The sequence below is a fragment of the Vicia villosa genome, unplaced genomic scaffold (assembly GCF_029867415.1).
Source record: "Vicia villosa cultivar HV-30 ecotype Madison, WI unplaced genomic scaffold, Vvil1.0 ctg.002117F_1_1, whole genome shotgun sequence".
Classification (NCBI taxonomy): Eukaryota; Viridiplantae; Streptophyta; class Magnoliopsida; order Fabales; family Fabaceae; genus Vicia; species Vicia villosa.
In genome coordinates, this window is record NW_026705845.1 from 134357 (window position 1) to 206445 (window position 72089).

Here is a 72089-nt window from a genome sequence, read left to right on the forward strand (position 1 = left end):
ACCTGTTAAAGGTGTTTTTGTGGTTTGGCATCCTTAATCATGTTTCGTTTGATATACTCAATTCGTTGATCCGTGTTATAATCATTAAAAAGTCTTATATTTTTTAATCTTACAATTGATTTTTGTGTATCTATGTAGAAAAAGTGAGATTAAGCAATGTCATATGCTACTAATATTGATGAGGATGTGAACAATCAAGTTCACTATGATAATAATAATTTTTGGGTTGATCTTCAAACTTCTCAGAAAGATACAACTAATGAAAACTCAATGCCCTCTTCTCAACAAGAGGTAATTGTTTTTGCTTCATTGTTGTTGTTTCAAGAATGAGTTTTTTCTTTTTAGTTTGAGAATGTTGATTTCTTGGGGCTGGTTTTTTTTTTATGTTATTGGATTAAAAAAAAGAACTTTCAATTTATCTTTATAGGATATGATTAAAGAATAATCATGAAAGATTTATAGTTGTATGAGTGTTAATGTATCTGAACCAATGTTTAATCCGAGAGAGAGGGAGTATATTAAGTTCATTGATATTGATATAAAAGGAATGTCTATGGTAGTGTTTTTAGAAACTGCACATTTAGGGATTCAGCATATTTGCATCAATTCAAGATATTATTATTTTCATTTGTTGGTGAAAAATCTGTTGTACTAGGTTTTGTAAAATCCTCCTTTGTGGAGGCATTATATAGGGTTTCTTACCCCATATATGGTTATTCCTGGCATTAAATCTCACATTATGTTATTATGCTGCAAATCTATTCTTGCGGGAAGATGCTGTAAAGAAAAAGTATGGAGGGAGATTGCATAAGAAGCCTCCACTAATATCCAAGGTTTTTTTCCTTATCGGTTTCTTCTTCAACGTTTCATTTCCTGTATTGGTATATCATTTGACAATATATGTGTTTATTTTGATTTTATTTCTGGTCTTAGAAGCATGCATCTCTTTATCATTATGCTATTAAAATTTTCAATGTAACCTTCAACATGTTTCAAACTATTTTATAAGTTTATCATTATTTTCATATGTCAAACTATGTTTCAAACTACTGCATTTATTACATACAATGTTGTGCCTTTATTATGCAAGCCATGCCAATTACATGAGATATTCATCTGCCTAGAAAGTACAGAGTTGCTGAGTACTTTATTACAACCTGTCATTTCTATTTTTGCAGCAGACTTAACCTTTTCCGACTTTGGATTAGTTACCTTTCCTTTGCTGCAGAACTAAAGTCATTCAGAACAACTTGAGCTAGCATGTATAAAGTTAACTACCTACCACTTCTGGTCCGCTTTCAACTATTACGGGCAGGTACAATATACTTTATCATATTATGCACATAGAGTCTACTTTTGTGTTAAAAGTACAATGATGAGCTGTTTTTTTCAGAACCTGTCCAACCAATGCCATATAGGGCGACCATAGCTTCAATGTCTATTTCACTTCAAAGGTTAACACACTATATCACGGTATATTGCTGTCAGAAATGTACCAAAAATATGGAAAGCTTTGCAACTTGGATAACTTAACCTGGTCCACCATACAATGTTGTTTCAGTGGTAAATGATTAAAATATATTGGAAACCATTGCTGGGTTAATCTATTTGTATATTTAAGACCCTAGCTAAATATTGTTCTCGAAAGTTCCAGACATTACAAAGTAGTTAAGCAGCAATTTTGGGTTGTTGAATTGATAGCAGCAAGGAAGTTTGCTACTGATTTTTCTGGTTTTTCTGCTAATTGATTGCAGTGTCTTCAATTCAAGTTAGCGCAGAATAATATTGTAATTCACATTTAAGCTACAAGAAATTGAATATTCAAGTAATTTAAGTTAGTTTGATAGATTGTAGTTTTAATTTGAATTATGAAGTTCACTTGGTACTATTGTAATGCTTTTACATAAATGACATGTGGGATCAATAAGAATCTTCACATGGTTCTATTGGATAAGACTATTTGAATGGAATTACTGTGTTTTGCTTTATGATTTATGGAAATTGCAGAGCCATTTTAGTGTATATAAAAAATGCAGCAGGGTGTGGTGCAACAGTGAAAATTTATGTTGCATGAATCATAATTTCATTAGTTATTTCTCTCAAACTTCCTTGTAAGGATGCTGTTTGATTTATTTTCTCTTCCTTGTGAGGAAGAGTACAGTGTCGTCACAGACATAAGCATCTACTTCTATTTTTTTTAGTAATAATTTTGTTATTTAATTACCTGTGTATCATGCTTGCCCAGCTTCAATAAATTGGAGAAGCTTGACCTAAAGTTCAACAATCTCACTTTACTTGTTTTCACTAGATCGTTGAATTTTACCATGCATATTTTTTCAGAGCTATGTTCATCAATTATTTTTCATCATTGAGATTCCTTATAGTTTTTTTTCTTTCAATTATAGAGTACTCTGATCTCTTCTACTGTCTATTAATTTTGCATTAGCACTGTTAATGTTAACACTGTGCATTTTCTTAATTCAAATTAACACTATACAATATTTTGTTTTAAGATTATGACATGTTAATGCTAACACTGTGCATTTTCTTTTTGAGTTTTTTTAGCTTTGTGAGTTACCATCTTAGTTGTTATTATCTTAGAACCTGATATGTTTCTGTTACTAATCGCTTGTATGGTTTTGTTAGAACTCTGGAAATTAAAAAGTTTTCCATGGGTTCTTATGTATGTATATATAAATACATATGCCCGTGTTTGCTTAAATGCTCCCACTTGTATCATATAGCAGATCATATAGCAGAAATAGTCAACTTTGAACTGATTTTCATAAAGATTTTATTTGTTGTAACAATTCCATTATTACTTTTGTAGGTGTTAGAGCTTTGATAGTAGAAATGTTAAAAGATGTAATTAACTTATTAATATATATTGAATCACATCCTTCAATAAAAAAATTAATGTCCACTTGAAAAAGGTTAATTAGAAAAAAAATGGAAAATATTTTAAATAATTAAGTAAAGGGAGATTCTACGTGGCTGCAGTATTCAATTTTCATTATATTTACTGTCATGAGAAAAAGAATACATATTATGTAAATGGTAGAAGTGTTTGATTTACAAAAAATTATTTTAATGTCTCATATTTATTTTTTTGTTATCTTAAACAGTTAAAAATAACTTTTGTATCTTATTTCATTTTTATTTGGACAGCAGGTCAAGAAACTCATGTTCATTGTATTATATTCTTTCTTGCAAGAGATTGTTCTTTGGAGAGAAATGAACGGGTCAATTTAAAATAGAAAATAAGATGAATGAACTTATCAATGTTTTTATCATAAATGGTAGGATAAACACTGGTTTTGAAGATAATTAATATGGTTAGAATTTACCATGTTGGTGGTTTGATAAATATTTCTTTTTAAATATTTTTAGTTATTAATAATTTTATAATAACAATGGTATATCACCAACAACCTAATCTTATTGAATTATTATTTATATGAATGACTATTCCATTTACATGTTATTTTTTTACATAGCTACTATATATATAGATTCATTACATCTATATAATGTTTTATGAATCTTAATTTAATATTTTTCATTAGAATTTTTATAATTTTTTTTATGCGTTTATAATATATTGTTCATCTTAAGATTTAAATTACCCGTGCGGACGCACGGGTCTTCTACTAGTATATATATATATATATATATATATATATATATATATATATATATATATATATATATATATATATATATATATATATATATATATATATATATATATATATATATATATATATATATATATATATATATATATATATATATATATATATATATATATAGAGAGAGAGAGAGAGAGAGAGAGAGGAGGGATCAAATTACACCCGAAGAGTTACACCACGAGTTACACTCGTTCAATAACTACATCTCGAATTAATATTTTTTAAATTCAACCGTTGGATTGAAACATAATATCATATAGATCATACCTATAAATTTTGAGCTTGATCTATAATGATTTACTATATCATCAAGATATCCAAAGATTAACGTCAAAATGAGCTTTCATATAACGTTAATTTTGATGTGATTCAATGACATAGTAAATCATTATAGATTAAGCTCAAACTTTATAGGTAAGATCCATATGATATTATGTTTCAATCCAACGGTTGAATTTAAAAAATATTAATTCGAGATGTAGTTATTGAACAAGTGTAACTCGTGGTGTAACTCTTCGGGTGTAATTTGATCCCTCCTCATATATATATATATATATATATATATATATATATATATATATATATATATATATATATATATATATATATATATATATATATATATATATATATATATATATATATATATATATATATATATATATATATATATATATGGTGACAATCAATTAGGATTCTCATGATTATGAAATGAATTATTTTGTCATTCACTCATATTTAAATTCATGGAGTAACATTATTTATATAAATAAAGAAAAAGAATTCAAACAAGTATTTACAAACATTTGGTCTCTAATTAATTCTCAACAATCATTGAGAAGCACGTGAATTTTCTTTTCTTTATATCCAATAATGTTTTTTAATTCTTTCTAATGAATGTACTGATTAGTCAAGATATACTTTTATACGCATAACATCAATTATTTGATTCAAAATGTTGCATGTCATCGCACACAATCAATACACCTACGAAATAAAATAGTCTTAATATATAACTAATTTCAAACACTTATGCCAACTATGGCCTCCCTTTATCCACCTTAGAAGGAAACACTTATCTAAACAGATCGTAGAAAAATGGATAGAAGTTATGCACATGACATGACCCATATTTGATAAAATTTTAATTTGTTTTCTATCATGCTTGTGGAACTAATTAAAGAAGGTTGACAATTCTATTAGCCTAAAGATACAGCAAAGTCAAGCAACTTTCCATTTTATACGTCATGAAGATGTGACTAATTGAGATAAATAATATATACCCAAGAATATATATATATATATATATATATATATATATATATATATATATATATATATATATATATATATATATATATATATATATATATATATATATATATATATATATATATATATATATATATATATATATATATATATATATATATATATATATATATATATATATATATATATATATATATATATATATAGTACTTGTTTATTAGTAAAAAATAAAATATTTATACTTGATATTTTCTAATTATTAATTTGTAAATATTAATATTTATCTAAATTAATACATAAATATAAATAAATATTATCATTATACCATCAATTTTTAATTTACAATGATCTCTCAAATCAAATAAAACTTATTAGTGTTAGGATCTTTTTGGTAAAAAAAGCAGTTAGCTGATAAGCTAGCTAAAAGTTTATAGCTGATGATTGATAACTTATGAATGATGGTTGAGACTAGAGGTGGAAATATATTAGGCTAGGCTAGGCTTTATAAGGCCTGAGTTTGGCCTACGATAAACTTGAAAGACCTGAGTCTGGCATGTGGCTTATAATAGACTCTCTTTTTTGGTCTGGTCTGGTCTTTTTAAAAGCCTGGTCTGGCCTGAAAACCTATTTTAAAGCCTATTTTTCATTATGGTTTTCAATTAATCCAAATTATTTAAGAAATCTTATAAGTCGTCTCATATATATATATATATATATATATATATATATATATATATATATATATATATATATATATATATATATATATATATATTGTTCTGGACTGGGCCAAGACTCGGCCCAACCTACTTTCGGCCCACTTAACCTTGGGGGCCCAAACCACTCCATGACCATGAAAAGCAATCAAGTGCTCGTCTACACCGTGTCCGGCACAAGCGCTCCCCGCGAGCCGTTAGGCGCTCGGCACATGTGCTCCCTACGAGCACCTTCTCCACGGAGGACTCCTTCTCCTCCTAGGGTTCCTTCATTCCCAACCCCCCCGAATAATACGGAGTCCACGTGGTTCCTAAAAGACCGCGTCCCCCGTGAACTTCGGAGCGGTTAACCAGGACAGAGGACACTCACGCACCTCCGGAATTTCCGCCCAGGAAACCTGGCAGTCTCCTAGTTGGACCTGGATTTCCAGCCCACTAGCGAGATCATGGCCCAGCGCTGGGGGCTATAAATACCCTTTTTCACTAGAGGGTCAGGTATTCACTTCTTTCTAACCTTTAGCTTGTACTTGCTCTCCTTTGCTCCTCTTCTCACTTTGGCATCGGAGTACCTTGCAGGTACACCCCCCCTCTCACTTCACGAAGATCCAACATCCGAGCAGGCCTTGACGATCCTTCTGATCAAGTACGATCAGTGGCGCCGTCTGTGGGAAACAAGCTTCCCCGTCTTTAAAAAACAGAGATCAAAGTTAACTCATCTTAAGATCGTCATGGTCGGCAACACCAACCAGAATCCTGATCCTTTTCAACTCGATCCCCTCATCAACGCTGCTACTTGTAACGTCCGGAAATTCGATTATTCGCTTAATTTAGACGTTTGGAGTGTTTAGTGGAATTTCTGTATTTTGGGACGATTTAGTCGGTATTAGTTCGGGATAGCGGAGTGATAGTTAGTCGAGGATTTTAATATTTTTAGTATTAGAAATATTATTAGAATAAATTTTAACGTTTTGAGAATTTTCCGAGTAATTAAGATTAGAGCAGAAAATATGAGACACTAAGTAAAAGGGGAGTTTATTAATTAAAATAGTTGGGTTGAATTGTGTGTGGCAAGTAGCAAAATAGAGGTTTTAATTGTTAGGCCCATTAGAATAGTTAGAACATATAATAAAATAAATAATAAGTAGTAGTAGTAGTTACTAGTAACAAAACAAGGAAAAGAAAAACCAGAACGTGAGATTTGGGGAAAAAGAGGAAAACAAGGGTTTGAGAAGAATTGCCACCGTGAGAAACTCCAACCGGAACCGGGGCAAAATTCGATCGAGAAATTTGAGCTACCTTCAATCCAATCAGGTAAGGGTGGGGTTCGAATTTTATAACTGGGAATATGATGATTGATATGTAGGATTGGAGTTATATGAATTTATACCGTCTGTGTTGAATTTGTGGTATTTGATTCGGATAAACGTGTAGCTGCTATTGATAAAATCATGCTGAATAATAATTGTTCATGTTGCTGTTGTGACATTGTGTTGTTGATATATGTGTGCGTGCAGTATCAAAAAAAAAAAGGAAAAGAAGAAAAGGGTTGAATTGGTGAAGTTCCGGTTGAGTCATAGTTTTCTAATCATTATATTTTATGTGTATGTCATGGGGTAGATAGAAGTTCTATCACCAATTGCACATGGTTGTTAGTAGGTAGTTTTACTAGATTATAATCATGACATTGTTTTATAATAATAGAGATAGAATCCTTAAAAATAGTTGCAAATACTCCCAGTCGTCCAGACAACAAAATAAGTGACTCACTAATTGCTATATTATCAATTTCTAATAAATTCTATCCTTATAATGGATGATATTAGTATAATACCCATAGTATTAAATAGCTAATTATTGGTAGTAATAGCAGGGGATAGAAATAATGCCGAATTAGCCGAATTAGTAATTTAAGCGGTAAAAATTAGTTGTCTGAAATTAACCGAAATTGTCGGGGTAGTTAGTATATATATTTATAGGTAATTGTGGATGGTTGCTTTTGTCGAACATTATATCGATTTTCGTGAATTGCAGGTACAGCCAAAATAAGTTGGTTTTGTCTTGAATTTGGACAAGTTTTCGTTGTAGGCTTAAATAGCCAAAGTTAAACGTTGTTTAATTTGCGGTTTAAGTTGTTGTTTAAGTTGTTGTTGTTCGGATTGTGTTGTGATATTGTTGAATTGATGTCATCCATAACTTTGCATAACATTGCATTGATTAAGTTGGCCTTGATGGCATTGTTTAAGTTGGCCTTGATGGCACCCTGTTAAAGTTGTTGGAATGCCTCGATAACCTGGCATATGATTAAGTTGGGAGTTTTACTCCGATGGATCCACATGCATTTGCATAGTCGAGTTTCATGTTGAGTCGCATTTTGACGTTGTTGTTATTGCTATGTTGCTTGGTTGACTATTGCATTGTGGTTGTTTCCGAAGGTGGTGAATATTGTATGATTCTGTGTCTAATATATCAATTATCATACTTTTGCTTATACTTTTCGATATCTCACCCTTTATTTGTTCGCCGTTGCCTTTATATTGGTAACGTGCAGGTAGCGAGGAGTAAAGACTTAGTAGCTTATTGGTGTCGTCGCTCTGATACGTAGCACTCGGGGGGATTGAACGCTTGTTTGAATTACGTTGTTATTTCCTTTAAAGTTGAACTCAAGTTGTTATCTTGAGAAGTTGTTTTGATTTAAGTTGTCTATTATAAAAAGATGCTATGATGTTCGGAGTTTATGTTGATACTTGAATTACGTTGAATAATCCGCTGCGAGTATTTTAATTAAAATTTTATTTGAGTTTGAGGCTATACAGGTTGTGAATTATAATATGATTGAGTGCGTGCTATGTATCATCCTTGCAAATATGCAAATGACAGGTTTTGTGTTAAGTGGAATTGTAATATCCTAAAGTTGTTGAAAATTTGAAATTTACTCTAATTTTATTAAATAAACATTAGATAGATTTCGGGGTGTTACATTAGTGGTATCAGAGCAGTTCGGTCCGTCCGGCCAGTTGTCGAGTCCTAGTTAGTTAACAATTCAGTATTGTTAATTACTTTTATCTAATTGTTGTTTATGTTGTAGTGCTTAGTTGAGATGGCTGGTAGAAACGATGCTGCGATTGCTGCTGCTTTGGAGGCTATGGCTCAGGCTTTGGCGAATCATCCAAATGCTGATGAGAATGCTGGATCTCGTAGTTTAGCAACCTTCCAGAGGGAGAATCCGCCGGTCTTCAAAGGCAAGCATGACCCTGATGGCGCATTGGAGTGGTTGAAGGAGATTGAGAGGATCTTCCGTGTGATGGACTGCACTCAGGCACAGAAGGTTCGGTATGGAACTCATATGCTGGCAGTCGAAGCTGATGATTGGTGGCTAGAGACTCGCCAGAGATTGGAAGTTGCTGGTGAAGAGATCACTTGGATTGTTTTCCGTAGGGAGTTTCTGAGGAAGTATTATCCTGAAGATGTTCGGGGTAAGAAGGAGATTGAGTTCCTAGAGCTGAAACAGGGAAATATGTCAGTGACAGAGTATGCTGCAAAGTTCACTGAGTTGGCTAAGTTCTACCCATATTATGACGGAGCAGGTGCTGAGTTTTCAAAGTGCATCAAGTTTGAGAACGGATTGCGCTCTGAGATCAAGAAAGCTGTTGGGTATCAGAAGATTCGTATCTTTCCTAATTTGGTTGATAGTTGCAGGATTTATGAAGAAGATCATAATGCACATTACAAAATTGTCAAGGATAGGAGAGGCAAGCAGAACCGTAGTACACCTTATGATGCTCCAGTTAGAAAGGGTAACGCAGATGTGGTTGATGGCAAGAGAACAAGTGGGGGAGAAGCTCCTGCCAGAGTTGTTTGTTTCAATTGCGGGAAACCTGGTCATAAGAGTAACGCGTGCAACATTGAGGTGAAGAAATGTTTCCGTTGTGGTAAGATGGGACATGCTATGTCAGATTGTAAGCATAAGGAAATGGTTTGTTTTAACTGCGGTGAAGAGGGTCATATTGGTAGTCAGTGTCCGAAACCAAATAAGACGCAACCTGGTGGAAAAGTGTTCGCGTTGGCGGGAAGTCAGACTGATCGTGAGGACGATCACGTTAGAGGTAATGTTTCGTTAGTAATACTCCTTTAATAGCTACGTTTGATGCTTGTTCTATCCGTTTTTGGGTTGTTGTTATTAGTATAAATTAATTGGCATGTAAGGAGTTAGTATGGTTGAGTGTTGAGGAGTAGTGACCAAAGGGTAGCAAAAACGAGAATTTGGAATCGGAGAAGTAAAGTGTGGAAGCAAAGTTAAGTATGGTGATGTCGCATAGATTTTCGAGGACGAAAATATTCTAAGTGGGGGAGAGTTGTAACGTCCGGAAATTCGATTATTCGCTTAATTTAGACGTTTGGAGTGTTTAGTGGAATTTCTGTATTTTGGGACGATTTAGTCGGTATTAGTTCGGGATAGCGGAGTGATAGTTAGTCGAGGATTTTAATATTTTTAGTATTAGAAATATTATTAGAATAAATTTTAACGTTTTGAGAATTTTCCGAGTAATTAAGATTAGAGCAGAAAATATGAGACACTAAGTAAAAGGGGAGTTTATTAATTAAAATAGTTGGGTTGAATTGTGTGTGGCAAGTAGCAAAATAGAGGTTTTAATTGTTAGGCCCATTAGAATAGTTAGAACATATAATAAAATAAATAATAAGTAGTAGTAGTAGTTACTAGTAACAAAACAAGGAAAAGAAAAACCAGAACGTGAGATTTGGGGAAAAAGAGGAAAACAAGGGTTTGAGAAGAATTGCCACCGTGAGAAACTCCAACCGGAACCGGGGCAAAATTCGATCGAGAAATTTGAGCTACCTTCAATCCAATCAGGTAAGGGTGGGGTTCGAATTTTATAACTGGGAATATGATGATTGATATGTAGGATTGGAGTTATATGAATTTATACCGTCTGTGTTGAATTTGTGGTATTTGATTCGGATAAACGTGTAGCTGCTATTGATAAAATCATGCTGAATAATAATTGTTCATGTTGCTGTTGTGACATTGTGTTGTTGATATATGTGTGCGTGCAGTATCAAAAAAAAAAAGGAAAAGAAGAAAAGGGTTGAATTGGTGAAGTTCCGGTTGAGTCATAGTTTTCTAATCATTATATTTTATGTGTATGTCATGGGGTAGATAGAAGTTCTATCACCAATTGCACATGGTTGTTAGTAGGTAGTTTTACTAGATTATAATCATGACATTGTTTTATAATAATAGAGATAGAATCCTTAAAAATAGTTGCAAATACTCCCAGTCGTCCAGACAACAAAATAAGTGACTCACTAATTGCTATATTATCAATTTCTAATAAATTCTATCCTTATAATGGATGATATTAGTATAATACCCATAGTATTAAATAGCTAATTATTGGTAGTAATAGCAGGGGATAGAAATAATGCCGAATTAGCCGAATTAGTAATTTAAGCGGTAAAAATTAGTTGTCTGAAATTAACCGAAATTGTCGGGGTAGTTAGTATATATATTTATAGGTAATTGTGGATGGTTGCTTTTGTCGAACATTATATCGATTTTCGTGAATTGCAGGTACAGCCAAAATAAGTTGGTTTTGTCTTGAATTTGGACAAGTTTTCGTTGTAGGCTTAAATAGCCAAAGTTAAACGTTGTTTAATTTGCGGTTTAAGTTGTTGTTTAAGTTGTTGTTGTTCGGATTGTGTTGTGATATTGTTGAATTGATGTCATCCATAACTTTGCATAACATTGCATTGATTAAGTTGGCCTTGATGGCATTGTTTAAGTTGGCCTTGATGGCACCCTGTTAAAGTTGTTGGAATGCCTCGATAACCTGGCATATGATTAAGTTGGGAGTTTTACTCCGATGGATCCACATGCATTTGCATAGTCGAGTTTCATGTTGAGTCGCATTTTGACGTTGTTGTTATTGCTATGTTGCTTGGTTGACTATTGCATTGTGGTTGTTTCCGAAGGTGGTGAATATTGTATGATTCTGTGTCTAATATATCAATTATCATACTTTTGCTTATACTTTTCGATATCTCACCCTTTATTTGTTCGCCGTTGCCTTTATATTGGTAACGTGCAGGTAGCGAGGAGTAAAGACTTAGTAGCTTATTGGTGTCGTCGCTCTGATACGTAGCACTCGGGGGGATTGAACGCTTGTTTGAATTACGTTGTTATTTCCTTTAAAGTTGAACTCAAGTTGTTATCTTGAGAAGTTGTTTTGATTTAAGTTGTCTATTATAAAAAGATGCTATGATGTTCGGAGTTTATGTTGATACTTGAATTACGTTGAATAATCCGCTGCGAGTATTTTAATTAAAATTTTATTTGAGTTTGAGGCTATACAGGTTGTGAATTATAATATGATTGAGTGCGTGCTATGTATCATCCTTGCAAATATGCAAATGACAGGTTTTGTGTTAAGTGGAATTGTAATATCCTAAAGTTGTTGAAAATTTGAAATTTACTCTAATTTTATTAAATAAACATTAGATAGATTTCGGGGTGTTACACTACTACCGAGGGGCAGAATCGACATCGAAGGGAAGGACCACAACCCACTGCTGACGCTCAGGGAAGACCAAGACATGAACTCTCCCAACCCAGCAGGACTGAGCACGCTCATAACAATCGGAACGAGCAAGCTCAAAACAACCGGAGCGAGCATGTTCAGAACAACCGGAACGAGCAGCCTCCACCCCAAAACGGACAAGAGCTGGCTCAAATCCATAACGAGACTGGCGCCAGAGACGGGCAACCTGCCTCCTCTTTCACCCACTCATCTGAGAGGCGAAGGACCCAGTACGAGGAGGACCAGGAACAAGTCGGCGCCCGCGAGGAAGCCGACACCACGACCCTCCTCTTGCTCAAAGAACTGCAGCAGACCAACCGCCTCATCCGACTTCAGGGCGACCGGATTGACAAGCTGGAGAGGAGGCGACGATATCGTTCCCCCCCCCCCCCCCCCCCGCGGAGACGCTATCGGTCGTGCTCCTACTCTTCCTCGCGCTCTCCCCCGAGGAGGACCCGTCGACGTTCCCCATCTTCTTCGCGCTTCCCGACTAAAAGGTCTCGCCGTCGAAGATCCTATTCTCGCTCTCCACCACGAAAGAGCTAGAGAAATCAGAGACCCGGGGTCGAGGAAACCGGGAGCCTTTCCCCCGAACAAGAGGACCGGGGCCTCTCCAAGGCTGCACTGAAACCCCGCGAACGTTCCCCAGCCAGGGACGACCGCAAGAATCCAGGAAAAACACTGGTAAATCCCCGGCGAAACAAGCGCTCAATCTCTCCAAGCGCGAGCGACGAGGAAGACTTCCGCAACCCCTTGTCCGAAAGCATCCAAAGAGTTTGTCTTCCGCACGGGATGGAAAAACCCCCGACCTTGGATCCATACGACGGAACTACTGACCCCGACGATCACATTTGAAACATTGAAGCCGTCATGGAGTATCACGTCGTCCACGGATCCATCAAATGCCGCATCTTTCCGACCACACTCAGGAAAGGAGCGATGACCTGGTACAGGAATCTCCCTCCCAACTCCATCCATTCCTGGACCGAACTCAAAGAACTCTTCTTGAGCCATTTTACTGCTTCCCGTCGACAGCCGAAGTCTGAAGCAAACCTCGAGGCTGTGTTCCAAGGTACCAACGAACCTCTCCGAGATTACCTCGACAGGTTCAACAAACAGGCCGTCCAGGTACAAACGACTGACTATATAAAGAGATACCTCCTGGAGCGAGGACTCCTCCCCGGAAGCGAATTCAAGAAGGCTATAAAGATCGAGAAAGTACGCTCCATGAACGCCCTCCTCCGAAGAGCCCAGGCATTCATCGCTTTCGAAGAAGGCGAAGCGGCTGCAATTAAAGCCTCTAGAGGGAATGATGCTGCTCGGAGCTCGAGCCAAGATTACTCGGTTTCACGCCGCGGACATGAGAAAAAGAAGGACGACAGGTCCCACGACGGGAAAGAACGCAGAGGGCCAGCCGGCCGATTCAACGACTACACCCCTCTGAACGCCTCCCGCGAGAAGATCTTGGCCGAGTGCAAAAGCATCGACTTCAAGAAATCTAACATCAGGCCCCCGAAATCGAATCCCACTAGTCCGGGGACTGACAAGTCCAAATACTGCAAGTATCACAAGAGCCACGGGCATCTGACCGACGAATGCATACATCTCAAAGATGCCATTGAGACGCTGATTAAAGAAGGTCGCCTTTCGAAGTACACAAAGAAAGGAGACCCCTGCAGGAGAGACGACTCACGGAACTCTGACGAGGGTAACTCATTAGATGGTAGGCCACTACAAGTAGCTCTCTCCGTCACTCGACTAGAGGACTTCATATCCTCAGTTGGAGTAACGTCCGCCCTTAGCACCTGGGAAGGGTTCCCGACCGCGATGGTAATATCTAATGGCGGGGATCCCGGTTCCCTCACGATCAGCTCGGTGAAGAGGAAGTTACATGAATTAATCAGCCCCAATTCAGACCTCGGCCCGACCCTGCAGAAATTCAAGGGGAAATCAGACCCCATCACCTTCTATCTGTTAGAGTTGCCCGGCGGGGCTCCGAATGCCACAATTCCCCTGCTCGTGCGAGCAAGGATGGCAAATTTCGACGTCCGCCGGATCTTGGTCGACGAGGGAAGCTCGGTCGACATCATGTATTCCCACCTCTTTCAGACCCTCCAGCTGGACAACTCGCACCTCACTCCATACGTGGGTTCCGACCTCCAGGGGTTCAACGGGACGACCACCAAACCATGGGGTTACGTCGAGGTGATCGTCACCTTCGGGGAAGGCGATGCTTCCAGACATGTCAACACAAGGTTTCTGGTGATCGACTGCAAAACCCTCTACAACTGCATCATCGGCCGGCCAACTCTGGCCGAACTCACTGCTGTCCCCTCGACCGTACACCTGAAAATGAAGTTCTACACAAGAGGGGACGAGTGGCCACCATCAACGCCGACATCGAAGCAGACAGAAGGATATTCGACGCATCGATGAAGGGGTTGCAGCTAATCACCCCCTCCAGCTCCAACAAAAAACCAAGGGCCGAAGACAAGCCTCCTCGAGGAGACTAGCAACCATCGACAAACGTCAGTTCAGTCGACCTCGACGCTCGGTTCATTGAAGAAGAGATGAAGGATGCTGAAGAGCTGCAGCCGAAGACGACTCACCCCGTCCGACCCATCCCGGACGGGGACTTCAAGCTCGTCCCGCTAGGCGACAACCCCGACAAAGCAGTGAAGATCGACAAAGACATCCCGGACCTCCCGAAGAGACAACTCGTGGCCTGCCTTCAGGCCAACGCCGACTTGTTCTCCTGGAGCGCAGTTGAGATGCCCGGACTCGACCCTGAGGTCGCCTGCCACACCCTCTCCATTGACCCAGCCGCAAGAGCAGTAGTTCAACGTAGGCGTCGGCAGTCTCCCGAGAAAGCGGAGGCTGCCGAGGCCAAGTATTCTCCTTGGCTCTCAAACGTTGGCTCCTAGAGGCAAATTTTATTTCCGAGGCCAAGTATTCAACTTGGCTCTCAAACGTTGTACTAGTTAAAAAAATCTAATGGAAAATGGAGAATGTGTGTTGATTATACTGATGTTAATCGGGCATGTCCCAAAGATGCCTATCCATTGCCTAACATTGACAGGCTGGTCGACAATTCGGCCGGCTATAAACTACTATCTTTTATGGATGCTTATTCAGGTTACAACCAAATTCCCATGGCGAGGAGCGATAAGTAGTGCACGACATTCATGACTGAGTCGGGCAATTACTACTACAACGTAATGCCCTTCGGACTCAAGAACGCCAGAGCCACTTACCAACGGATGATGAACAAGATGTTCCGAGGAGAGATCGATGACACCCTCGAGGTATACATGGACGACATGATCGTCAAATCTCGAGAGGACACCGACCACACCACGCATCTCGAGCGAGTTTTCGAACAAGCCAGGTCCTGCAAGATGCGTTTCAATCCAGAAAAGTGCACCTTCGGCGTCCGGGCGGGCAAGTTCCTCGGTTTTTACCTAACCGAAAGAGGAATAGAGGCCAACCCAGACAAATGCCGAGCATTCTCGAAATTCCCCACTCCTAACAATAAGAAATCCATCCAAGTCCTAAACGGGATGCTCACGGCACTCTCCCGCTTCGTCGCGAAATCCGCCCAACACGCTCTCCCATTCTTCAAATTACTACGCAAGGAAGCAGCCTTCGAATGGTCCGAGGAGTGTGAGCAAGCGTTATCCCACCTCAAACAAGTCCTCTCAAAGCCGCCCGTCCTCTCCCGACCGGATAACGACGAGGTTCTCTACCTTTACCTGGCCGTCTCCCACGAAGCGGTCAGCGCGGCCCTGATCCGAGAAGCCGAAGACGGGCAAAAACCCGTGTACTTCACCAGCAAAGCCTTGCAGGGACCCGAGGTACGATACCAACAAATCGAGAAGGTCGCACTGGCGCTTATAACGACCGCCAGAAGACTAAGATACTACTTCCTCGCCCATACCGTCATCGTTCGAACCGACCAACCCATCAAACAACTTCTCAGCCGACCAGATATGGCCGGGAGAATGCTAAAATGGTCCCTTGAACTATCCGAATTCGATATCCAGTACGAAAGCAGGAAAGCATTGAAAGCTCAGGAACTTGCCGACTTCGTCGCTGAAATGACTTCAATCGCCACCTTCCCCCCTCCTGTCAAGAATAAATGGACCATATACGTCGATGGCGCGTCCAGCAGCTCGGAGAGCGGGGCCGGCATTATTCTAGAAAACGACGAAGGACTTATCATCGAAGTATCCTTAGTTTTATCTTTCCCCACGTCGAACAACCAAGCCGAATACGAAGCCTTCCTAGTGGGCCTACGGCTGGCTGAAGATGTAAGCGCTCGGGAGGTGAAGATCTACACCGACTCCCAACTCGTCGCATCCCAGGTCAACGGTGACTACCAAGCCAAAAAAGACGTGCTCATCGAATATCTCGCGCTCGTCAAAGATAAGATGAAAAACTTTGCGAGGACAGAGGTCGAGCATATCCCTCGGGAACACAATTCCAGAGCAGACGTCTTATCCAAACTCGCGAGCATGAGGAAGAAAGGCGGAAACAAATCAGTAATCCAGGAAAACCTATCAAGGCCGAGCGTAGATAAAAGCACATCCCACCTACCGGTCCTCGCCATAAGCGACGACCATTGCTGGATGACCCTTGTATACAACTTCCTTACGAAGGACGAACTACCGACCGACAAGAAGGAGGCTTCGATGATAAAAAGGCGGGCCTGCATGTACGCCATCGTCGAGAACAAGTTGTACCGACGAGGATTCTCTATCCCCCTCCTCAAATGTGTCGACGCTTCACAGGCACTCGAGATACTGCAGGAGCTTCACGAGGGGATCAGCGGCCAACACCTCGGCGGCCGATCATTGGCAAGGAAGGCCCTTAGGGCCGGGTATTATTGGCCGACCATGCAGCAAGACGCCAAGGAGCATGTCTAGAAATGCGATAAATGTCAACGTCACGCCGACATGCACCTAGCTCCCCAAACGAGCTCAAGTCTCTATCTTCACCCTGGCCCTTCTCCACCTGGGGAATGGATCTCCTCGGACCATTCCCGGTCGGATCCTACCAAAACAAATATGTGGTGGTCGCCGTGGACTACTTTACCAAATGGATAGAAGCTGAAGCGCTCGCCAAAATCACAGCCCAAAACGTACTCCGCTTTTACAAGCGAAACGTACTCGCTCGGTTCAGAGTCCCACAAGCGATAATAACCGACAATGGCACTCAATTCACTGATAGAAAGTTCCAATAATTCGTAGCCAAGCTCGGCACCAAACAGCATTTCACGTCGGTGGAACACCCCTAAACAAACGGACAAGCCGAAGAAGCTAACAGAGTCATCCTCCGAGGATTAAAAAGAAGGCTCGGCGAATCCAAGAAAGCCTGGGTCGAGGAATTGCACAGCGTACTCTGGGCGTATAGAACAACGCCTCATTCGAGCACAGGTGAAACCCTGTTTAGACTGACCTACGGCACGGAGGCCGTGATCCCCGTGGAAATCCGAGAACCTTCTCGGCGGACCGAGTCACCTCTCGAGGAAGAGCTTAACGATGAAGCTATGAGGGAAGAACTCGACATGGTCGAAGAGATCCGAGCAGGGTCTTCACTCTGAGAAGCCAAATTAAAACAACAGATAGCTCTGCGCCACAACGCCAAAGTTATCAAATGCGAGTTCGAAGTCGGAACCCTAGTGCTCCGCAGAAACATGAAGGACTCACGCGAGGGCAAACTCGCCCAAAACTAGGAAGGCCCATACCGAGTTTACGATAAAACCGAGAATGGCGCCTATTACCTCGAGAACTTCCTCGGGGAAAAACTTGCTCGACCTTGGAATGCAAAAAAGCTCAGACGCTATTACAGCTAAAAACAAGCTAATGCTTCCCGAACATCCATCCCCAACACGGGAGGACAACCGGGCACGGGCTCGCGTCATGGTACGAACGCGAACACCCCACGACAACGTCAGTCGGAACCCCTAGCCGTGGAGGGGAGCCGATTACACGGGGGACCCTACACCTAGACCCACCGTGGTAGTACCTGCATGGTAGAACCCCAGCTCGCAATGGGACGGGGACCGTTCACGCCGCGAGCACTTAGCCCCAACCGCCGTCTCGCGCTCGCTTATAGCGCACACCTCCTCTGCGCACCCGGGACGTACCCCGCACGCCCGAAAGACAATCTAGGTCGAGCACAATCTAAAAACAAAATAATTCTAAGTATGATACCACACGCCCGGATTACACAATGTAACCCGAACACATGTCCCCTGCAGCGACAAACATTTTAAACACAGAAAATATCAAAACATAAAATACGAAAGGGTAATTAAAGCCCGACCAAATTGGCCGGTGATATCCAAAAATTACAAAACCAAGGCGGGCGCGCAGACCCCTAAATATCCCGGGCAAAAGCCCCAAAAATTCAAAAAGAAAAATAGTGGCGTGCAGGCCAGGGAAACACGGGCACGCAGGCCCAAAACAATTCAATCATCGTCGGGTGTACCGGGCACAAGATGGCTGTCCATGATCCTAGACGAAACCCCAATGTCATCCATCTTCAACCCCGGGTTCAGAAAATGCAACTGCTGAACAGCACACTTGAAACCCTCCTCGGCCATGTCGGCAAGCTCGAGCTTCAAGTCATCGATCTTCTCGACAAACTCGGCTCTGGACTTCAGCACAGCCACATCCGAGGACTCCTCCGCCGTCGGCTGCCAGGCCTGCTCGAGCTCAGCGACCTTTTTCTTCTCCGCACCCACCTCCTCATCCTTCTACTTTAGAGCATCCTCCATCTTTTTCTTCATCTTCTCCCGAAGGGTCTTTTGCCTAACAGCTTCCTCCTCGGCGATCCTCTTATCATTCTCCGCCTTTTTTAGAGCTTCGGCAGAGACAGTGCCCCCCTGTGCGAGCACCTGAACCATACCAACGATCCTCATCACAGCAGCGCTGTCGCTGGCAAGCTGCTTTAGTCGGGTAGAAGAGGACATCTCCTCAACTCGACGAGCCTCATCCGGAGAGACAGATAAAGGATGTTTCTCGAAGAACTGACCCTCCTTGAAGCAGGGAGGGAGCAAGAATCCACGCTCAGAAGACAAGGTCGACTGATCCTCCCGAAGCGACTCAGTTCGGCGCGTTCTTTTTGGTGTTCTCTCCCCCTCCGGTAACACCACCGGGGAACCAGCCGACCCAGAGTGCTCGCCCACCGCAGCTGCCCGATGTTTATTCTTGAGCGCCCGAGGTCTTTTCGCATCTTGCGCCACCTTCAAGACTTTCTCATCTTTCAGCGGCATAGCATCTGAAAGTCAAAACAAAACAAACAATTAGCAATGAGCGTTAACAAAAACAAAAGAGAAACGACAAAAAGACCACCTAACAGCGCCTTGACATCTTCGGGCGTCTTGCACGACAAAAGCGCCTTCGTGTTTATAGCCCGAGTCTCGGCCACCTCCACCCCCTCGTCGTCGTAGATCGGTTCACCTGTCCTCGTCACCCACCGACTCAGGGTAAAGCTGTCCACATATTGACAGAGGCGAACATACGACGCCGAATCCTATTCGTCCAAATCCTCATCCTCGCAAGCATAGTGCTTTGGAGGGAAATCAAAATGGTTCTTCCACCATACAAAGGGAAACATGCTGCAGAGACGGGTCATCACCTTTCCATCCTCGTCCCGCTCCGGGGTACCATCTTCCCGGCATACTGTCACCATCTTCGACAGAGAAGTATACGTCGACCGACTGTGCAACCGAACGATATAGTAACGGTCTTTGAAATCCTTGACCGAGTCGACGTACATTTTGAAAAGTTTCCGGTCGGCGTTCTTGAAGGAGACCCAGCTAAAACGCCCGTCCGCCGTCTTTTGTTGGACTCTGAAACAACGGGGGAACAGGGAGGTCGTAACACTAATATCCAGATATTCGCACACGATCTCGAAAGCCCGCATAAAAGCAAAGGCATTCGGATGAAGCTGGGACGGGGCCAACTTGAGACCGGCCAGCAGAGAGACTTGGAAGCTGGAAAAGGGAATACGGAACCCGAGCTCCCTGAAAACATAGTCATACATGGCGAAACTATCCCCACGGAAGTGAGAACAGATTCGCTCGTTCGCACTCTGGCACACCACCTGAAAGTTCAGCTCGTCACTCGGTCCTCGGACCTTTACTTCTCGGAAAGCCCTAACCAACGATTCGGTGTACCGAGACACCTCGAGTTTGGGTTCCTCGGCTACCCAGTCAAGATCCACTTCACAGTCGTACTCAAAAAGCGGGGTTAAAGGGGCATCCTCGTCGACCTCCAAAGATCCTTCCTGCTCGTCACCCTCGTCTATCGCAGGGAGGCCTGTACTTTCAACTTCCGCCTCCTCGATCTCCGAGCTACTTGCACCCGAGGCCCTCGAACTGTCCCACGAACTAGACCCCGAGCTGGACTCCGAACCGAATTCACCTGCATGCAGAAGGAAATAATGAATTTGATTGATCATCAAATCCACCCTTCCACCATATCGCAAGTGAAAGGGTGGAGCAGAGAGCAGCGGAACCCCCGGCCAAACCCCACTCGAGGATGTTCTTGGGCACCAGCCGAGGACTCGCTCCATTAAACAGCATAAACTAAACAAACATGAACACCTGGTGCCCATGTAACGGCCTTGACGAAACCCTTGAATATGCCGACCAAGTTTGTGAATTAACCAAGTAATAACATGAAGGCGCCGACCTAATCTATGGGCTTACCGAGCCAACTTACGAAGGCACCGGGCAGTAATGGAAAAAACCAACTACACTATTGACCGCTCCCGGGCATCACTTGAATAACCCGAGGAGATGGTGATGGCCTTTGAATATCCCTGCCGACTTAGATAGCGAAAACAACAGAGATACGCCTCAGAATCCTCTATAAAACGGGAAAAAGACATTTGGAATCAACATACAAACACAAACGCACCTGATTCTGACATGATTGCCACTGGTTTGAACGCGGATCCTCAAAGGGATGATGATGAAGAGAAAATCTGGAAATTCGCTCTGAGACTGCCGAGCACGCAAACGATTCACTAAAAACCCCAAATGAGAGCGTTTGGCCCCATTTATAGGAAAGATGCCGGGAATAAAGGTCGCGTCGGCTGACACAACCTCCCCTAGGCACCGCCATCTACCCATAGGCAATCATTACCCTTTGTCATGTCTGCGAGTGGTATTCACGCGCGGTCCCTCAACTACCCCCTCAAACGACGCCGCCCGAACCTTATCAATAGACGAGGACCACGTACCGGACAGTTGCAAAACTCGAAGCTCCTTCCTCGGAACTCCGACTTGGGAGGCTCCTGTTCTGGACTGGACCAAGACTCGGCCCAACCTACTTTCGACCCACTTAACCTTGGGGGCCCAAACCACTCCATGACCATGAAAAGCAATCAAGCGCTCGTCTACACTGTGCCCGGCACAAGCGCTCCCCGCGAGCCGTTGGGCGCTCGGCACAGGTGCTCCCCGCGAGCACCTTCTCCACCGAGGACTCCTTCTCCTCGTAGGGTTCCTTCATTCCCACCCCCCGAATAATACGGAGTCCACGTGGTTCCTAAAAGACCGCGTCTCCCGTGAACTTCGGAGCGGTTAACCAGGACAGAGGGCACTCACGCACCTCCGGAATTTCTGCCCAGGAAACCTGGCAGTCTCCTAGTTGGGCCTGGATTTCCAGCCCACTAGCGAGATCATGGCCCAGCGCTGGGGGCTATAAATACCTTCTTTCACTAGAGGGTCAGGTATTCACTTCTTTCTAACCTTTAGCTTGTACTTGCTCTCCTTTGCTCCTTTTCTCACTTTGGCATCGGAGTACCTTGCAGGTACACCCCCCTCTCACTTCACGAAGATCCAACATCCGAGCAGGCCTTGACGATCCTTCTGATCAGGTACAATCATATATATATATATATATATATATATATATATATATATATATATATATATATATATATATATATATATATATATATGCATATATAAGTTTGCCTATTTAGCCTTTTTTCTAATATACATGCAAATATAGGACGATCTATTTAACATATTTTTAATATATATGAAAATATAGGCCGACCTATAAAACTTCATAGGCTTTTTAATAGCCTAAGCCTGACCTATTTTATTAAATAGGCTTTTAAAAAAGCCTAAGCCTGACCTTATATAGACTAGGTTATAGGCCCCTGTAGGCCGGTCTGGCCTATTTCCACCCCTAGTTGAGACTGATAGTTAATAAGCTAATTGAAGTGTTTGATAAAATTAGAATTTCAAATAACTTATAAATGTAAAATGTCATAAAAAATATTTAATGCATAATTAATTTATTTTAAATTAAAATAAATTAGAAAAGATAAAAGTGGATTTTTACTAAAATAATAAGGATAAAAAAAAAGAAAAAATATAACTATAAACTATAAGCTAGAACACATGGCTGGGGAGAAGTTGGCCATATATATATATATATATATATATATATATATATATATATATATATATATATATATATATATATATATATATATATATATATATATATATATATATATATATATATATATATATATATATATATCACTATTTTTATTTAGGTTAGCAAATATTTAGTTTTGATTTTTTTTTGTTTTATTTTTGGTCTTTTTTAAGTCATTGCGAAACTAATTTATATTAAAATTGATCATTATAATATATTTGCTTTTAGTCTTCCAATATTAATATATAAAAACTAAAGTCAAATATTATTGAATCAATATCAATCAATTTTATAAAGATTAAAAAAATTAACTAAAAATAAAATAAGGGTCAAAATCAAACAAAAGAATTATGTAAATAATATTTATAAAATCTCATTAAAATAATTTTGGATATATAATATATAGTAGGTGTTTTGATTAGGAAATTAGGTAGAATTTGAATTCTCAATGCCTAACTTAGTGATCACTTCTTACAGGTAGCCGGCTACTGACTTGGTAGGAAGGGACCAATTATATAGGTTGTTGGACTTTTTCCATTTCCTTCTTTCATCGTTTTCTATTTGGAAATAGACATAATACCCAAATAAAAATAAAAAAAAAAACTGAAAAAGACAACTCAACTTTCCCATAATATAATAATAAAAATAAATATTCCATTCAAAAGCTACTTCAATATCAATCTTAGCAAAGTCTTTGTCAAAACTATAGTTCCTTCTTCTTTCATTCTATTAATTAAGTGAAAGGGAAGAAAAGGGAAGTTCGTTGGAAATTATGATAATAGCATACTATTAGAAAATGTTGTTTCCTCTTTACTTCATTGTGTTGGATTTTGCTAAAGAGTTAAATGATCTTTAGTATTAGTGTGGAAATGAGATTGCGATTTTTGCTATTTATGAGTTCATTTTAATATTTTAGGCTTACATTCTTATTTGACATGCCACTTTTTTAAAGGTGGGAAAGTTGGTTCAAATTCTTTGTCTCTTAGCTAACTAATATCTAACTCCCTTGTTTCATTAAGGGTGTGTTTGGATGAGAAAAGAAGTTGAGAAGAGAGAAATAAGTGAGAAAGAGTGTGAAAAGAAAAAAAAAGAATAGAAATAGAGTAGATTTGATATATTGTTTGGTATAAGAGAAAGAAAGGAGAAATAGAAGAGAAAGAAGTGTCTTATTTTATGGTAAAGACATAAATACCCTTAATTAAATTAAATTAATTTATTAATTTCATTGTTAATTTTTTTTTTTAATTTTGTCAATGAATCTCTAAATATATCTTAACTAGTGGATTTATTTTTAAAATTCTTATCTTTATTTAATACTTTTTTTAAGTTAAATTTTTGTTAATTATTTAGTAAAAACATTTATTAGTGAGAAGAATAAATTTTGCTATTAACTTTAAACAATTTGGTAAATTGTTAGTCATTAGTTAAGGAATGAATAATTACATTTCACTTTCAGTAATGTAAACTTTCAGTAAAGTTGTTCATTAAAACAACTATAATAAATAATAAAACATAGCAACAAAAAAAAGTCATGATACAAAATGGGTAGTAGTGTCAATTTAGAGAAGATGCTCTCCTCTTCCCACTTTCTTCGCTATGCTGAGAAGATTGGAAAAAGCAATGGATTCCACACATTTATCTCTCTATTCAATCTCTCTCTTTCAAACCAAACAAACAACTTTTAGTACTTCTTCTCAACTTCTCTCCTCTCAACTTCTTTTTCCTTTATTTCACCTATACCAAATATATATATATAGCCGTTTTTGAGGACGTGCAAAACGGGTACCGCATAGGATCTCAAAATTTTCAGAGTTAAAATATAGTTAAATAGTGCCTCATAAAATATTTAGTAGGTTAAAACATGAGTACATAAGGCCTCTATTAGTTTTTATGGTTAAACTGTGACTATAAATATATAATATTTATATTATATATATATATATATATATATATATATATATATATATATATATATATATATATATATATATATATATATATATATATATATATATATATATATATAAAAGCGGGTGTGATTTTGGATTTCGAGTGCGAGTTTCACACTGTCTAAACCTGCACCCGAAATATCGGATGGCACCCAAACCCAAATCAACTAACTTAAATTTTCACTCGTTGATTTGAATTCGGGTGCAGGTGGACTCCCCGAGATTGGGTCTACCTGCCATCCCTACATCTGACTTATCTAAGTAATAAAAATAGTTAGAAGAAATATTGTTGTAAGAAATTAATCAATTATATACTATTAAAATATATTTAATAGCATTAAGAGGTTCAATAGCCTTAAAAAGTGCATATAATAAGATTAATCAATTGCGAGGGTGTATTATAAAAAGAAGTGATGCAAATAGCAATAGCATTTCCTTACAGTTCCAAGAAACAAAGGCCCCAAAAAGTATTTTACCAATGCTAAATTGTTGAAAATCTTACCTGACACCCATTGTATTGTATTTAGCACCTCTCATTAGTGCACTTTTACTATAATATTTTGAAATTAATATTTTGCAAATTAATACTAGGCTTAATATTGATTTCTTTTTTAAAACCGGTTTAAAATCTATAATTTTTATATTAGATTTTTTGAAAAACAAAACTAGTATAAAATCTATGAGATTCTATCTAATTTAAAAAATATATATATTAGATTTTTTGAAAAACAAAACTAGTATAAAATCTATGAGATTCTATCTAATTTAAAAAATATATATATAAAAACATAGATTTATGTCTGTTTTTAAAAAGAGTTTAAAAGTAGTGCACAGTCGGTGTAAAATATTTTACACGGTCAGTGCATCACAACCCTGAAAAAAAATATTTTTATTGTGATTTAAAGAAAAAGTCAAACATTTATAAAAATTAACAGTTATGATTTTAGTGACGGTGTAAAACTGCTTTACACTGTCGGTGTATTTCTATTAAATTTTATTAAAAAAATCAATCTAAAATTCTTTTTAATGTATGATTTTATATCAGACATTAAAAAAATTTGCTATAAAATCATACTTTCAGTACAAATATTTTTAAATACTTGATTTAAAAATATAATATTTAAAAACAAATAATAATTTTGAGTAATGCTATTGATACACTCAATTTTTACATTAATACTTACATTAAATTAAATGCTGTTTACCGTATTTATACGGTGAATAGTATTTTTTAACTAAAAAATATATTTATGAACAGTGACTAAAATATTATTATAATAATAAATAATTTTTTATTTTTAAAAATTTTTTTAGATTAAAAATTCTGATATAAAATTGTGACATTAACCAACTTCATAACTTCATTAATCGATATTTTATATTCTATTAACCAACTTTTTTTTTTGCTTTAAACCACCGGTTTAGTCCCGTTCGGGGGCGAGTTCTGGCATCAAGTGGTTTCATCCCCCTCCCGATCGTAGTTGCGGGGGATCGAACCGTGGTTCTCCCTACCAAGTCCAGCGCCAATCACCACTGGACCAACTAACGATTGGTTCTATTAACCAACTTTGTTTTACCACTAAATTTTTTTTTTAATGTTTGAATGTTTATTAACCAACTTCATAAATTCATTAACAACAATTTACACTTCATTAAACAACTTTGTTTTATTATTAAAAATTAGTTTAATACATGTACGTTTATTAACCAACTTCATTACTTTATTAACCAACTTTTACTTTTCATTAACCAACTTTGTTTTACTATTGAGTTATTTTCAATATTTTGACGTTTATTAATCAACTTGATCACTTCATTAACCTATTTTTTATATCTTATTAATCAATTTTGTCACTATTCAGTATTCATTGTTCAAGTACATGTCACTGTTCATAAAAATATTTTTTAATTAATAAAAATAATGTTCACAGTATTTATACAGTGAACAATATTAAGTGTAAGTATTGGTGTAAGAATTGAATGTATGTATAGCATTATTCTATAATTTTATATAAGTTTTTTTAAAAATTAAAAAAATTACAAAACATATCGAGATAGCAAAAACATTATTTTTTAAAATAATTATTAATAAAAAGTATACAGAATTTTTCAAAAAATTTGGTGCATATATATTTTATTCCATTTATTGTTAGCCGCTTTGAGCAACACACCTTTTAGAAGACACACCAGTTCTCCACCTAAAATTTTAAGGTGATAGGTGAGTGAGTTCTCCCACTTATATATGTTCAAGTCACCTTATATATTTTTAATCTGAGACTATTATCCACTGTCATTACATGCATTTTCAATTTGAGACTATTCTGCACCGAATATTTGAAAAAATCTAAAATGTAATCACATATTGAAATTGTCAGTAAAAATGTATATTGGATTTTTGATATGACCTATCAAATATATTTTACATGTGACTAATGAAAAAGATGAGAGCAACATTTTGGTTGGGTAACAGGTAAAATTCTCCAAATTATTTAATATTTATTAGACTAAAATAAATAACTCATTTTTTTCTAAAGTCCAAACGTTACTAAAACGGTAGGTAGTTTTTATTTTTCAGACTTCAAAATTTTCAATTTTTTTAAAAATTAAAGAATTTTTTCAAATTTTATAATCTAAATATAAAAAAATTATGATTCATATTTTAAAATTCCAACACCTTATTGTAACTCATAAAACATTTCTCTTTCTTTTCATTTCTTTTTTTTAAATGGATCATTTTTTAGTTATGCAGTACGGACGTGCAAAAAATCCTTTAGAATATTTCAATGATGAATCCTACCTAAAATACTAAAGGAAATTTGAAATATTAATTAAAATATTATAATTAAATTTTTTAAAAATCATATACAATATATATATATATATATATATATATATATATATATATATATATATATATATATATATTCTTATGTTTAATAATTATTTTAAAGTTAAATATGTGTGTTCCCTATTAAAAAAATGACATATTTTAATCCCCACAAAATTATTATGCGTGTAGTTTTAGTCCATACTGTTAAATTAATATCAATGTGTATTTTTGAATGATTATTATACATACATGTTTAGGACTAGGAGTGTGCATGGTCAGTTATTTTCAAAAATCAAACCATAATCATTTTAAAACCATTTAAATACTTTGGATTTATAACCATAACCACATTTTAATCAAAATTGGTTATAAATTTGGTTAGGATTATATAACCAGTTTTGAAATTAATTTTTTCCGATTTTTTAAAAAAAAAAAAATATTTTGAGAATTAAAATATTTAGATTTGGATAATAACCAGATTATAACCGAATCCAAAATAATTTAACCGGTTAATAACCATTTAATTATATGAATGAATAATCAAACTATTAATAACTAAATCGGTTAATAATCATTCAATTATATCCGGATATTTAAAAGTGATTTAGATTTGGTTATAGATTTGGACATCACAACCGGATATTTTGCACACCCCTATTTAGGACGCTACAAAAACTTTCTCAAAAAAAAAGAAATCAAAATTTAATTTTTAAGTCGAAATTTACATTACTTTTATTATTATCTTTTGAAATTAAAAAATATATATGTTACTCTTCTATTTTTAAAAAATTCTATAATTTGGTAAAGAAATATTTATAGTATTCTAAACCCGTATGAAAAAAATTATTCAAAAATTTAAAAGTTTAAGAGTAATTAAATAGTTTTCAAAATTTTCAAAAATAGCAGGGACTAAAACTGCATGCATAAAATTTTTGTAGGGACTAAAATATGTCATTTTTTTATAAGGACTAAAAATGAAATTTGAAATATTTATAGGGAGAAAAATTTACTTAACCCTTATTTTGATCCTATAAAAAAACACAAATCTATAGGTATGAGAGTGCAACTTAAGAGGAGGTTGAATTAGGTTTTAAGAATACTTTTCATGATTTTGCAAATGTACTTATTCTTTTTTTTTTTTTTTTGAATAAAGTGATGAACTTACGAATGATAGTGCATAAAAATAATAGTGCAAAAATGTAAAAGAGACACAAACAATTATACTAGTTCCCCTTATCAACCAATAGTACATCTAATCTCTCCACAATCCGTTAAGGATTTTTAGGTTTTTTCATCACAGACACACTGAGATAAGAGAGGATAGAGGCGCTAAAGAAACATGTTTGAGGTATGAACCTCATCCGAAGCTGGCAAGGTAATAACTTTAGAAGGCGAATGACTAGTTTTGGGCATTCTCTATATTTGGATAATTTCCTTGTAAGACCTCATTTGGAACTGCAAAACAAAGTAAAGAAGTATTTCATTCCCTTACCAAACATTTTTTACCCTTCTTGAAGGAAAGTAAACCTTGGCTTCGCTTAGAGTCGGTCGAGTTACGCAGAATATTGAAAAGATGGGAAACTAGCGTCAAAGTTGACACACTTTTCTTGTACTCACACCCGTATTAGAAGACCTTGATGTAGGCTACGTTCATCGGATGCAGTTGCGAAAGAGCAACCCCTAGGTGATTAAGAACTCCCACCTCAAAATCATTGAAAAAAGTCAGAAATCTATATAAGAAGATAAGCATTCATGAAGGGGAATGACACATCTTTTGTATTTATTGCCAAACCTTAAGTCCTCTTCCAGGGCGATCACCCTAAAGTGTAAGGAAGGTCTCACCTTAATAAAAACATGGCCCATACCTCATTCACAGACAAAGATGGAAATCTCACATCTCTTGATCCAACCATAAGGTTTTTGTCTCCCGTCTCCCGAGCAACCTGGTGACTACTTTGGTTCATCATAGTTTCACAGTCAACAAAAAATAACGATCATAAATATAAGTACGAGAGTGATATTCCAAGTACCACATTAATTAATTGTTGATAGGGCCATAGCCAAAAACACGACATTGCAGCCTGATGTAAATTTGAGCCTTTCCTTCTTGCATGAAGTTACTTACTTCAATTGGATTCGTCAAAGGCATAATTGGGAAAACAAAACCCCTAGCAATTTCCCTGGAATCAAGACCAACAACTATCCCTTCATCCTCGATAGTGATATCTTCTTTCAATTCTTCCATAATTGTCTTCACAAGGACCTTGGAAAACGATATGTAAATGTAGGAAATAAAAGGAAAAATTGTTACCTTTAAAGAGAAGCAACTCTCAATGTGTGTACGATTCAAGCTGCACGAGCTCCATAAAAGATGTCGGAACAATAAATAATATATAATTGTAGTGGATCATGAATCAAAAGTGAAAGGAAACAACACAAAAATCTCTAAATCGTATAGGTGGCGAAGGTGAAAAGAAGATCAAAATCTACCTTGAACCTTCATAAATTACTTGGCCAGTTACCACATGATAAAAAATAGATGATCTAGGGAAGCCTACCAACATTATCAACGACCCTGATTAATCCTCACGATACTCGAGTACTCTAAAAGGTTAATCCTACCTCCAAACCTAGGGCCACGTGCAGCGCTCAATTTACAAAACATTTTGATTACAAGGCAAGTATTTAATATGCAAGTTCCGAAGACCACCTACTCCCCTTCACCATACCTTTCTGCTCCCCTTCTCTAAGCCAAAGACCTACCCATGAAATTGAAGGCGATAGAGAAGAGTGGGCCCGAGGTTGACCAATTTATGTTAATGCAATCAATGCTTCAGTAGTGACTTCAAGGACCCAGAGGCAACTGTTTCAGGCTAAGGCTTAGTGAAGTTGACTTAATTACAAGGGAATAATCCAGAGCGTGGCCACATAAGACAAGTGAATAAGGAAACATCGCTGAAGAGTCGGGTATTTGATCTCAGGTACCAATGCGACAGGTAACGTCAGATCTGGTCAGATGGCTCCGTTCATTACACACCACATTAAGTGGGAACCGTTTTAACCCTTTTCCATATATAAGCTCTTTAATGCACTATAATAGATATATTTTCGTTATCACTCCTGTAAACTACATCTATCTAATTTGGACATTAAAATGCTAATCTTGTAGACTGACCCGTCACATTGCACTAGAGACTTTGTCACTAGAAGAATTCACTCTCTTTATATCCCCTATATTACACATCGGGGCTTGGTCTATCAGACAGGAAACACTATAATTTTTTTTAAAATTTTACGATACATAACCTGCGACACTTCAATAATAACTGTATCAATTAAATATTTATGACGATTCACATGACTTTTTTTTTTGTAAGTGACAGTGATTCTCTTGCAAATAGAATTTTCTCTTATACCTAAAGTATTTTTCTTCATTCGTGTTTTTTTACTAAATTTGCCTGCTTGTCTTATTTTTCATTCCAACTCAACTTATTTTTCCAATCTTCTGCAGCATTCTTTCTAATCATATTTAATAATATGTTAGACTCGCCTCATAGTATGACTATGAGAAATGTGGTAAACGTAAGATCTTTTCTCCCCGCCAGAGAAAAAATCAACTATCTAAAAAATATATATTTTTAAATACTTTTAATATTTGAGTCAAAGACGGTTTTAAAGTTGGTAGAAATACAGTTCGTATCCACCCATACATAGCAACTTTTATTTTGATGGAGTATAGTATTTGATTATGTCTGTTTATGTGTCCTACTTATGTCTATAATTTAACTAAGGATTAAATGTGTTTTGTGATTCAATGTTGTTCTATATAGTCAAGATTTCAACTATCTACCCAATACTAAAGTGTTGCCCAAACTGACCTTTTTGCCCTTCCAAGCAAATATTTTTTCTCTTACTAAAGGTTATTCCAGTAATTAACAAAATAAAAATTGCTTCATGCCAATTGTTCTCTTCTCATTGATCACTTCAATGATCTGTTGTACTTTCAGTTAACTTTTCATCTCACACGTTTTCTCTTCTCTCTCACACGTTTTCTCTTTTCTCTTTTCTCTTTCCTTCCCTCTTCTCTCTGTCGTCTTCTCTTCTCTCTTTTCCCTAAAACCCCAAAATCATAAAAAATAACAACCCTAAACTTCTCTCTCTATCTCTTTATTCTGATTCAGATCTAGGGAAGAACGATACCATTCCGTCTCATCTTGCCACCACCACTGTTTTTTCTGCCATCGTCTCTTCTCGTCACCACTATTTTTGCGTGCTTGTCTTTGCTATGAATGTGAATGTTAATAACTGAATCTAAGCATTATTTTTTGTTAGTTGATTGAGTTTTTGTGTTCTGATTTTGATTAGGACTCCACCAAAGATCCCATATGTGCATATTCCATGGTGGATTTCCTTTTGGAAGGGGTCTCAAAAAGTTTCTCTTGGTATGTTGGTTTCATCTTATCATTGTTTTGTCGTCGTTGGTTGCATTTACTCTATCCCATGATGTTTAACACTACAATTTGATATCTTCATTGTATGTTTTTCTTCTGATTTCAACTTCGTTTTGTTTTGAATTGATCAGGTTATTGCTAGATTGTTGGTTTTGACTATTGTTGGGAGTTGGGCTAACTTCTTGAAATTGTTCTATATAGGTAATGGAATGCCTCTTTTTTTTCATTCAAATTTACTTTCTGGATTATGGGTTTTGTCTAATGGAATGTCGTATATGCACCATTTTTTTAAGATGTAATGTGTTGGCTTATTATTTTGTGAAAACAACTTTTGTTTTTCTCCATAGTGTACATGTGCTTTATGAGAGATACAAAGATTTTGTCAACTCTTTTGGTGAGAAGGCACATGCTGAATTGAAGATCACACGGTCTCTCCAATGCTGTTATATTGTGATTCATCATCAGTTTAAACCATGTAATGTTATAATTTAATTTTTTTTAGGGTTTGTTAGTAGACATTGTCTGAAGGAATGCTTTAAATGTTTTATTTGTTTATGGTTGACTTGCTGTTGTGTTCTATGTTCTTGATGAATACAATACTTTCTGCTCTTGAATGTTTTCATAGGAGTTGGAACTGGTACTTATGTCACCTAACACTGGCAATATCATAGTTGTTAGGCAGGTTTCCATGTAAGCATTGTTTTTTTTTCAATTGTTTTTGCCTTTCGTTTCTGGGCATTGAATGTCATCATCTTTCATGCACTTTTTCTATGACATGAACTTTCATCATTTTAACTCACCTATTATTATAAACTTGGACTACTTTGTTGCATTGCAACATCTTTCAATATGCATTACTATGAGACTTATATCCTTATTCTTTAGTTTAATCTTCAACATAATTCTTTATTTTCTTGCAGCCATGGCTGGAGTTGTTCAAGAAGTTGTCGTAGTTTTAGATCGAAAGAGGAAATCTAGCTTCTTCACTTATTCCATGAGACACAATCTTCTTTCTTTTTATTACATGGATTGTACTTTTTGGTTTATAGCTTTTTTGGGTTGTTTGCTTAGGATGATGGATGTGCTTACTTGATGCTTGAGTTGTGCTGGAGGAAATTTAGCTTCAAGTGTTACCGATAGCCAATTTTACTGATAGTCAATTGTTATAAGATTAGGAAAACATTTCAAGTGTTACAGATAGCCAATTTTACCAAAGCTTGTCACTAGATAATTAGCAAAAATGGTAAACCCAAAACTCACCTTAGTATCAAAGGAATGCATCTGATTTTATCTTTGAGGCTGCAACTTATGTATACTCAAGTATTTATTTTAATTGTCCACTTTATCTGATTTTTTAAAACTGGAATAGAGTCAAATTAAGGTACTGTGACCTTTTACGGGAGATAGTGAAAATGAGGTCAGTGAAAAAATTAGTTCTTAATTAGCATTCCTATGGAGAGCTGTCAATGAAAGATTGATATTTGGAATTCATTATTGCATGACCGTTTATGGATTTGATTCTTTTTACTGGCTGCACGACTTCAATTTCAAGGATAAAAAATATGGCTAGATGCAATAGATGCGGTGCCAATGTGATCTATGCTGATATGGTGCGTGTTTCTGTTTCTATGCATTCTACTTTGAAACCGATATAATAGTGCTTATGTATCTCTGTGCAACTGAAAATCCCGATGGTCAAAAGCGAGCCCTTGTGATCGGAGGAGGAATTGCTAACTTCATTGATATTGATTCACAAAATTGCTTTTAGTTGCCTTTTTTATCTTTAGCCTATCATAACTATAAAATTACAATATCCTATATTCATTGTGTATTCATCAAATCAAACATTACTTTGTTTTTAGGGACTGTTCTATGAATATCGATGAATTTATGGATAGGCAAAGATATGAATGCTTCTTAATCAGAATTTTCCTCTTTTCAGGAGGTGAATTGTTAATATGGAAGCTACGTTCACCTGCGGAGATACCGAATACTTGGCTTTATTGTTACAGGTTTACAAGAAAACAAGAAAGTTTAATATAGTATATAACTAAGATCAGGAGATCATAGTACCCTACCTTAAAAGGTTTGTTTGCCTCTAACTTACTTGGTTTTAGAGTTCATTAATATGTAATGTCAATGGCTCATTTTCATCAAATTTTTATGTTTTCAAATTTGCATGCTGTAATTGCTTTTTAATGGTATGTTGATTTGCTTTTGTAACTGTCAAATTTTTATACAATGCCTTTTTATACATTAGAAATCCGATCAACAGGGCAAAGTATAAGTGTCGCTGTAAACCTTCTGTTCACTTTCATAATCGCGCCGAATATGAGAAAATGAACATATTTCAAAATTGGAAAGCTAGAATATGAACTTTCTTTGATGCTCAAACTTTCCAAAATTTATTATTATATATATTTAACAGGAAGAACATTAGATGTAAGTTACTGTAATGTTATAGTTGATCAATACCATTGTTTACATGTACAAATTATAAAGTTTACTATTCTCAACATTCTACTTATTTAATAAAGTGTAATATAAGTATGATTTTAACTTTATTATCATTCTATAAAGTTCAATATAAGTATGATTTTAATTTTATTATCATTCTCAGCACTATAGTTTTAAGTTTCTCATAATCAACACCAAATTTAATAAAACCAGGAGGATGTAAATTTAATGGAAGCTATCAAAGTCAACAGTTACAGATTTTTCAATTTCATGGGCAAGAATTTCACCAAGTATGCATCTTACTTTAACAAAAGGTTGTCCATCATAAAAATAATGATAGTGATTTTGATTATTAAATTAAATATTTATGGAATTAATTAAATTGAATAGTTATTGGTTTATCTGAGTTTATCAGCTAACATAACCACTTGAAAGACAGGTTGCAAATAAAAAAGCATTTTTGATGTATCGAAAAACCCATTAGACCTACGTCAACACCTTAGATGCAGTGACAAGAGCTTCCATATTACCTTATAAGAATATACCAGAGAAACTTATAAGAATATACAAAAGCATAGAACGTGACAAATATAATGCTATAAAAGAAACACAAATCATGTGTAATATGCATAAAATAAACACAAGTAAAAGAATCTATATATGAAGCAAAGCATTTTTCATCTTAAAAATAACACTTCGTCATAAGAATGGAACATGTACTTCATATAGATTATATTGGACCATACTATACTATAATATTTCTAATCATCATCTACAAACTCAATCAAGCACCGTTTCTCATCTTGAACATTGATTTTTATACGTAGTTATTTAATAATTAAGTAATTTATTTAAATTTGTATTTAAATAATTTTATATTATATCAATTGCATGATAGTATAATGTATTTTTTAATTTTAATAACATTAAAAATATATTTATCTTACGGGTCACTTACAAGACAATATTTATTTTAGTTTAATCAATTATTATTTTAATTTAAGAGATAAAATATTTATTTTTAAATATTAATTTTTTCTCCATCTGATAATTATTTTTTTCTTCTTCTTTGTGTATGATTATTTAATATAATTAAATCTATATGATTATTGTTCATTTTAAAAAAAAATAAATCATTTCAAATTTTGCATTTATATCTAAAATTTTACATTAGTATTTGATATTATCAAAATGTTATGACATTAAGACTCATTCATGTTTATCACATTAACAAATACATATATTTTTTTTATTTCATGATTATTGTTTGAAAATTTTAAATTACTACGTATTTTTTTTAATTATTTATCTAATATATAATTAAATTACCCGTGCGGAAGCACGGGTCTCTTACTAGTTAATATGTAAAGTTATAGTGTTATATTCGATAGTTATTGGCCTAATGATGTTAGAAATGAGACTATCTTTTAATGACTTTATTGATTTAGTCCTTTATATTTCTTTTTTTTTCTTTCTGGAAATGATTATGTAACTTTCACTATTTTTGTTACAAGAAATAGAAATACGTGATTTTTAGAATTTGGAATTCAGGTTTTGGTAAATAATTGAGGGTTTGAATGTGTAGAGAGATATAATTAAGAGTGAGAATTTTTTGTTTTTATTCGTTAAACATAACAATCATACCTATAAGGTATGGGTCTTGTTAACCAGTGCCCTCAGGGCAATGGTTAAGCATTAAAAAAAACATTTTATACAAAACATTTTATAGAAAATTTAATATTTTAATTTTTGAGGCATTAAATTCGTAGATTACCGAGATAAATTTACTATTTTAAAGTCTTAACTATTGCCCTGAGGGCACTGGTTAGCATTTCTCATAAGGTATATATACAAGTGATTGGATACAAAACGTCAAGTCAAATAAGAGAAAAACTAAACACTTGAACCTGTAACTGTAACTGGTTACACAAAATCTATAATCGGTTACAGTTGCTAATAACAGAAAATAACTCATAATGGTAACTGATTACTAGGAATACGTAATCGGTTGCACCAACTCTAAAAACACTTATTCTTCAGTTTATATGACTTATTTTGATGTCTGTAAGCGGTTACACCTCTGTGTTAACTGTTCACACCAACTTGAATTATCAAAAACTCTTAACACACCACCTTAATTCAAGTTTTCCAAGTCTTTCATGCCCATGTTTATCTTCAATCTTTTGAACACATTATTTGTGACTCCCTTAGTCAACAAATCAACCACTTGGTCTTCACTTCTACAATATCCCAATCTTAACTTTCCTTCACTAACAAGTTCCCTCATGCAGTGAAACCTCATCTCAACATGTTTGCTCCTCCTATGTGCAATTGGGTTATTAGCAAGATTAATAGCAGAAATATTATCAACCAAGAGCGCAACAACTTTACCCTCATTGCTGCTTAACTCCTACAATAGATTCCTCAACCACAGGACTTGACACACACACACACACAATGAAACGAAAATATACTCATTCTCACAAGACGAGAGTGCTACTACTGGTTCTTTCTTCAAACACTATGAGATCGATGTTCCAACGAACATAAAGATGTATCCAGCTATAGACTTTCAATCATCTTTATCTCCACATCAATTGGAATCGGTAAAACCGAGTAAATTACATTTTCTACCTGTGTCCATTGTGGAAAAGAGAAATCCGCAGCCAAATAGAACATTTAACGTATCTTAGAATCCTCTTGAGTGCTGCCAAGTGCGACACCTTCGGTCTCTCCATGAATCTACTCACAATACCGACACTAAATACCAAATTCGATCGCGTATTGCACAAGTAACGCAAGGATCCAATCAGCCTCCTATACAAAGTTGGATTTACGTCTTGCTCATCTTCATTCTTAGAAAATTGTAACCTTGGTTTAGTTGGAGTAATGGCAGCATCGTAATGCTCTATTTCAAACTTCTTCGATATCTAAAGAGCATACCTTTTTTGGTGCATGGGCAATCCCATTTTAGACTTGTGAAACTCGTTGCCAAGGAAGTATGTCATGAGATCAAGGTCGATTATCTCGAATTATTTCATAAGTTCACTCTTGAACTTAGAAATACACTTTTTGTCGCCGCCTATGATCACCCTTTCACTTGTAGTCGTCTTCACATAAACGTCATGTTCGGATACACATTTCTTGAAGTCAATGTTCTTTAAGAATCCATATATCCTTTTGTTCCAAGCTTTTGGAGCTTGATTCAAACCATATAACGCTTTTCTCAACTTGTAGAACCTTCCTTCTTAGTTTTCACAACAAAACTAGGGGGCTGCTCTTCAATACCAATTGTTGTTATTCACAATAACAATAATTAGCCTTATGGTTTCAATTCTAGTAACCGGTGAAAATACCTCTTCAAAGTCTATGTATTATATTTCCAAAATTCCTTTTGCAACTAATTGAGCCTTATGCTTGATTATTTCACCCTTGGGATTTTCCTTCACCTTATGGACCCATCTTACACCAATCGACTTTTTTCCTTCTAGTAGATCAACTAACTCCCAATTATTGTTTTTCTCAATCGATTTCAGCTTATCTTTCATAGCACAAATCCATTTTGGATCACTCAAGGCCTCTTCCGTCTTAACGAGTTCAGATTCGGCCATTAGTGTAAAATGTGCGAAATCATCATCATTGACTTTGTTGTCTCATAACATCTCACAATCTTAGAGTCTTTGAGGCAAACTTCTTTGCCTTGTTGATCTTCTAATGTTCTCTTCATTTTAGGGTTCGATATGCGGTGTTTATGCACTTCCTAGTTATGCAGAATCTGGGATTTCAAAGGTGTAACTGGTTACAACTTTCTGATAACCAGTTATAGACTATTGCACTTGCTTCAACTTATCGATCACAACATCTCGGCTGATCATAATCCTCTTGTTTGCAACATTATACAACTTGTAACGTCCAATGGAGTGATACCTAACAAGTATCACCAGTTCACCCTTATCGTCTAACTTTTTTCTAAGTTGCCCCTAAATATGTCGATATGCTACAAAACTGGAAAACTTTCGAATGGTTCAGATTTAGTTTAAATCCAGACCATGCCTCTTCCGGTATTATCTTCTCAAGATTCTTTGTTGGACACCTATTCAACAAATAGGCAGTTATGGATACCGCTTCTCCCCATAACTCTTTCGGCAAGTTCTTCCATTTCAATATGCTTCTCACTATGTTCAAAATTGATCGATTATTCCTTTTTAAAACACCATTTTGTTGTGGTGTATAAGGTGACACTACTTCATGTATTGTCCTTTCTTGATCACAAAACTTCCCAAATTCATTTGAGACATATTAGCCTCCATCATCCTTTTGAGAACTTTGAGCTTTTGACAGCTTTGCCGCTCAACCATGGACTTGAACTCCTTAAACAATTCGAATACCCATCCTTTCTCTTTATTAGGCATGTCTATAGCTTTCTAATATAATCATCGATAACTGTGATAAAATATCTATTGCCACCAATTGAATCTACTTGTATCGGTCCACACACAAAGGAATACACCACCTCAAGGTGATGCTTCATTCTAAAACCTGTATCATTGTAGAATTTACCCTTGTGTTGCTTCACTTTCACACACTCATCACAAGTTTCAGCCGGTATGTTGATGAATGGCAAACCCGGTTACCATTCCGTTCTTTTACAATGCATTGAGATATCAGAAGTTGGGATGCCCAGGATGGTAGTGCCATATCCACTGTTCTCAACTAGCCGCCGTATCAAGACACCTATTCTCTATAACCTTCCGATCAAACTTGAAAGTTCTATTGGCATCCATATGAGATTTAAGGATCAAAACCTCATTTGCATCCATAATGTGTAACACCTTGTTTTCCATGTGAATCTTGTAACCCTTCTTAAGCAATTGGTCAATACTTAGAAATTTACATTTGATTCCAGGAATATAAAATATATCTTTGATCAAGGAATTCCCACCATCCTTTTTTATGATCAAAATATCACCGGTTCCGTCGATTGTAAAGTGGTGTAATCTGCAAATTTCATTTTATTCTTCATGGCTTGATTAATTTTGACAAGCCAATCCTTCCTTCCCGTCATTTGGGTAAAACCACCCGAGTCTAAATACCATTCATTGTTGCTTTAAACTCCCTCTTTTGTACTCATCATAATGTTTTTTCTGCCTGTAACCAGTTGTTGTCTTTATGTAACCAGTTACAACATATTTCCACAGCATTCTCAGAACTACTGTTGTTGCATTCCCCTTATGTGATAATGACCAAAAGTGTATTATTATTATTATTATTATTATTATTATTATCAAAATCTTGTCTTGAAACCTTTGCTTCATCCTCTTGAGGTTCCTTCTTGTTTGCATTGCAATCTCTTGCATAATGACCGAACTTTTGACAATTAAAGCATTGCATCTTGCTCTTGTCAAATTTTCCATTTTCACCTCTAAAGTTACATTGACCACCATTTTTGTTGCAGTTGCTCTCACCATTTTGACAAGTAAAATTCTTCAAAATTTGAGATTCTCTTGCACCAAAGTTATAAAAATTCCTTTTACTCTTCACGAGTCATTTTCCTTTTGACTTCTTGTTCTTCTCATTGAGCCGAGCTTGCAAAGTGATCTCCGCCTTTGCCTTGTCGTTATTTCTCTCCTCCATTCTTCGCTCGTAAGCCTCAAGAGAGTTTTTAAGCCCATCTTTGTTCAACATCACAATATCCGTTGATTCCTCAATCGCCACTACAATGTTATCAAATCTTACCGTTAAAGAACACAAGATTTTTGATACAATATTCTGCTAAATAACAGTTTCTTCGCATGCCTTAATTTGGTTCACCAATTGAGTAATTCTCGTAACGTAATCATCTATTGTCTCATTTCACTCCATTTGAATTAATTTGAGTTGACGTTTATGAGTTTGTAACTTCGCCACCTTTTCCTTGTCATCCCTTGCATATGCCTTTTCCAAGATTTCTCACGCTTGCTTTGACGATTCACAATCACCAACTTTCTCTAAGTTGTCACCATCCACACATTAATGGATAAAAACAACGCTTTTTAAATCTTTCTTTTTCTCTTCCTTTTATGTTGCTAGTTGTGCATTCGTTGCACCTTTAACAAGAGGATTCACCGCGTTCTTGATCACTTCAAGAACATCTCGGTAGCCAAACAACACCTTAATTTGCTTGCACCATTTGTCATAATTCTTTACAACTAGGACGGGTAGGTTTATATGGATTCTTTCATTGCAGAAAAAAAATCATGTTTGCACTTAGAATCAATCTTTGGTGAACAATTAAGGGTTTGAATATGGAGAGTGAGTGAGAGAGAGAAAAGAATTAGAGAGAGATAATTGAGGGTGAGAATTTTATACTTTCATTCATTAAACATAACAATCATACCTATAAGGTATACATACAAGTGATTGGGATACAAAATATCAAGCCAAATAAGAGGAAAACTAAAAACTCGGACCTATAATCGGTTGCACAAAACCTGTAACCAATTACGGTTTCTAATAGCAAAAAAATAACTAATAGCGGTAACTGGTTACTACGAATGCGTAACCAGTTACACAAACTCCAAAATCACTTATTCTTCAACTTATTTGACTTATTTTGATGCCTATAACCAGTTACACCTCCGTGTTAACTAGTTACACCAACTTAAATTATCAAAACCTCTTAACATCATTCAGTTATGCTAGATAGAGTTTCAATGAACCTTAAATGTAATAACAATTTTCTCTATATGAGTTTCTAAATTCTTTATGCTCACTCTCACCCATTGAGTTTGAAGTTGATTATTTATTTTTTTTGCATGAAGGACTTCAGAATTGATTCCAACTGATTATTTATATTTGTAGTCCCGTTGAAGTTAGTCGCTGCAAAACTAAGAGGAATTAATGGTGCTTGAGACTTAGTTGATTTTGAGTGTTACTCTATATAAAATTTGGATGGTTCCTCCATCATGGATTTTATGTGTGATTGACTATATGGGTTGTTGAGTTTGTTGTTTCCTACATCTTCACATATCAAAGATTGACAAAACACTTTTTAAATATGTGTACACCTCCATAGTAAACACAAGCCACTTCAACATCATATATCACGACAATGACATGCTTAACAACTGACGCGTTAGAGGGTGTCAACACGGTCTTCATCATTTGGTGGATTTGAGCTATAAGAGCAGTAAGGCCTATAGTCTCAGTAACTTCATGCATACAAACTTGCTTCTTTTAAGCTATGGCGGTTGCAACTCTTGTAACTGACTATTGGTAGGTGTTAACATCAATGATCTCAATCAAATTATAACTTTCAATGTAAGATTTAAACAATAATGCACCACTAGAGAATGCATCCGACATATTTCTTGATGATGTAACCAAGCCATTGCAAAATATTTCCGACTGAATGTATAATGGGATCCCATGGTATGAACATTGTCATAATAACTCCTTGAATCTCTCCCAAACATAAAAAAAGACACATCCTTTTTTGTCTAAATGAGATAATTTCACTCCTCATTTTGCATTCTTCACAAGAGGAAAATATTTGACAAAAAACTTCTCAGCCAAGTCATTATGTGTGGCAATAGAATTAGGTTCCAAAAAATTGAGCCAACTCTTAGCTCTACCCCTTATAAAATATGGAAGAGGAGTGCTAACAACACTCTCTTTTAAATTCTATTTCAAACACTCACTTTCTTATTGGTTAAAACATGTTGAGTCTCTCACTTTAAAAATAGGTCCCACATAAAGTGGTAGGACCCACACACGTTTCAACTAATAAGAGAGTGAATGTTTAAGAGAGTGCTTAAAAGAGAGTGTTCTTAGCATTTCTCAATATAGAAACACCCTTAGGATAAAAGCATCACCAATGACTCTAGGGATATCAAAGTTACTAGTAACTTGAAAAAGTTGCCTTAAATGCAAGTGAGGATCATCTGATTCAACACCTAGGTATTGGCCAATAGCTTGCAACACTTGAAACACGATTTGCTCGAACTTAAACTAAGCCACAATGATCTCTAGTATGATAATACCAGTACTCATGGCATTGGGATCAAAATAGCACAATCTCTGATACTTCTTTCCCTATCAGTAACAATGCAAATGATATCTATTTTTGCCACAACTTTTTTTCTTCTCCTTGTTGAGGTTCTTCAATATCTTCTTGAAGTTCTTCAAATAAAGAAGCAGGAATAAGGTTCCTATAAATTGATTGGTAAATGATATGTATTTTTGCGCCAGTTTTTTCTTGTCCTTGATGAAGATCTTCAAGATTTTCTTCAAGTTCTTCAAATAGTGAAGCAGGAACAAGGTTCCTATAAGTTGATTGACAACTGGATATCTTCTTAAGAGTGTAAAAGTTCCTTTTCGCTCAGGGTCTCCCTTATGAACTAGGGTTAACAATCCCGTATACAATAACCATACATCCGTCGTGACATCAAAAGACACAAAACAAAAAACGTCCTTAATTCAAAAGTACTTTTTACAAATTTGAAATTCTTAAAAAACTTCAGTTGAATTTTGAAAGGACTTTAAAATAATGAATTCAATTATAGAGCAAATAGGTCGAATGAGTAGAATTTCAACATCTCCCATGACCATATTTGCATAACAACTTTCTAAATTTTTTATTGTTAAACCTAGCATAATTTCTAAACTATTAGACTACGTTAAAGATGTGGAGTATAGATGGCATGATCATAACTTTGCACTCCTAAACTAGTACCATATTTTTTTAAGTGAAGCGACAAACAAGGACAAAACAAATGATTCCTAGATTATGAATTGAATAAACAAAGATTGCAAATTGAGGAAAAACTCCAACCTTTATTCAATAAATTTTTATCGGTAATAATCTTGTTATGAAAAAGCAAAGGCTCCAGTTTTATCTAGTTTTATCACGTAGAATTTGATAATCTTGTCTTTAAGTGGTCGTTTTTAATTTAACTTAAAAAATATTTTTATACTATTAGAGTGGAGATTATTAAATCATTAGGGATGTCAACTTGCCTCCGTTAGTGGGGATTTCCGTGAGAATTCTCTGTTTGGAGTCTCAAAGACGGGGAATTTTTCCTCCGTGGGGACGGGGATGAGAAACAGAGTCTCCCTGAAGGCACTTCGGGGACGGGGGAGACGTAAATATCCTCCGCCCCGTAGAGTCTCTGCACCGCCTAAAATAGCATAATGTTATTAATTTATATATAATTTTAAATTATTATGTAAGTTTATTTATCATTTCATATAATTAATCTTATACACAAATTTAATATATATATATATATATATATATATATATATATATATATATATATATATATATATATATATATATATATATATATATATATATATTGTTAGTAAAAGAGTAAAAACTAAATGATTATTTCAAATTTTTTTAGTTTGAAATTTTTGTGGTCATGACACTCAATATTATAGATTAAATATTATTAAAATAATATATTTATTATAAAGGAATAATTTCTAAATTTTTTTTATGGTTAGCTTTTGACGCTTTAACTATTAATTTGGTTTAAAATAATAAATAAAAGTCATGTTTATGGATCTCCGCATGAATCTTGGGGATTCGTGGGGACTTGCGGCGATCTGCGGGGACGGGGGACAAAATCCCCCTATAGCAAAAATCAGAAGCCAGAATGAGAAATAGATTCGAGGGTTGAGATTGTAATAAAAATGTATCCCCCACCCCCCTCCCGTTGACATCCCTATAAATCATGTGTGCATGACAGAGACTACAATCCACAAATGTCACACCTAAATTAGTTGATGAACTCATTTATTTAACGGTTTATCTTTAGTCCCAAATTATAAGAGAAAAAAAGACATTTTTTTAATTCCAAAATATAAGAGAAAAAAATAATTTTCATGTGGAATTAAATGTAAATTGCATTTAATTTATTTCCTCTCTCATTTTTTCCATAACCAACCATCAATTAGAATTATTTTTAAGACAATTATTAAAAAAAAAATTATCATCTAAATTATTGTATTTTTTACTTTTTCTTAATAAATGTGTTTTTTTCTTTCTTCTTATATTTTGAGACGAAAGGAGTATTAAATTTATGATTTAAATTCAACAAATTAATTACAAAATTAAATAAGAAATTATTTTGTAGTTGGTTGAATTCAATGCGAAACCTACCCACAAACTCAACTCAACACCTAGAGGCTAGAAGACTGAACTAGAAGCAATAATAAAACTTTTACTTAAAAGAATATCGCTAGAACCAAGCGAACTACAACCGTTGGATTGTTCTTACCCTAGTCTTTGATTGGTCATTAAAGCATCATCACGAGTTTCGCCCCCGAAAACATCACATTCAATGGCGGTAATAAGTAATAACTGACTTTATTCAGTAGAATAAAAAAACAAAAAAAAAACCAAAAAAGAGAAAAAAACAGATAGAAAAATTAACAAAAATAGAGGGAAAATTAAACGAAAAGAAACAGAAAAGAAACAAATAAAGAGCGTGAAGAAAAAAGTGAGAGAGACGAAGAAGACTCTGACTGAACAAACAAGAGCGAGAGTTTCACTGTTGCTTTCTCCACTTTCTTCTCAGATCTTCAATTTCTTCACTCAATTTCAACCTTCAACGCATCTTCAATCTTCTCGTAGCTTTTGATTGAGTGCTTTTTGCTTGCTATGGACCAAGTAAGTTCAATGCATCTGAATTAGGTTTCGATTTTTGCTTCAACACTCTCTGATTTTGATTTCTGTGAATTTTGATTTTGCAGTATGAAAAGGTGGAGAAGATTGGTGAAGGAACTTACGGTGTGGTTTACAAGGCGCGTGACCGTGTTACGAATGAGACTATAGCTTTGAAGAAGATTCGACTTGAACAGGAGGATGAAGGAGTTCCGAGTACTGCTATTCGTGAGATTTCGCTTCTTAAAGAAATGCAGCATAGGAACATTGTTAGGTATATTAATATAACTCTCTTTCTGTTTATTTCTATGTTAAGTTAATTTTATGATGTAGAGAGTAGAATTGTTGTGTATATGTAGTGAATCGGAAGGTTAGAGATGTTATTTTTTTTTTGTTAATTGGTGTTTTTTGTTAATTAGTGTTAAGTTGGATCTGGAAAAGTATTGATGCTTATCATTTTAGTCCTCTGTATCACCGACACCTCTGAAAAAATGTGTGTCCGTGCAATGTAAATTGACACTGACATTTGTGATTATGTTTAATTTATTCATTTTTTAAAATTATTACCGGTGTTGATGGTGTTGTGTTTCCGGTGTTGATGGTGTTGTGTTTCCGGTGTTGTGCTTCATTACAATGAATGACAGGAGGTGGCTTGATATGGTTCTTCATAAGGTCTTGAGGATTGTTTCTCGTAGTTTTTATGCTCTATTTGAAGTTTTAATTATATTCTGTATGTTTATGTAGGTCTTGAAAATGCTATTGTCATTGTGTGGTTAGTGTTGTTTTGTTTGTTATGTATTTATTTTCTCAGTGCCTGTGTTGATGTTTGATATTGGCAACCATTCCTTATCCGGTTTGGTAGGGCTGGATGTGTGGATCTACTGACAACCTGTTTTTGATATTTTGATTCCATTCTGTGAATGTTTGGCAAACTGGTTGAGCAATTGGTAAAACTTTGTTAAGTACTTGTTGGGTGGTTTTATGCTCTTTATTGTTCATGTAGTTGGGGTGATTGCATGATGTATTATCAATTGTGTGAACAGTTTCATTATCGAGTGTTACTCTTGAACTAACTACATTCCTATATTTAATGTACTATGATACACGAGTACAGCTTTATCTGTTTTAAAAGCTTTCTGGAAGGCATACTTTTGTGGTGCTATGTAATTATTTTTTTCAATGAATCATTTTCTTTCAATTTTGATAATTTGTTAAATCTTATTCAGAGTCTGTAGCCATTTCCTTCTCAATATGTGCTTGGTTGTTGTTTGTGTGGATGACAGGTTGCAGGATGTAGTGCATAGTGAGAAGCGATTGTATCTGGTTTTTGAGTATCTGGACTTAGATCTGAAGAAGCATATGGATTCATCTCCCGAGTTTGTTAAAGATCCTCGACAAGTAAAAGTGAGTGGCTTCTGTGATTTTCTTATCTCTCACTCTCTCTATTTCTTTTAAGATGTCTCACATGCTTTTGTAACTCAAGTTAATACTTAAAAAGTGGTCAAGAATCTGATTTGGCGATAAATTTTATGGTTTTCTTATTCTATGTCTTGTCCTTCCACAAATCAAATTTATACTATTATATAATGCATTTCTCCCGTGTTTCATGACTAGTAGCAGAGTTTAGTAGATTACAGTTTCTTGCTTATAAGACGATTTTATTATGTTTGACCAGTAGCATTTTGGTTGGATCTGCCTTGTCTTTATAAATCAAGTTGTTCAAATACTATTTCATGTAGATGATAAAACAGAGCTCCATTGTGTTCGTTCAAGTTGATGTAGCATGGCTTATGGCTATATAGATACTGAACTGTACTCAAATCAGATGCAGCCCTTACTTATTTCTTTGGTTATGGTTCTCTTTTATATTGCTTGCTCAACTGTCTCATTACATTAATGTACTATCCAAGTGTATCTAGTTATGTATGTGCTTTTACCTGCCATGTTTGTCCTTCCCTTCCCATTCTTTGTATTTTAACTTCTTGTTTAAGTATTTCCTCTTCACATTCATAGTTAATATACAATATTATTAAAACAGATAAAGCAGAGCTCCATTGTGTTCGTTCAAGTTGATGTAGCATGGCTTATGGCTATATAGATACTGAACTGTACTCAAATCAGATGCAGCCCTTCCTTATTTCTTTGGTTATGGTTCTCTTTTATATTGCTTGCTCAACTGTCTCATTACATTAATGTACTATCCAAGTGTATCTAGTTATGTATGTGCTTTTACCTGCCATGTTTGTCCTTCCCTTCCCATTCTTTGTATTTTAACTTCTTGTTTAAGTATTTCCTCTTCACATTCATAGTTAATATACAATATTATTAAAAAGTAGAGTTGCTAATTTTTATGAACTTGGCCAGTTACAACTTGGATTTTGAATTCTTTAATGATCCGTTTGCAGATGTTCCTTTATCAAATGCTCTGTGGAATTGCTTACTGTCATTCACATAGAGTTCTTCACCGAGACTTGAAACCACAGAATTTGTTGATAGATCGCCGTACTAATTCTCTAAAGCTTGCAGATTTTGGATTGGCCAGGGCATTTGGCATTCCTGTCAGAACATTTACACATGAGGTTTGTGTGCTTCCTTATAGTTGCTTCTAGTCGTTCAATCAAGTATCAGCAAACTAAAAAAAGGAGTGCAAACATAAATGTAAAATATAGTCCTCCTCTTGCTATTATTAGAGAAGAGTCAGATGACCAAAAGAGTATCACTGCTTGAACCAAGAGAACAGTGTATAAGAGAAGAAAATTGCAGAGATAAACAATGAGCACATGAAAGCAAGAGGGCAGAATAAGAGAACTCAGAGAAACAAGAATCACAAATAAATGGAAGAGATAATTAGGGTAGAGAAAGGGATGGAATCAGAGAAAGGAAAAAAAGAATAGAAAAATGGATGGACTCAGATGTAAAATAAGAGAAAATGAAAGGTAAAAAATAGAGGACAACAAGAGGTTAGAATAGAGAGAATAGAAATCTCTAGAGATGGGATGTTGCCGCTTCTCTGGAGATGGATGAGGAAAGACTTGAGTGGAAATGGGATTTTAAACAAGGAAACGGTTTCAACTTTCAAACTTTCATGTGTCGGATTAATATCATCTGTTGAATCCATCTCTTTTTCTATGTGTTTCCCCCTTGGTTTCTCTTCCATTTCCATAAGTTGTGCCCTGAGTACCATGAGAATGGGGGCTGCCATGATCCTTTATTGCTAGCGTCATGAGTATGTACTACTGTATGCCCTCACTAAGTATTCTAACAAGTCTCAACCTTGGCGTGGGGAAGCCTCCCCTTCCCCAAACTTTGGTTAACCTATAAAACATGTATTATCATTTTGAATAGAAACAATTACATTGACTAAGAGCGGATTAGGAGTACATGTAAAGTCTTGCGTAAAGGTGTTACTAAATATGGTAAAGATATTTAATATTATTTCACTGTCATTGATGATTATTTATAGGTAGTTACACTGTGGTACCGAGCTCCAGAAATATTGCTTGGATCTCGTCATTATTCAACCCCAGTCGACGTTTGGTCAGTGGGATGTATATTTGCAGAGATGTCAAACCGGCGACCTCTATTTCCTGGGGATTCCGAGATTGACGAATTGTTTAAAATATTCAGGTGAATATCTTTATTTCCAATTCCATAGGTTTATCCTTCTTGGTAGATCATTTAATTATCTATCATCCGATAGTGCATCTTTTGATTTTAAAAATGACATTTTTTAATATTTATAAAGTATTTGACTGTAGAAATTGAGTTCTACCTGGTAATAAACTTACACACAGATTCCTGTTTTCCCATGTTTATATCATTTCATGGCCAAGGCCCTTTGAATGTAGTCTTATAAGTAATTGAATTGTCATGTAAACTGGCTGGTTTACCAAATTCTTGCTTCTCTATCTGTTTAATTCCCCTGCTGTTTTCTTTCTCTAAACCGTAGAACTCTACCCCTTCCATATTTGAATTATTTTGAAGCTAGCACAAGTTAATAGAGAAAGTATGGTTACTGACGACCTTGGTGGAATATTTATGCTAACTATTGAGTTAGTTATCTTTAGCTAAGTGTTCCACAACAGCTATAGTCTTAGATTGTTCTTCTCTATTTTGCTGTCTTTAAAATATCTTCACGCGGGGCTGTGCTAGCGGGGTTGCAGCTGCTACTGGTGGCAGCTCTGGTACAACTGCTACTTCTGCTGTCCCTGTGCTGGCAAAAGTTCCGAAATGCACAAGAAGTTTCTGGATATACAAATGATGTGGGGGTGGAGGTATGGTATTTCCCTTGATGTAGGTGACAGAAATGAAATGCAAAAACTTTCCCCCAATATTTACTAGAGGGGCTTATTGATTGAAGCATCATTATGCAGGAACACAACATTATTTTCACAATTATAAAAATCAACCTGAACTGAATTCAGTCACAGAGGGGGAACCCAGTACCACCATTCTTCACTTTTTAGTAATTTTGAACTTGGTGATTTGTCCATCTGTCAATTAATTATTTTTGTATTAAGTAAACTATAAGTAAAGTCTATAGAGATTTCAGGAGTTTATGTGGACTCTTGAGTTTGACAAGGCAGATGATGAAAAAATATCAATGGTTTATTGTACAGTATGATTTACAATATGACATGATGGTATTGTGTAATCAATGTAGTTGACCTCACTTAGTAGGAAAAAGTTTTTGTAGTAGTTACTGAGGTGGATGTTCGTCCACTTTAGAATCTAACCGTTGTGCTAGAGTTTTAGTATAAATTGCAGTCATAGCATGGCTACTGCACAAACTAAAATTATGATTGACTCTTGAAATCTTCAAGCCGAGCTTTCATTCTTAGTTATTTCTTCAATATTTCTTGCCATCCTTTGCGATCAATCATTATAGTCTACATTTAACTACAGATTTGGCTAGCTTTGTTTTTGTTAAGTTTCTGTCTCTTTTCATTGTGACTATGGCTGGACTCTTAGATGATCAAGGATCTTGTTTCAAATGATAAACATGATTAGCTTTAAAAGAAAAGAAAAAGAAATGAAATATGAACAACTTTATCTTGATTGTAATTGGACTTTCAGATGTGGATGCATCTTGTTTCAAATGATGATAAACATGATTAGCTTTAAAAAAAAGAAAAGAAAAATAAATGAAATATGAACAGATTTGTCTTGATTGTAATCATTATGATTATTGTATTTGAACTTGTGGAAGACCAGCAATTCTATTAAATTTTATAATCAGTTCATTCAAAAATTTCTTTTGGTGAGGTAATGAAGAAAGCAAGACTTTTTTTTTTTGGTTTCCGGATGTTATGGCTGTGAGGGCATTATTTTTCTGTGAGATTTGAATTCTGAGATAGCATTTCCTTCCTTTTGCAGTTTTGCTATTTTCCCTGCTTTTTAGTTTAGCCTCTCTTATTTACTGGCTGAAATGGATAGCAAAGGATTTCTTAATGGTGATTTTTTAATCTAACAAACTCTGTAGCATGCCATGAATTTACAAATTCTAGTTGACGTAAACATCTGTTAAATAGATTTGAAAAATGGGACCATAAGAAAACATTCCTTACTTTCTAACAGGGATGTATATAATATATAATCAAATTTGCAGATAGTTGTTATATATTTACGTATTGTTCTTTATATGAAGAATCTTGGGTACCCCAAACGAAGATACATGGCCAGGAGTAACTTCATTGCCTGATTTTAAATCAACATTTCCCAGGTGGCCAGCTAAGGTAAGCAAATTGCTGTTTGTCCTTCATCTGAATTGATGTAATCTTTATCTTTATTACTATAATAATTCAACCTTATCTCATACTTTGCAGGACCTAGCTGCCGTGGTTCCAAATCTTGAGCCAGCTGGTCTTGATCTTATTTCTGTAAGTGCAATATGTGTTACAATATATTCTCTTTCTTGCCATTATTAAAAATTAGTGCAATAAGTTTATATCTCATTTTCCGCCAGCCTCAGTCTCTTAGGCCCCAGCCTCAGTCTTAGTCTGTATTATTGGGATAAACCAAAAACTAGTTTATTTTATTTTTAATCATGAGACAGCACTTTTTGATTTTGTTGAAAATTAACAAAACCAGAGAAATTTATTTAGAAGCAAAAATATGAAGATAAAAATTAGATGGTAGTCATCCTTTCTGTTTCTGATCCTAGCTTATAAAACATGGTACTTCATGAGGTTAAAGATTATAATTTATGGGGAATTATTTTAAGAAGTCATTCTTATATTAAGTGTCTGAATCATAATGAATGACATACTTAATAAAAATAACAGGGGCAGTGCTGGAGATTTACAGCCATTCAATTTTCTCGTTTCTTTTCTTGGTTGTAAACATGTCAATTTTTATTTATATTTTCATTTGCACAAAACACTTGTGTTAGAATGTTTCAATGTGAGTGTTTCCCATCATTCTTTTAGTAATGTTCAACTCGTTGAAAGTAGAGGAAAAATAAAAGGAATATTCTTTGGTTATTCATTTTGCATGAATTGTTTCCATTTTAGATTTTAGATACTGAAGTATTTGTCAGTTTGTCAGCAATTTCTATTCTTTTTCTATGGTGCTGACTGTATTGTATATGTTTATCTATTGTATTTCAGAGCATGCTTTGCTTGGACCCCAGCAAAAGAATCACTGCCAGGAGCGCAGTGGAACATGAATACTTCAAAGACATTAAATTTGTACCCTAATTCCACATCTTAATGGTAAAGGTGTTTATAGCAATATGTGCAGAATTTATGAATTTTGATTTTGCAAGAAGTGCGTGTGCTATTTTTGTTATTTTCTTCAACAACTCGGGGTACTGTCAGATTTTAATTTTTTGTCCTAAAATATTTCAGATTCAATTCAGTGTGATATGATAATATATGGCATATTACCTTTTTTTTTTGTCGAACTCTGAATACCAATATAAAGGTCACTGTTCAGTTTGCTGGATTTATGATCATTCTTCGTGCAGAATCTATACATTGCAAGATGTAAACTTTTTCCAATGCATAAATTGACTGAATCAACAACATATCGATGTACGAAGAATATCACTTTGAAGTCCATTTTCTTTGAATATTTATGTGCAACAACTTGAACATATGATGTATCGCTGAGAAGATTTTATAAACGTGTTTGGACTATTTCTATCACATCTTGGAACTAAAAATCACACTAATTTTCTTGCCTCATCTATCCTAATTATTACAGTTAGCCAAAGACTAAAAAGCTTCTCACTAAAACTGTTTTCAAGATTCTGCAAAGAACTTATCATTTGTACTCAATAAACAAGTATAAAAGACATCAAATCTTGAACATTTTGGATCCAAAGATTTTTAAGCTCTAAGTACCACTTTTTAGAGAACTTTTTCCGCCACCCCTTAAAGTTTTACACCCCCAAAATTTTCATAATACTAAAAGTACCCATATCCATTTTTCATTAACAATGTGCTGGAAATTTTGCTCACGCGAAAAAAATTTAGTTGGTATGCATTTTTACCGGCATTTTGATAAAAATCTGATGTGTGACAAGTTTTATCCGTTTTCTTTTTTCAAAAAATCTGGAAATGAAACAAAAAAAAAAAAGAATTCATGTTTTTACAAAATCTGGAAATGATCATGTATTTACCGACATTTTTGAAAATTGCGGTATCCTACGGCATTTTTATGATATTTTTGAAATTGTTGGTATGCATGTATGCTTTTTACCGATAATTTCAAAAATGTCGATAAAAACCATGTTGGATACCATATTTTTTTGAAAATGCCAGTAAAAATACATTTAAAAAATTGAATTTTATTGGGAATTTCAAAAATATTGGTAAAAAAATATAGTTTTCGTGAAAATCTAAATAAATTCAAAATTATCGATATAAATGCATAAATTTAATAGAAAAAACGTTTACTTGTAAATATCCAATAAAAGTTTCAAAAAATGCGATAAAAGTTCAAAGTTTTCCCAAATCTCCAAAAATGACAATTTGAATTGTGAAAGTTATGCAAGAGGGTTATGATAAAAGCGATACTATTGAGAGGTGCCAGGTACAGGTAGATGGGTGCCAGAAAAATTCTCCACTCTTTAGACATATGGACCAAATGTTTGGCTCAAATACTTTTGCAAAATGAAAATTTTATCCTATACCTCCACATTCATCCCTTTACCTCTACAATTGTTACAACTTATCCAACACCTAACAAAAATTTTATGTCTGGTCAGATTCCATATTGGTAAATGCAACATCAAATGTAAATTCGATTCATGTCATACCAACTATTTCAAATATAGGTTTCTATATTTGTTTGTTTTGTAAGTGATGTCCATAACTAACACAATAGAAAAAATATTTGAATTTGGGGGGTGTAATACGGTGAACTGACTTTTAATTGAAAATGTCGCGGTAAGCAAGAGTCGCCACCGACTTTTATTTTATCCAAAATATTAGAAAGGCTAAAAGAACAGGAAAGACCCTTTTTAAAAGATTTTGAGTTCGGGGGTAGGTTATACAAAGGGAAGGTATAAGATACCCTTTGCATCCATTGTTTTCCATGGGCTCTTAATTGCTTAGCTCACTTTGTTTTCAAAATGTTTGAATTGTTTGAAAAGTAGGGTGTGAATAGAAATTTTGTATAAGAACTTTACCTTGTAAATAAGCGTAGTCTTTTAAAAAGTATTTGAAAATTAGTGGGAAAAAGAATTTGGATTTGAATTTGAATTTGAAAAAGAGCAAGCAATTAAAAAGCAATTACCCTAAGTTTTAAAATTCGTTCTTTTAGCTTTTCGGGCGAAAGGGTTTATCCATACCATAAGAGGGCATGAAGTCTTTCAATTGGATGTTAAAGGGTCATCGAATTATCGTTCACCTTAAGACTGTCCCATGCCATAGAGGGGCAGGTAATCTAAAGGGAAGGATCCGAATAGCCATCTTCGTTAGGCAACCAGAGGATACCTCAGCACTTCGTAGGCAACTTTCGAGGGACGAGATCATATTTGGCGTATTGAAGGCAACATCATTAGAGACTTATGATCTTTGCATGAGTCGAGGTAACATGGCTGAGGTATCCTCGTATTCGATGGACATGGCTATTCTGCAAAAAAACACAAGGCAACAGGCAACAAGAGAGGTACCATAAAAGGTGCGTGGGTGCAACAATCACGTGGTTAAATTCAGTTATTTTATCTTGTAATTAGTGATGCTAATTCAGTTCAAAGCTTGCACTCCCTAAGATTACTAACCACACAATAATATAATGAACAAGTTTAAGTGCCTTCAAGGCCAAGCAATACAACCTCGAAGCAGATACAAAAATATCATGGGGATGGGGAAAAGAAAAAGGCAATAATATTAAACCCCAATAGGGTTTGACATAAGTAATAATTAAAGAGAAAATAAAAAGATTGAATTTTAGGGTTACCGACTAATCGAGCTTTAGCGGTTGGTTAACACTGAAAATTAGAAAAAAGAAAACCAAGGGTGAGTGCGTTATCGATTCTCTAACAGTCAAGGCTAATTTTAATCGGATGAAATAATATACAATAAAAAATAAAATTAAATAAGGAATAGAACTTAGCTTTGATCTGGAGATGATTCATGGTCGGAGGTAGTCTCGAGGTTAACCCTGAAAAATTGGCAAAAATAGACAGCAAAAGAAGTGGGTGCAAAAGAGTTCATTGACTTTCGAGGTTTAACCCTAATAATAATTTTATAAGGCAAACAAATATTTAAATAAAGATAAAGTCGGGACTTAGCTTCGTAATAGGCGTGGCGCGTAGTCGGGAGATGTCAGGTGATTACCCTGAAAAATGCACAAAGAAATATTTTTTTCACTGTATGGCCAATTCTCGCAAACCTTAAATCGGGCGTAAATTAAATAAAAATCGGATTTAATTAATTATTGGTTTTCAACCTAATTAATTAAATCGATCAAAAATAAAATTTCGATTTTTAAAATGTCAAGATTTACTTTTAATCAATTAATCAAAATTAATTTGTTAATTAAAACAATTTAAACAAATTACATTATTTTAAAGTAATTAAAATAAAATCGAATAATCGATGTTCGAAGATAAAAAATATTTATTAGGATAAAAATATTTTTTAGAGTTTTTTAGAAAAAAAAAGGAGAAAATTCTTTATATAACATATATATATATATATATATATATATATATATATATATATATATATATATATATATATATATATATATATATATATATATATATATATATATACAAATAAAATAAAAAAGGATTGTATAATTAAAAAAAAAATTGGAAAATCTTAGCTTGGATCCAGTGTGGCACGCGTGTGAGGAGTATGGTGCACCGACAGCTGCGTACGCGTTGGATCTTCAGATTAATGAGATCGGATGGCCAGGAGGCGAAGGCACATGGTAATAGCATGGATCATAACGCGCAGGATCCCTCAGATGCTTCAGCCTCATGCACACGCTTTTGGATTTGAATGGACGAATTGGAAAGCGCCACCTAGTCATCTTCTTCGCTGGCCCGTCGTCTTAGGTCTGAAGCAGGGCTTTACCTACGGACGCGAACTGTAGCTAAAACCTGCAAGCTACGAATATGGGGAAACATGTATATAAACGTTTCGCGAGACCATGGTTATGTTCGTCCAGACCTCGCAAATCTAACCATGGCCTTAATTGGCCCTAATTGTACCTGTGGAAGAAAACCCTAAACGGAGCTAGGAAACCCTAGCAATGGCGGATGGCTCATACGGTCACGCAAACGCAATTAAATTTCCAGAATCGAGCAAAACATCATGCTAAACATAAATATGCAATCCAAAAACGTGTATGATGCGTAAAATAGTATAATCGAAAGAAATTAAAATCGGACAAACCGCAAGTTCTAGCGCAGTATTCTTGATGCTTCAGTGCTTGAAGGTGATTGGAAATCACTCAATGATGGTCCAGGAACGTGTTTGGATCTTCAAAACTTTTTGAATCAAGCTGCAAACACAAAATCGATTCTGAAAATTTCTTGAACTTTTTGCATTTAGTTAGGGTTCTTGAACTGCAGAATTCGTAACCTTGTGATCTGAGTAGCTTGTGCTTATATAATAGATGGAATTAGGGTGAATCTTTGGCCTTGAATCTTACTAAATCTTTGATTTGCCATTGAAAAAATTTGATTGAGAATATGGTTTAAAGAACTTCCAATCTTGGCCAATTTCAATCTCTTTTGCTCCAATCTTGTTTGCACGAAATTTGATTACTATTGGGACATTATTGAAGATTGATTGTGATTGAAATTAAAAGAAAATCCAATCTTTTCAAATTTTCTTCAAATATTGATTAAATATAGGATTTAAATGAATAAAAAATTCAAATAAAATCAAATATTCATAATATTTTCGTGGAAATTGAATTTGAGGCCTTGGATGACTTGTGGATTAAGATTGAGCCATAAAAAGTTGGGCTCCTTTGCAAAAAATTTCAATTTGAAGCCTTTTGTTTCACATTTTCCCTCCCAAATTTGTCCAACTTTGATAAGGCATATCTCCCTCAATTTTTGAGGTATGGAAGAGTTCTATGACTTTTTAGAAACCTTGAAGAGTTCTCTAACCAGTGTTTTTAGTCCCATGTCAAAATAGTTTTCCATGCTCCTTGTGTGTTCTTTTGAAAAAAATGACTTTTGGTTGACTTTTGAAAAGGACCTATAATGTTTTGGTCCATATCTCTCAAATGAAGCATTTTTAGACTTGGCTTGTGATAGACAAAATTGTAGAGAATCAAATTTCCTTCAAAATGAGCTTTGGATGGAAAATTTATGGTGTTCCATGTAGGAGTTATGGCTGGTCAAAGTTCAGTTGACTTTCTCCTATGAAAACCCTAATTTAGAAACTTTTTTGAATTGTTGATTTCTGATCTTTCCTTGATGAACCATGATCAATTCTTGATCAAATGGTGAATGATACTTCAATATGAGGATGTTGACCAAAAATTAGGAGTTTTGACTGCACTTTGACCATAGTTGACTTTTAGGTCAAACTAGTCGACTGTTAACTTTTTGAGCAGTTGAGTGACCAACCTTTTGTATTGAGCCCTGAATTTTGTTATGAAGATAGTGTGGAGTATCATAGGGCATATTAGATGCCTTAGAGCCTTTGGTTCATTAATAAAACCCTAAATCTTTGAGCCTTGTTGAGGAGGGGGTATCCTTGAGTTTTGTATCTTGATTTGATTTTGAATAGGAGAAATAGTATGGGCAAATTTTGGGGTATGACAGGTGGGTTCAAAAAAATTGTCACAACTTCTGAGTCATCTCTTTTTTTATTCCAATAAATGTAGCGTAAGCCTACTATAAGCTTAAACAAATGTTGCATCTCACTTCTATGACCTCTTATCTCTTTTTGTAACTTACTCTTATACTTATATATTTGTGTGATCTGAGTGACATTCTCCGAATCTTGCTCTTATAAGGAAAATAATATGTGTCTAGGTGGAACATGTCTCTTTGTCAAATCAACAACATGTTACTTCTCATATGTGCTCAGTCTGCCAACTAAGGAATGACCTTTTAATCTATTAGGTAAACCATGGTTAGGAACAACATTTTACATCAATCTTCCATTTAGACACATCTTTCGACGGTGTCAACCTGATTTCGAATGAACATCCACATTTTTTAGTGGCACTGTGTGTTCCACTATCCGTATCCATGTATTTCACTCCTTTACCACAACCACATATTAATTTGTTCCTTATCCCTCTCTTTCCTATTTCGATATCCGAACGAGTGATGATTACAAGTACATCTTGGTAGGCAAACAACACCTTAATTTGCTTGCACCATTTGTCATAATTCTTTGCATCTAGGACGGGTAGGTTTATATGGATTCTTTCATTGGAAACATAATTCATGTTTGCACACTAGGTATTTTGTGGATCGAACCAGACTATTGATGCCAAATGAAGGGTTTGAATATGGAGAGTGAGTGAGAGAGAGAGAGAAAATAATTAGAGAGAGAAAGACAATTGAGGGTGATAATTTTCTACTTTCATTCATTAGACATAACAATCATACCTATAAGGTATATATACAAGTGATTGGGATACAAAATATCAAGCCAAATAAGAGGAAAACTAAAAACTGGGCTTATAATCGGTTGCACAAAACTTGTAACCAATTATAGTTGCTAATAACAAAAAAATAGCTAATATTGGTAACCGGTTACTACGAATGCGTAACCAGTTACACCAACTCCAAAATCACTTATTCTTCAAATTATTTGACTTATTTTGAGCCTATAACCGGTTACACCTCAGTGTTAACTAGTTACACCCACTTAAATTATCAAAACCTCTTAACATGATTCAATTGTGCTAGATAGAGTTTCAATGACCCTTAAATGCAATAACAATTTTCTCTATACGATTTTCTAAATTCTTTATGCTCACTCTCACTCATTGAGTTTGAAATTGATTATTTATTTCTTGCCTGAAGGACTTCATAATTGATTCCAACTGATTATTCTTAGTTGATTTTAAGTGTTACTCTATATAAAATTTGGGTGGTTCCTCCATCATGGATTTTATGTGTGATTGACTACATGGGTTGTTGAATTTGTTGTTTCCCACATCTTCACATATCAAAGATTGACAAAACACTCTTTAAATATGTGTACACCTCCATAGTAAACACAAGCCACTTCAACATCATATGTCACGACAATGACATGCTTAACAACTGACGCGTTAGAGGGTGTCAGTATAGTCTTCATAATTTGGTGGATTTGAGCTATGAGAGCAACAATAACTATAGTCTCAGTAACTTCATGCATACCACTTGCTTCTTTTAAGCTATGGTGGTTGCAACTCTTGTAACTGACTATTGGTAGGTGTTGACATCAATGATCTCAATCAAATTATAACTTTCAATGTAAGATTTAAACAATAATGCACCACTAGATGATGCATCCGACATATTTCTTGATGATGTAACAAAGCCATTATAAAATATTTCCAACTGAATATATACTGGGATCCCAAGGTATGAACATTGTCCTAACAACTCTTTGAATTTCTCCCAAACATAAAAATAGACACACCCTTTTTTGTCTAAATGAGATAATTCCACTCCTCATTTTTGCATTCTTCACAAGTGGAAAATATTGGGCAAAAACCTTCTCAGCCAAGTCATTCCGTGTGGAAATGGAATTAGGTTCCGAAAAATTGAGCCAACTCTTAGCTCTACCCCTTATAAAATATGGAAAAGGAGTGCTAACAACACTCACTTTTCAACACTATCTCAAACACTCACTTTCTTATTGGTTAAAACATGTGTGAGTCCCTCACTTTAAAAATAGGTCCCACATAAAGTGGTAGGATCCACACATGTTTCAACTAATAAGAGAGTGAATGTTTAAGAGAGTGCTAAAAAGAGAGTGTTCTTAGCATTTTCTCAATATGGAAACACCCTTAGGCTAAAAGCATCATCAATGACTATAAGGATCTCAAAGTTACTAGTAACTTGAAAAAGTTGCCTTAAATGCAAGTGAAGATCATCTGTTTCAACACCTAGGTATTGGCCAATAGCTTGCAACACTTGAAACACGATTTGCTCGAACTTAAACTGAGCCACAATGATCTCTAATATGATAATACCAATACTCATGGCATTGGGATCAAAATAGCACAATCACCGATGCTTCTTTCCCTATGAGTAACAATGCAAATGATATCTATTTTTGCCATAGCTTTTTTCTTCTCCTTGTTGAGTATCTTCAATATCTTCTAGAAGTTCTTCAAATAAAGAAGCAGGAATAGGGTTCCTCTAAAATGATTGGTAAATGATATGTATTTATGCCATTGTTTTTTCTTGTCCTTGATGGGGATCTTCAAGATCTTCTTCAAATTCTTCAAATAGTGAAGCAGGAACAAGGTTCCTATACGTTGATTTACAACTGGATATCTTCTTAAGAGTGTAAAAGTTCCTTTTTGCTAAGGGTCTCCCTTGTGAACTGGGGTTAACAATCTCGCATACAATAACCATACATCCGTCGTGACACCAAAAGATAGAAAACAAAAAACGTCCATAGTTCAAAAGTACATTTTCAGTTGAATTTTGAAGGACTTTAAAATAGTGAATTCAATTATAAAGCAAATAGATCGAATTAGTAGGATTTTAACATCTCCCATGAGCATATTTGCATAACAACTTTCTAAATTTTTTATTGTTAAACCTAGCATGATTTCTAAACTATTAGACTACGTTAAATATGTGGAGTATAGATGGCATTATCATAACTTTGCACTCGTAAACTAGTACCAAATTTTTTAAGTGAAGAGACCAACAAGGACAAAACAAATGACTCCTAGATTATGAATTGAATAAGCAAAGATTGCAAATTGAAGAAAAACTCCAACCTTTATTCAATAAATTTTTATCGGTAATAATCTTATTATGAAAAAGCAAAGGCTCCAGTTTTATCTAGTTTTCTCACGTAGCATTTGATAATCTTGTCTTTAAGTGGTTGTTTTTAATTTAACTTAAAAAAAATATTTTTATGCTATTAGAGTGGAGATTATTAAATCATTAGAGATGTCAACTTGCCTCCGTTACCAGAGATCCCGTGGGAATTCTCCGTCTGGGGCCTCAAAGACGGGGAATTTTCCCCTCGCAGGGACGGGGATGGGAGCAAAGTCTCCTCGAAGGCACTCCGGAGACGGGGGTGGCGTAAATATCCCCCGCCCGTGGAGTCCCCACCTCGCCTAAAATAGCATAATGTTATTAATTTATATATAATTTTAAATTATTATGTAAGTTTATTTGTCTTTTCATATAATTAATCTTACACACAAATTATATATATATATATATATATATATATATATATATATATATATATATATATATATATATATATATATATATATATATATATATATATATATATATATATATATATATATATATATATATATATATATATATATATATATATATAGTAAAAGAGTGAAAACTAAATGATTATTTCAATTTTTGTTAGTTTGAAATTTTGGTGGTCATGAAACTCAATATTATAGATTAAATATTATTAAAACAATAGATTTATCATAAAGAAATAATTTCTAAAATTTTTTGTAATTTTTTTGTGGTTAGTTTTTGACGCTTTAACTATTAATTTGGTTTATAATAATAAATAAAAAAGTCATGTTTATGGATCTCCGCATGAATCTTAGGGATTCGTGGGGACCCGCGTGGACAGGAATGGGGGATAAAATCCCTCCGTAGCGAAAATTCAAAGCGGGGATGAAGAATAGATTCGAGGACAGAGATTGTGATGAGAATGTATCCCGTCCCCGCCCCACTGACATCCCTAAAAATCATGTGTGCATGACAAAGACTACAATCCACAAATGTCACACCTAAATTCGTTGATGAACTCACTTATTTAATAATTTATCTTTAGCAAATACTCTCGTCCCAAATTATAAGAGAAAAAACTATAAAAAAATCATCATCTAAATTATTTTGTTTTTAATTTTTTTTAATAAATGTATTTTTTGATTTTTTCTCTTATATTTTTGGACGGAGGAATCATTAAATTTATGATTTAAATTTAACAAATTAATTACAAAATTAAATAAGAAATTATTTTGTAGTTGGTTGAAATCAATGCGAAACCTACCCACAAACTCAACACCTAGAAGACTGAACTAGAACCAATAATAAAACTTTTACTCAAGGTAATTAAAACCGGACCGGTGATTGAACCGGCATAGACGAGGGTTCAAGGTTTAAAAGGTCTAACCGGGTCAGACCTGGGTCGAACCAGTTCTAATGAAATATATTTTCATATTTTTAAAAATATATAGTTTTTTTTAATAAGAATTTTTACCTAACGGATTTTTTTTTAAATATATTATATCATATGATATTAAAATATATTTTAAAATATTTACATCTATTTATAAATTATAGAATAATTTTTAGATTTTATGTTAATAAATATATAAAATTAATTTTACATTTATAAAAAAAGACATAATCTTAAATGTGATTTTATAATAAATTATTCATTTTAAAAAAAATATATATTTTAGGATAGTAATAAAACAAATTTTCTAAAAATAACATTTTAAAATACAAAATAAAAGCTTAGCGATAAAATTTTGTCCATAAAAAACATTGATCTTGAACTTTTATTACTAGCCCATTTACTAAATCCAATGAATCACATGTTAGAGACTTAGAGTCAGTAAAATAAAAAACCCAGCCCATTATGCATTTGGAATATGAATATGAATATTGTAAAACCCTAATATCTATACTATACTTTTGCGCCGCCGCTGCTTCTAAAATTGATACTATTTTTTTCTGAGTTCAGATGGAATCCTTTTATCTTCCTTAACTCTTCTTCACTTTCTGATAACTCTTCTTCTTCATACTCTTTAATCATGTATCAGTTTTTCAAAGTTTAAGATTAAGAAGAAAACAATTTATCATTACTCAAAATTCATACGGCCTGTTAATATATATTTTAGAAAAATTAAAATACAGAACAACCGCCACAACCGCGTGAACCGCCGGTTTCCATCTGTTTCAACGGTTTTCTACCGGTTTAGTGGTTTATCTCCCGGTTTTTTGCTGTAGCGGTTTTTAGACTCTATTAAACCGGAAATGGATCCGATTTCCGGCTCAGCCGGCCGGCCCGGTCCGGTTTTTATTACATGCTTTTACTTAAAAGAATATATCGCTAGAAATAGAACCAAACGAACTACAACCGTTTCACTGTTACTTTCTCCACTTTCTTCTCTGATTTTCAATTTCTTCACTCAATTTCAAACATGATCAAAGAGCTTCTTCATACAGACCCTTCCTCCATTTTCAACCTTCTCAAATCTTACGCCCTTTCTCCCAATAATATCCTCAAAGCCAAAGACTTCTTCCACCAAATTCAAAAACCCACTTTATCCCATTGGAATCTCATGATTCGTGGTTGGTCCCAAACCGACAACCCCATTGAAGCCATTCGCACTTACAACTTCATGTATAGCCAAGGCCTAATTGGTAACAATATCACATACCCTTTTCTCCTCAAGGCATGTGCTCGTATTCCTAATGTTTCCTGCACCAGAATGGTTCATGCTCGTGTTTTGAAACTTGGGTTTCAGTCTGTTCTCTTTGTTTCCAACGCTTTGATTCATGGGTATGCAGGATTTGGTGAATTGGGTTTTGCGCGTAAGGTGTTTGATGAAATGTCTGAACGAGATTTGGTTTCTTGGAATTCTTTGATATGTGGGTATGGTCGGTGTAAGAGGTATAGTGAGGTTTTGGATGTTTTTGAAGCAATGAGGATGGCTGGTGTGAAGGGTGATGCTGTGACAATGGTAAAAGTTGTTTTGGCTTGTTCTGTTTTGGGTGAGTGGAGTGTTGCTGACGCTATGGCTGAGTACATTGAGGAAAATAAGGTGGAGGTTGATGTTTATTTGGGAAATACATTGATTGATATGTATGGACGGCGTGGTATGGTTGATCTGGCCCGGCGAGTATTTGATCGAATGCATGATAGGAATATGGTTTCTTGGAATGCTATGATCATGGGTTATGGGAAAGCAAGAAACTTGGTTGCTGCAAGGGAACTGTTTGATGGTATGCCACAGAGGGATGTGATCTCGTGGACTTCTATGATCACCGGTTACTCTCAAGCAGGTCAGTTTGCAAAGGCAGTGAGGCTTTTCAAAGAAATGATGGATACTAAGGTGAAGCCGGATAAAATAACGGTTGCCAGTGTGCTCTCTGTGTGTGCTCATATCGGATCACTTGATGTTGGAGAGGCTGTTCATGACTATATCAGGAAACATGATGTGAAGGCTGATATTTATGTTGAAAATGCTTTGATTGATATGTATTGCAAGTGTGGAGCGGTTGAGAAAGCATTGGCGGCGTTTGAAGAGATGGGGAAGAAGGACTCTGTATCACGGACATCAGTGATTGCAGGCCTTGCTGTTAATGGTTATGCAGATTCCGCACTTAATTTATTTTCACTTATGTTGCAGGAAGGTGTTAGGCCTACTCACGGAACCTTTGTTGGAGTTTTGCTGGCCTGTGCTCATGCTGGAGTGGTGGATAAGGGGTTGGAATATTTTGAGAGTATGGAAAAAGTTTATGGATTAACACCGGAAATGAAACACTATGGCTGTATTGTGGATCTTTTGAGTCGCTCTGGCGATCTAGAAAGGGCATATGAGTTCATAAAGCGGATGCCTGTGGAACCAGATGTTGTAGTATGGCGGATATTGCTGAGTGCCTCTCAAGTTCATGGAAATCTATCCTTAGCTGAGATTGCCGCAAACAAGCTTCTAAAACTGGATCCTTCAAATAGTGGCAACTATATACTATCCTCTAATACTTACGCAGGATCCAATAGGTGGGAAGATGTTATTAGAATGAGAGGTCTGATGGAGGAGAGTAATGTACATAAACCATCAGGTAGCAGTTCCATAGAACTAAATGTTTTAAACAGTTCTCAGGATACGTGATTTGTTGAAGCTCAAGAGAAAACTAAATTGAACGTTATGTAAAAGGAGTTCCGAGTACTGCTATTCGTGAGATTTCGCTTAAAGAAATGCAGCATAGGAAAATTGTTAGGTATAATATAATATAACTCTCTTTCTGTTTATTTCTATGTGAAGTTAATTTTATGATGTAGAGAGTAGAATTGTTGTGTATATGTAGTGAATCGGAAGGTTAGAGATGTTTTTTTTTTGTTAATTGGTGTTTTTGTTAATTAGTGTTAAGTTGGATCTGGAATAGTATTGAAGCTTTTCATTTTAGTCGTCTGTAGCACCGACGCCTTTGAAACTGACACGGATATTTGTGATTACATTTAATTTATTCACTATTTGAAATTATTACCGGTGTTGATGGTGTCGTGTTTCCGGTGTCTGCGCTTCATTACAATGAATGACTGGAGGTGGCTTGATATGGTTCTTCATAAGGTCTTGAGGATTGTTTCTCGTAGTTTTCATGATCTGTTTGAAATTTTAGTTATAATCTGTACGTTTTTCTAGGACTTGAAAATGCTATTGCCATTGTGTGGTTAGTTTTGTTTGTTATGTATTTATTTTCTGAGTGCCTGTGTTGATTTTTGATATTGGCAACTGATCCTTTTCTGAGTGCCTGTGTTAATTTTAGTTATAACCTGTTTTTGATAGTTTGATTCCATTCATTGGATGTTTGTGTTTGGCAAACTGGTCGAGCAATTGGTAAAGCTTTCTTAAGTACTCATGTATTGTTTATGTCTTTATACTCTTTATTGTTCATGTAATTGGGGTGATTGTAGGATGCATTTTCAATTGTATGAACAATTTCATTATCGAGTCTTACTTTTGAACTTACTAAATTCCTATATTTAATTGTACTATGAGAGATGAGTACTGCTTTACGTGTGGTAAAAGCTTTCCGGAAGCATACTTTTGTGGCGCTGTGTAATTTTTTTTCAATGAATTATTTTCTTTCAATTATGATGCTTTGTTAAATCTTATTCTGAATCTGTAGCCATTTCCTTCTCAAGATATGTTTGGTGGTTGTTTGTGTGGATGACAGGTTACAGGATGTAGTGCACAGTGAGAAGCGATTGTATCTGGTTTTCGAGTATCTGGACTTAGATCTGAAGAAGCATATGGATTCATCTCCCGAGTTCATAAAAGATCCTCGACAAGTAAAAGTGGGTGGCTTCTGTGATTTTCTTATCTCTCCCTCTCTATTTCTTTTAAAATGCCACTCATGCTTTTATAGCTCAAGTTAATACTAAAATAGTGGTCAAGAATCTGATTTGGCATTAATTTTATGGTTTTTCTATCCTATGTCTTGTCCTTCCACAAATCAAATTTAAACAAAGAGTGATTGATGAATGCTTCTAAGCTTATGGTTGGCAACAAACATTTTAGCTTGTCAAATTGCAGATATATACATATCATTATAATACATTTCTTGCGAGTTTCATGACTGGTTGCAGAGTTTCGTAGGTTACAGTTTCTTGGTTATAAGATGATTTGATTATGTTTGACCAATAGCATTTTGGTTGGATCTGCCTTGTGTTTATAAATCATGTTGTTTAAATACTATTTCATGTAGATCATAAAATAGAGCTCCGCTGTGTTTGTTCAAGTTGATATAACATGGCTTATGGCTATTTAGATAATGTGCTCAAATCAGATGCAGCCCTTGCTTATTTCTTTGGTTATGGTTCTCTTTCTTATCGCTTGCTCAACTTCCTCATTACATTAATGTACTATCCAAGTGTATCTAGTTATGCATGTGCTTTTACCTGCCATTCCCGTCCCTCCCTTCCCATTGTTTGTATTTTAACTTCTTGTTTAAGTATTTCCTCGTCACATTCATAATTGATATACAATATGATTAAAAAGTAGAGCTGCTAATTTTTTTGAACTTGGCCAGTTAATTTGGATTTCTTTAATGATCTGTCTGCAGATGTTCCTTTATCAAATGCTCTGTGGAATTGCTTACTGTCATTCACATAGAGTTCTTCACCGAGACTTGAAACCACAGAATTTGTTGATAGATCGCCGTACTAATTCTCTAAAGCTTGCAGATTTTGGATTGGCTAGGGCGTTTGGCATTCCTGTCAGAACATTTACACACGAGGTTTGTGTGCTTCCTTAAATTTGCTTCTAGTCGTTCATTCAAGTTTCAACAAACTAAAAAAAGGAGTGTAAACATGAATGAAAAATATAGTCCTCCTCTTGCTATCATTAGCGAGGAGTCAGATGATCAAAGAGTATCACTGCTTGAACTGAGAGGACAGTGTATAAGAGAAGAAAATGGCAGAGATAAACGATGAGCACATGAAAACAAGAGGGCAGAGTAAGGAAGAATCACAAATAAATGGAAGCGATAATTAGGGTAGAGAAAGGGATGGAATCAGAAAAACGAAAAAAAGAATAGAAAAATGGGTGGATTCAAATGTAAAATAAGAGAAAATGAAACGTAAAAAATAGAGGACAACAAGAGGTTAGAATAGAAAGAATGGAAATCTCTAGAGATGGGATGTTGCCGCTTCTTTGGAGATGGATGAGGAAAGTGGAAATGGGATTTTAAACAAGGAAATGGGGTTTCAACTTTTAAACTTTCTCGTGCCGGGTTAATATCATCAGTTGAATCCATCTCTCTTTCTATGTGTTTCCCCCCTTGGTTTCTCTTCCATTTCCACGAGTTGTGCCCTGGGTACCATGAGAATGGGGGCTGTCATGATCCTTTATTGCTAGTGTCATGAGTATGTACTACTGTAAGCCCTCACATAGTCTTCTAAGAAGTCTCTACCTTGGCATGGGGAAGCCTCACCCTCCCCAATCTTTGGTTAACCTATAAAACATATGTATTATCATTTTGAATAGAAACAATTAAATTAACTAAGAGCGGATTAGGAGTACATGTAAGGTGTTATTAGATATGGTAAACATTTTTAATATTATTTCACTGTCATTGATGATTGTTTGTAGGTAGTTACACTGTGGTACCGAGCTCCAGAAATATTGCTTGGATCTCGTCATTATTCAACCCCAGTCGATGTTTGGTCAGTGGGATGTATATTTGCAGAGATGTCAAACCGACGACCTCTATTTCCTGGGGATTCCGAGATTGACGAATTGTTTAAAATATTCAGGTGAATATCTTCATTTCCAATTCCATAGGTTTATCCTTCTTGGTAGATCATTTAATTATCTATCATCCGATAATGCATCTTTTGATTTTAAAAATGACATTTTTTAATATTTATAAAGTATTCGACTGTAGAAATTGAGTTCAACCTGATAATAAACTTACACACAGATTCATGTTTTCCCATGTTTATATCATTTCATGGCCAAGGCTCTTTGAATGTAGTCTCATAAGTAATTGAATTGTCCTGTAAATTGGCTGGTTTACCAAATTCTCGCTTCTCTATCTGTTCAATTCCCTTTCTGTTTTTCTTTCTCTAAACCTTAGAACTCCACCCCTTCCATATTTGAATTATTTTGAAGCTAGCACAAGTTAATAGAGAAAGTATGGTTACTGACGACCTTGGTGGAATATTTATGCTAACTATTGAGTTAGTTATCTTTAGCTAAGAGTTCCACAGCAGCTATAGTCTTAGATAGTTGTTCTCTACTTTGCTGTCTTTAAAATATCTTTATGTGGGGCTGTGCTATCGGGGTTGTAGACTTGTAGCTGCTACAGGTGGCAGCTCTGGTACAACTTCTACTTCTGCTGTCCCTGCGCTAGCAAAAGTTCCGAAATGCACAAGAAGTTTCTGGGTATAGATGACTGGGAAATGAAGTGCAAAAAATTTCCCCAAATATTTACTAGAGGGGCTTATTGACTGAAGCATCATTATGCAGGAACACAACATTATTTTCACAATTGTAAAAATCAACCTGAACTGAATTCAGTCAGAGGGGGGAACCCAGTGCTACCATTCTTCACTTTTTAGTAATTTTGAACCTGGTGATTTGTCCATCTGTCCATTGATTTTAAACTTGTCTTTCTCTTTTTGTGCGTTGAAATATAAATCGTGATCCTATACCCTGTTTGTATGGTCTGGTCTGGTCTCCACAACAAGCTTGGCTGGAGCTGTAACCGTCTTAGTACTATTTAAGTAGTGGTCGCTCACAAAATATAAGGTTTAATTTATTAATAAGTTATAATAATTAACATTTTCTATGCACATAGATATATAGTAACTAATTTATAACACTCAATTAATTATTTTTGTATTGAGTAAACTATAAGTAAAGTCTATAGAGATTTCAGGAGTTTATGTGGACTCCGGAGTTTGACAAGGCAAATGATGAAAAAATATAAATGGTTATTGTATGGTATGATTTACAATATGACATGATGGTATTGTGTGATCGAAGTAGTTGACCTCATTTAGTAGGAAAAGGTTTTTGTAGTAGTTACTGAGGTGGATGTTCGTCCCCTTTAGAATCTAACCGTTGTGCTAGAGTTTTAGTATAAATTGCAGTCATGGCATGGCTACTGCACAAACTAAAATTGTGATTGACTCTTGAAATCTTCAAGCCGAGCTTTCATTCTTAGTTATTTCTTCGACATTTCTTGCCATCCTTTGCAATCAATCATTATAGTTTACATTTAACTACAGATTTGGTTAGCTTTGTTTTTGTTAAAGTTTCTGTCTCTTTTCATTGTGACTATGGCTGGACTCTGAGATGATCAAGCATCTTGTTTCAAATGATAAACATGATTAACTTTAAAAAAAAAAGAAAAAGAAATGAAATATGAACAACTTTATCTTGATTGTAACTGGACTTTCAGATGTGCATGCATCTTGTTTCAAATGATGATAAACATAATTAGCTTTAAAAGAAAGAAAAGAAAAATAAACGAAATATGAACAAATTTGTCTTGATTGTAATCATTATGATTATTGTATTTGAACTTGTGGAAGACCAGCGATTCTATTAAATTTTATAATCAGTTCATTCAAAAATTTCGTTTGGTGAGGTAATGAAGACAGCAAGACCTTTTTTTTTTTGGTTTCAGGATGTTATGGCTGTGAGGGCAGTATTTTTCAGTGAGATTTGAATTCTGAGATAGCATTTCCTTCCTTTTGCTATTTTCCCTGCTTTTTAGTTTAGCCTCTCTTATTTACTGGCTGAAATGGATAGCAAAGGAGTTCTTAATGGTGATTTTTTAATCTAACATTTTCTGTAGCATGCCATGAATTTACAAATTCTAGTTGACATAAACATCTGTTAAATAGATTTGAAAAATGGGACCATAAGAAAACATTCCTTACTTTCTAACAGGGATGTATATAATATATAATCAAATTTGCTTATAGTTGTTATATATTTATGTATTGTTCTTTATATGAAGAATCTTGGGTACCCCGAACGAAGATACATGGCCAGGAGTAACTTCATTGCCTGATTTTAAATCAACATTTCCCAGGTGGCCAGCTAAGGTAAGCAAATTGCTGTTAGTCCTTCATCTGAATTGATATAATCTTTATTACTATAATAATTCAACCTTATCTCATACTTTGCAGGACCTAGCCGCCGTGGTTCCAAATCTTGAGCCAGCTGGTCTTGATCTTATTTCTGTAAGTGCAATATGTGTTACTGATATATTCTCTTTCTTGCCATTATTAAAAATTACTGCAATAAGTTTATATCTCATTTTCCACCAGCTTCAGTCTCTTAGGCCCCAGCTTCACTCTCTTACGCCCCAGCCTCAGTCTCTTAGGCCCCAGCCTCAGTCTTAGTCTGTGTTATTGGGATAAACCAAAAACTAGTTTATTTTATTTTTAATCATGAGACAGCACTTTTTTATTTTGTTGAAAATTAACAAAACCAGAGAAATTTATTTAGAAGCAAAAATATGAAGATAAAAATTAGATGCTAGTCATCCTTTCTGTTTCTGATCCTAGCTTATAAAACATGGTACTTCATGAGGTTAAAGATTATAATTTATGGGGAATTTCGTTAAGAAGTCATTCTTATATTAAGTGTCTGAATCATAATGAATGACATACGAAATAAAAATGACAGGCGCAGTGCTCGAGATTTACAGCGATTAAATTTTCTTGTTTCTTTTTTTTGGTTGTAAACATGTGAATTTTTATTTATATTTTCATTTGCACAAAACACTTGTGTTAGAATGTTTCAATGTGAGTGTTTCCCATCATTCTTTTAGTAATGTTCAACTAGTTGAAAGTAGAGGAAAAATAAAAGGAATATTCTTTGGTTATTCATTTTGCATGAATTGTTTCCATTTTAGATTTTAGATACTGAAGTATTTGTCAGTTTGTCAGCAATTTCTATTCTTTTTCTATGGTGCTGACTGTATTGTATATGTTTATCTATTGTATTTCAGAGCATGCTTTGCTTGGACCCCAGCAAAAGAATCACCGCCAGGAGCGCAGTGGAACATGAATACTTCAAAGACATTAAATTTGTACCCTAATTCCACATCTTAATGGTAAAGGTGTTTATAGCAATATGTGCAGAATTTATGAATTTTGATTTTGCAAGAAATGGGTGTGCTATTTTTGTTATTTTCTTCAACAACTTGGGATACTGTCAGATTTTAACTTTTTGTCCTAAAATATTTCAGATTCAATTCAGTGTGATATGATAATAGTATTTGGCATATGACCTTTTTTTTTTTTGTTGAACTCTGAATACCAATATACAGGTAACTGTTCAGTTTGCTGGATTTATGATCATTCTTCATGCACAATCTATAGATTGCAAGATGTAAACTTTTTCCAATGCATAATTATCATCTTCTCTGGGATAGTAAATTTCAAAATCATATTTGCAATATAGAAGCAGGTTTATAAGTCCACCCTTCTCATATCACTGGCTCATAAATTTGTCTTCCCATGGACACAAATTAGTAATTTTTCTATGCTACTTCAAATCTTGATCAATGAAATACACATCAAATTTTGGACAAAAGTCCAACAAATATGAGATGGACTAACACTTTGTAATCCCTTATCAAAATAACTTCTTAACTTGTGTTTCTCATTTTTGAAAATATACCAACAATCTCTAGCAGCTGTAATCCTAAAAGGAATTGGAAATCTAGGTTGTGTTAACAAAAGAGCAGAGATTCTAGGGTTTTTATTAGAATAACAAAAGTAGGAATAATAAGGATTACAATAGAGTATAAAATTTAAAAGACTAAACCATCTTTACTAATATATAATATTACATTATAATATAATAATAATATTATTTAATAGAATGTGTCTTCGTGACAAATCAACAATATGCAAAGAGGAAGATACGAACAGTAGAGTAATCATTCTATGTTTAAATTGGTGACAATTAATCTCAATGTGTTGGGTACATTCATGAAATACCGAGTTGTGAGCAATTTGATACATGAGAGTTGGTTTAAAAATAGTGACACCCATGTCCGAAAGTAGCCAGCGCAACTAAATTATTTCAGTGAATGCCATAGCACGGTACTAAGCTTCTGTAGAAGAGTGGAATAGAATATCATGT

General features: G+C 35.1%; 3 protein-coding genes and 1 pseudogene across 4 annotated transcripts; all 4 read left to right on the top strand.

Moving 5' to 3' along the window:
- Positions 1–6848: 6848 nt before the first annotated feature.
- Positions 6849–12000, top strand: LOC131637938 (uncharacterized). Its single transcript, XM_058908506.1, has 3 exons — positions 6849–6991; positions 8766–9783; positions 11788–12000. Exons 2-3 carry the CDS (start codon positions 8778–8780, stop codon positions 11799–11801), a joined length of 1020 nt encoding a protein of 339 aa, XP_058764489.1. The 5' UTR covers positions 6849–6991; positions 8766–8777; the 3' UTR covers positions 11802–12000.
- Positions 12001–44866: 32866 nt separating this feature from the next.
- On the top strand, positions 44867–51981 carry LOC131637936 (cell division control protein 2 homolog 1). Its single transcript, XM_058908503.1, has 8 exons — positions 44867–45089; positions 45173–45357; positions 46367–46487; positions 47489–47662; positions 48547–48710; positions 50731–50818; positions 50909–50962; positions 51692–51981. The coding sequence occupies exons 1-8, from the start codon at positions 45081–45083 to the stop codon at positions 51779–51781; spliced, it is 885 nt and encodes a 294-aa protein (XP_058764486.1). The 5' UTR covers positions 44867–45080; the 3' UTR covers positions 51782–51981.
- Positions 51982–62724: 10743 nt separating this feature from the next.
- LOC131637942 (pentatricopeptide repeat-containing protein At2g22410, mitochondrial-like) lies at positions 62725–64628 on the top strand (annotated as a pseudogene).
- On the top strand, positions 64561–71293 carry LOC131637937 (cell division control protein 2 homolog 1-like). 2 transcript variants are annotated; one of them, XM_058908505.1, is made up of 8 exons: positions 64561–64695; positions 65653–65773; positions 66541–66714; positions 67569–67732; positions 69949–70036; positions 70121–70174; positions 70948–71002; positions 71086–71293. In XM_058908505.1, exons 1-8 carry the CDS (start codon positions 64673–64675, stop codon positions 71094–71096), a joined length of 690 nt encoding a protein of 229 aa, XP_058764488.1. In that variant the 5' UTR covers positions 64561–64672; the 3' UTR covers positions 71097–71293. The 2 variants fall into 2 exon arrangements, with proteins under 2 accessions (XP_058764488.1, XP_058764487.1); XM_058908504.1 differs by having other exon boundaries at positions 70948–71293.
- Positions 71294–72089: the final 796 nt, after the last annotated feature.

Excerpts from the sequence above, each read along its gene's own strand:
- LOC131637937 (XM_058908504.1), top strand. The coding sequence starts at position 64,673 with ATGCAGCATAGGAAAATTGTTAG. Across the intron at positions 64,696-65,652 it reads CAGCATAGGAAAATTGTTAG|GTTACAGGATGTAGTGCACA; the intron begins GTATAATATAAT and ends TGTGGATGACAG. Across the intron at positions 70,175-70,947 it reads CTGGTCTTGATCTTATTTCT|AGCATGCTTTGCTTGGACCC; the intron begins GTAAGTGCAATA and ends ATTGTATTTCAG.
- LOC131637938 (XM_058908506.1), top strand. The coding sequence starts at position 8,778 with ATGGCTGGTAGAAACGATGCTGCGATTGCTGCTGCTTTGGAGGCTATG.
- LOC131637936 (XM_058908503.1), top strand. Across the intron at positions 47,663-48,546 it reads TCAGAACATTTACACATGAG|GTAGTTACACTGTGGTACCG; the intron begins GTTTGTGTGCTT and ends GATTATTTATAG. Across the intron at positions 48,711-50,730 it reads GAATTGTTTAAAATATTCAG|AATCTTGGGTACCCCAAACG; the intron begins GTGAATATCTTT and ends CTTTATATGAAG.